Source organism: Lutjanus erythropterus, chromosome 19 (genome assembly GCF_056507025.1).
Source record: "Lutjanus erythropterus isolate fLutEry1 chromosome 19, fLutEry1.hap2, whole genome shotgun sequence".
NCBI classification, from domain to species: Eukaryota; Metazoa; Chordata; class Actinopteri; order Lutjaniformes; family Lutjanidae; genus Lutjanus; species Lutjanus erythropterus.
The window spans coordinates 11,063,426-11,134,711 of record NC_139335.1 but is presented as its reverse complement, the minus strand read 5'-3'; the positions used below and the strand labels follow the sequence as shown (position 1 = coordinate 11,134,711).

At 40.6% G+C, this 71,286-nt stretch overlaps 3 protein-coding genes across 18 annotated transcripts; 2 read left to right on the top strand and 1 right to left on the bottom strand.

Annotated features, from left to right (window-relative positions):
* The first annotated feature begins 17,805 nt into the window (after positions 1-17,805).
* pde4a (phosphodiesterase 4A, cAMP-specific) lies at positions 17,806-41,169 on the top strand. Of its 2 annotated transcripts, none has more exons than XM_084744715.1 (15): positions 17,806-18,757; positions 21,889-22,074; positions 23,533-23,569; positions 23,741-23,811; positions 24,605-24,654; positions 25,931-26,043; positions 31,629-31,722; positions 31,831-31,994; positions 32,772-32,870; positions 32,967-33,131; positions 33,270-33,369; positions 34,608-34,762; positions 35,405-35,527; positions 39,440-39,622; positions 39,841-41,169. In XM_084744715.1, exons 1-15 carry the CDS (start codon positions 18,564-18,566, stop codon positions 40,351-40,353), a joined length of 2,247 nt encoding a protein of 748 aa, XP_084600841.1. In that variant the 5' UTR covers positions 17,806-18,563; the 3' UTR covers positions 40,354-41,169. The 2 variants fall into 2 exon arrangements, with proteins under 2 accessions (XP_084600841.1, XP_084600842.1); XM_084744716.1 differs by having other exon boundaries at positions 18,636-18,762.
* A 3,829-nt stretch (positions 41,170-44,998) lies between these two features.
* prkcsh (PRKCSH beta subunit of glucosidase II) lies at positions 44,999-52,171 on the top strand. Of its 2 annotated transcripts, XM_084744717.1 has the most exons (18): positions 44,999-45,117; positions 45,490-45,622; positions 46,014-46,130; positions 46,290-46,385; positions 46,469-46,526; positions 46,647-46,764; positions 47,267-47,396; positions 47,646-47,730; positions 48,124-48,202; positions 48,344-48,427; positions 48,509-48,673; positions 48,765-48,858; positions 49,219-49,288; positions 49,378-49,467; positions 50,315-50,389; positions 50,483-50,582; positions 50,665-50,824; positions 51,943-52,171. In XM_084744717.1, the coding sequence occupies exons 2-17, from the start codon at positions 45,526-45,528 to the stop codon at positions 50,809-50,811; spliced, it is 1,605 nt and encodes a 534-aa protein (XP_084600843.1). In that variant the 5' UTR covers positions 44,999-45,117; positions 45,490-45,525; the 3' UTR covers positions 50,812-50,824; positions 51,943-52,171. The 2 variants fall into 2 exon arrangements, 1 of the variants encoding a protein (XP_084600843.1); XR_014772482.1 differs by lacking the exon at positions 51,943-52,171 and having other exon boundaries at positions 45,078-45,152; positions 50,315-50,582; positions 50,665-50,805.
* Positions 52,172-52,481: 310 nt separating this feature from the next.
* On the bottom strand, positions 52,482-70,897 carry elavl3 (ELAV like neuron-specific RNA binding protein 3). 14 transcript variants are annotated; one of them, XM_084743505.1, is made up of 8 exons: positions 70,332-70,897; positions 63,201-63,420; positions 63,006-63,109; positions 60,573-60,726; positions 60,222-60,450; positions 59,671-59,724; positions 59,055-59,093; positions 52,482-58,275 (listed from the first exon to the last, which is right to left on the bottom strand). In XM_084743505.1, exons 1-8 carry the CDS (start codon positions 70,338-70,340, stop codon positions 57,927-57,929), a joined length of 1,158 nt encoding a protein of 385 aa, XP_084599631.1. In that variant the 5' UTR covers positions 70,341-70,897; the 3' UTR covers positions 52,482-57,926. The 14 variants fall into 14 exon arrangements, with proteins under 14 accessions (XP_084599631.1, XP_084599635.1, XP_084599634.1 ...); XM_084743509.1 differs by having other exon boundaries at positions 52,482-58,254; XM_084743508.1 differs by having other exon boundaries at positions 63,201-63,417; positions 70,332-70,895.
* Positions 70,898-71,286: the final 389 nt, after the last annotated feature.

Genomic DNA, 71,286 nt, shown 5'->3' with positions numbered 1-71,286 from the left:
TGACTTTTCCAGCAGTTTTCATTTTATGCACATGAGGCCCGTGTGTCGCTGCCAGTGGAAAAGTGATAGTTAACCGCAGTGCACACGGCTTGCGCAATGCTATTGTTGAATCCAGATCTGTGAAAGGCAGACAGAGAGCCGCACTGGCACGGCTATTGTGGCTGCTGAACGTCTGCGTGTGAGCATGTGCTTGTGTGGATGCTTTAGTGAGATGGAAAGTGTCTGGGGACATGCAGAGTGGGAGACATTCATTCTGTTTGGACATACTGCTGATTCTCACAGCCCATATTCTCAGACTCCGACGTTTCCGAGTGGTCTGCTAGGCTCTAACTGCCTTTTCTACCAATGCCGCTAAGGCATCATTACCCAATCGCAGCTTCTTCCACATCATTTTGCCATCATCAGTTAGGGAGCACTTGGCTCCCCAGGTTCACTGGATTCTCTACTGATGAATATATCTGATATTCATCTCCTGTTTCTGTTTCCATTAGCAGGGAACACAACATTATCAACACGTGCACATCTAAGACTCATCATAAGAGCACATTCATCAGTGGTCAATGAAATAGAAAGACAAATGGAGCAGGGGATGAAAACAGACAGCAGGAGCAGAGCTTCTTTGCATTTATAACAGATAAACACAGTCATGCATATAACTAAAAGCCAAATGTATTCATCTTTTACATCTCTTTTTATTAAACGTAATCAATACAGCAACCTCTCCAGCTGCCATTTATTTAAATGACAGAGTGTACAGATGAGTGGGCAGGACATTTTGGTCACGTTTGGCCACTACAGCGTGACACATGAAGTCAGACAGATGCTGAAAAGTTCAAGTTGTTGGAGCGACGTGAGGTGAGGAAGAGAAGTGGAGACAGAAAGGGCGCATTTGAAATGGGGAACATTTTATGGAATCTAAAATTATAGTACTTAAGCTTTAAAAAGGGAGAATATGAGGGACAAGAGGGCAGTGAATGACATAAGAATAAAAATGACAGACAGATTGAGTCATCAGACAAGCATGCCACATTCACTGCCCCGCTGCAAGGCAACCGCCCTGAGGCACTTTCAAGACAAATGAATGCACACAGATAATCCTGCCTTTTCCTCACTAATGATATCTAACTGCTATCAAGGATAATCACACTGATTTTCTTATTGTTCTCTTACTAACACGATTCTTCTGATTAATGCCTATTATAATAATATAATTGAAGTACAGTTTTGCTAATTGTCCTTTATAGTAGTTAATTAATGGTAGATTTTGTCTCCAACGACGTAATTTACCTAAACTACCTAACAAACCCAGCTCTGATTTTTCAAAAGAGTAATGCTATTCATTTTTTTAGGGTATAATCCTTAATTATATACAGCACATTCATGGCATGCATCATAGTAAGTGTTATGAAAACAGCGTGATTAGGATAATACAGATATAACTCATATCTGTGTAACAGTGGATAAAGGATTGTTTGATAGAGAATACAAAAATAATAATAACTGTATTTATATAGCAGTTTTCTAGCACAAGCACAAAGAGTTTTCCAGATTGAAAGATTTATAGAGCAAAAATAAAAAATCAGACCACCTCCACACAAGATTACAAGATGAAAGAAATAGGATCATATATCAGTAAGTAAAATTTTGATAAAATAAATACGTTCATAAAAAGCATGTAACATTAAAGGAGATCACCACATACAGTATATAAACACCTGACTGCAGTTTACCATAGAAGCTTTGAATGTTTTGGTTCACTCTCACTGCTCTCACAGCATCGTCTTTGGCCACAGCAGGCAGCTGTTTCCAGCAAAAAAAGCTCTTATAACCAGTAGGGCTGCCCCCTGAAAGTCAAAGATTTGAATCATTAGTTGGAGAGCCCTCAGTTGACCGAGATTCTTCCATTCGAGCAGTCATTTTTTCCCTCTGTCAGTCACTGTGAATAACAGTAACAGGGCAAAAATGAACAGGTATACCATTTCAAAGAGGATTTATAAATAAGGGGAATATGGTTTTCAGTTTCAAAGGATATAACCATCACTGCCCACATACGTACCTTCATTTAGGAAGGATGTTAAGCAATACATCCACTAGAGGGTGCCAGTCAGAGTCAAAAATTACTCCAAAAAAGGAGAGAGAGAGTCAAAAGTTGCTGACAACAACAGCATGGTGACACTGGAGGAGACTGGTTAATAGGTGGTTAATATCGGCATTAAACACATTGCAACAGGTGGACAGAAAATTCTTTTCACTAACTAATCGACGATGAATGTGATTTCCAATACTTTAGGGTTTTTAAAACTTCTTTGTTACTTTGAAAGGGGCTAAAAGGAAGGGAAAGGGGCAAAGACCCTTTGGATTGCTCTAATTATTGGCCAGTCAGTCTTCTTGGAGCAGACCTGAAACTATATGCCAAGGTCCTAGCACTTCGCTTTGAACGCTTTATTGAGAAACTAGTCCACTCCGCCCAGTCAGGTTTTATTCCCAAATGCCTTGACACAGACAACCTATGCAGACTGTTACTTACTATTAATGAAGCCAGCACTTCTCCAACACCTGCTGCAGTTCTCTCAGTTGATGCGGACAAGGCGTTTGATCACCTAGAGTGGAATTATCTCTGGCAAGTAATGTCAAAGTTTGGTTTTGGATTGAAATTTATAGGTATGGTTTGTGTGTTATATGCAAATCCCACTGCCCTGGTTTTGACTAATGGTTTGCACTCAAAACCCTTTTCACTTCAGGGGGGCTCTCGGTCACTTGAGCCGTTGGCCCAAATGATAAGTCAAAATAAAATCTGTAATATACAAATTAAGTCAAATGCATCGCATCAAATGTTATGGTGGTCTGGCTCTGCCTAACTTTAAACTTTGTCATACGGCTTATCAACTGCGCTACATTAAAATATTGACTCACCCTACGTCTTTGGTTCCATGGAGAGACATGGAGTAAAAACAGATTGGAGCTCAAAGATTACAGGATCTTGCCTTTTCAGGTCTCAGTTTAAAGAGGTGTATGTTAACCCTAAGGTCCTAGAATTACTTATACAATAGTCAATCATAGACACGTGGAGGAGCATTTACGTTATACCAATAGGTGGCATCTTCAGACCCCAATTTAGCACAACATCTACATATTATATGGAAATAAGCCCCCCAGAGGAAATATAGCACTAAAGCCATTTCCAGTCCTTATTGCTCTTTCTGTCAGCCTGGCCAAATGGGCACCTTCTAACATATGGTCAGGGAATGTGAAAAGGTGCATGAATTCTGAGATAAAACAACCTCAATAATATCTGACCTGATTGGCTATCAGATTCCTGTTGATCCAATAGTTTCGCTACTTAATGACAACTCTAAATTGAATTTGTTTGAAAAACAGACAAAAATTTGACCAGCTGGTCTAACTGCCACTAAGAAAATAATAGCCCAACGTTGGCTTCCTCTCCACTCACTCAGCATCCATCAGTGGTTAGCCTACTTGCATGATATAGTGATGCTCGAATTATCCACAGCAATGATTAACGAAGCGAAGTCCACAACTCTCAGTCTTTGGAGAGATGGAGCATCTCAGATTTCCCACTATAATGACCTCAGTCCCTCAAGGGACAGGAGTAAAGTGTGAGATGTTCGTTCAAATGAGATCGTCAGGAGTGGGAGGGGCAGGAGGGCTGTTTTAAGGGCAGCGTGGTCCAGACTCTCCAGCAACGTTTTCTAGATCCTCCTGGGGGATCCTGAAGTGTTCCCCAGCCAGATGAGATATATACAATCTCTCCAGCCTGTTCTGGGTCTGCCCAGGGGTCTCCTATAAGTTGGATGTGCCTAGAAAACTTCCAAAGGGGGCTGCCCAGGAGGCATCCTTATCAGATGCCTGAACCACCTCAACTTGCTCCTTTAGACACACATAGTTTCTTCTCTACTTTCAGGATGTCTGAGCTCTTTACCCCACAGAGGAGACTCATTTTAGCCACTTGTGTCTGAGATCTCATTCGTTGGGTCAATACCCAAAGCTCATGACCATGGGTGAAGACTTTCCAAAAAGTAAATGAGCTTTTGCCTCATATTGCTATGTGTTTTCTTTCTCATATTCATCAACTGGAGGTTAGTCATGACTGTGCTACTTTTAAAATTAGTTGCTTACTGTACAGCGCTGCTTTGGGATTGAATATGAGGGACAATACAGCAAAACGAATAAGAGGAAAGCAATTCCCTGGTGCACTCACTTTTGTTCAGCCGTGTCATGACTGCATTACAGGGCAATTCAGAGCATCAAGCTACATGGACCATTTCACTGTGTGCGTGTGTCTGTGTGTGTGTGTGTGTGTGTGTGTGTGCTCAAATCAACCTTGTAGGCTTTCTCACTCAGCTGCACCCTGCCCAGCATTTGTTTTTGTACTACATTATATCAGTAATTATCTATCATTCCAGGGTAATATGCAGCCAACCATCTTTGTGCTGGGCAATATGTATGACGAACTGGATGCCAAGACTGCTTATTAGTCTGCATTTCACTTCTAGATTGGATTAAATACGACACAATTTGAAATTACTGACAGGATGTGGAGATTTCCAGACCATGAAATGCACTTAGATAGATAGATAGATAGATAGATAGATAGATAGATAGATAGATAGATAGATAGATAGATAGATAGATAGATAGATAGATAGACAGATAGATAGATAGCCAAGAGGGGCAGCAGACTGAGTGAAAAGACAGATGGAGGGATAGATAGTGCGATGGTGAGGAGGAACACAGCCACAGTGACACAAAGGTAGCTCTGGATGACTCACACACTCTTTCTCTCTTTATCTCTCTCTAGTCTGGATTAAAATAAAAGAGGACGAGCAGCCCCAGCCTGCAGAGAGGGAGTTACGCGCTCCATCTCAGAGATAGGGTGATGCGCTAAAAATACCACTTCTTGTGTGGGCTTGGGTTTGGGGAGGGAGGGGTGGGCCACAGCATGGGGAGGGAGGTTTATGGATTTGGTGGTATAGTAGAGATGCCAGAGCTACTTTCCACAGTCCAGCTCCTTTCAGCCCATTTCATTTCTCATCATTGCTGCACTAATTGGGTTTTGTAAAAGCACTTTCTAGGAATGCTGGTCAGTGCAATTAAAATGTAGTTCATCAAGCTGGATGGATATCTCTTTTATCTTGTTGACTACCATGACACCACCCTCTGTTTGCATTTCCTCTCTGAAAAATTCCATCAAACATCAAAAGCAAATCAATATAGTTTAGTATTGCTCGTGCCGCTGCGGAACATTTACTCTCTGCATCAAGGAGTTCCGTCTCTCAACTCCTAATTTATCTGGATGCGAGTGGCAGGAAACTAAACAGAGCAGCAATTGAACACATCTCTCCATCTGTCATCTCACAGGATGGTTCTGTGTGTCAGCTGATCCATCTGTTTAGCCCGGCTTCAGTCTCCACAACAGCAGAGGGGAGGAGAAATACAGTGGGGCTCCCACAACACAAACCCACAAGGAGCTTTTTGAGAGGAACAATGCTCATTAAACAAACAGTTCCTCTGGTTCTCCCTCTGATATTTGGGAATGACTGGTTATAAAAAGAGCTGGGTGTTGGGAGTCACGATTCTTAAATACTTACCTTTCAAACTAAACGGCCCCTGGGGTCACGGGGGGGATTTACGTTTAAAAGGGTACAGAGTTCAAGAAGAAGGATGAGGAGTGAGGAGGGAAAGAAGAAGAAGAAGAAGAAGAAGAAGAAGAAGAAGAAGAAGAGAGATGGGCTTCTTATGGTAACTGGTGGGCCCAATCTCAGGGCTGTCCCTGACTAAGATTAGACCTATATAGACTTACAAATATTTTCAGGTTATTGCACCACATTTAATTCCTGTATCAGCACTTGAGAATGTTTTACCGGTAAGATTTGTGTCTTAACACCTTTCGTCGTCATCTATGATGCAAAAACATTAGATTTTCTCACACACAATTAAAAGTCTGACATGTTGCTACATTGCTCTCTCTACAATGATGCTGCTAAAAAACAAGAGATGAAACCTGTTTACCTGCCACTCATGTTATCCCTGTGCATTTTGTAAGCCTTGATCTGTTTTATCCTGTAGCTGTAATGCACACTGACTAACAAAGGGAAAGAAAAAGAATGGTCGACTGTAAGAATCGCAGTCGACTGAGGGGTCTCTGACTAATGAATCTATCTTCGACTATCATGGGGCAGCCTAGAGTGTAGCCAGAGTTAGAGAGTGGGAAAGACGCTCTGAAAGGCAGAAAGACAGACAGAAAAAAATCACAAAGAGAGTGAAATAGAAAATAATACAAGCTGTGCTGAACTTGTTGCCCCCTTGTTCTAACATGTGCTGGAAAAGTGCAGCAGACAAAGGCATGAAATTGTGCAGAGATGCAGGGAAGTCAGAAAGAGTTTTTTTCATTCCTTTGCTGTAAAGCAAAATGGTGACTGTAAGGTTAAAGTGGTGACTTTAAGGGTCATTTATGGTGTTCTGAATAAGAATTGTAGCTCTTCTCTTCTTCATACAAAGTCCCACAGTTTTAGGACACTGCAGCCAAGGCTGTAGCCAGGATTTTATATATACTGAGGTCAAGAGCCCAAATTTCCCATTTTTGACACATTAAGGTAGGTAGGTAGGTAAAACTGCATAAGTTGGCAGCAAGACAAATAAGTAGGTGATGAAAACAATTCAAAATTAAAAACAATAGCTATTAATATCAATAAGCAAGGTATCAAAACCCAGTGTTTGGTTTGTCTGTTCTGGGCTACACTGGATCATGTTTAAATCATTTAAAAAAAAAAAAATCCAGATTATTTTGTTTATTTATTTACTGTCTACACTGAAAAAATCTCAGTGTTACTAAGTAATTTATTTCTAAATTGAGCTCTAAAACCTATTTTTTCTGGAAAAAAAGCAAAAATCCATAATACATAATCACCTGTTTTCAAAAAACTTGTGTATGTATATCTTAAATAAGGAAAGGCTAATGAAGGTTGTTGCACCACAGTCAAGAAAAATTTAATTTAATATGACCCTGGCTAATGTTTATTGGAAACAAGTTCAAATACTCTTATTAATTTGCCAATGTTTGAAGTCAAATTCAGTGTGCTGCAGTGCAGAACTAGTGCTGATCGATAAAAGACTGCCTGAAACACAGAGAATAAGAAAATTCATTTTATTCACATGTGCCATGCAGTGATAGCATGTGGTCATTTGACCTATCAGAAGGAGCCCTGGATTAATGTGCCACGCATTCTCACCATTTGGCCAATCAGATGAAGCCCAAGCTAGCTGTCAGCTACCCTCAGATTAATTGGTGTTAATCTGGTGGCGACTGTGATGTTAGCTAGCACAATGGCCATGATTAAACACACAATATGTAATTTCTCTCTCACATTAAAGCAACAAACCATATCAAGATGTAGTTTAATGACGTTTTGAAGTAGTGTTGGCTCATGGGAGTTCTTGTCTTCATTGTTAAACAACCATCACTGCTGACCCCTTTGTGTGTTCCACTGCCATTACTGCTGTAACATGCTGAAGTGTTTGTCAATCTCAGTGTCTGCTGGTCTTGTTTACAGATTGGACAGAGAATTGTGTGAGATTTTCTCATGGTTTCGATTAATCACTCCCAAGAGTTTTTGTGGGTCTGGGGTTCACTTTTAGAGATGATAATAACATTCCTCAAATTTTACATGGACATTGTTTGTGATAATTGCCAACAGATAACAGATAACAGATGACCTCTGCCACATTTAAGTGATGAAGCTCTGTGTAATATATATCTAAAATATATAAAAAGATATAATCTTTAGGAATTATTGAAGTATTCAGGTATTCAAGATCTTCAGGAATAAAGTCCTGAAGTCTTAATATTCTTGAACCACCTCAGCAAACATTCTCTGTACACTCTTAATGAAGTAAAGGCTTGTTTCAGTTTGTTTTCCAAAATTGAAGTTTGACACTTCTGCTGGAGCAGCCAAGAACTGCACAGGTTCTCCCCGACCACCTACACATTGTTGTCAAAAGTAACATTGCATAAAAAGTACATGTTAAAGTAGAAAATTTACACTTCTTATGGCAGCTCACATTCAAATGGGCACAGACTGTAAGGAGACGCCACCACAGCAGATTCGTGTATACAGAATGCCACATACCAGAACAACAAAAAGTGTGAACGTACTACTAAACTTTTTTCACTCCAGTGTATTGTTGCATTTAAAATGGGATACACAGCAGCTGCGTGCTGTGCAGTGAGCCGCGTCACAAAGTTGCATCTAAACAGAGTTGAAAGTCGAGCAGCCCGTGAAGCAGACACGGCGGTGACAGAATGATTCACTCTCCACCTGAGGAGAGACTCCTGTGAGTTTTGGGAGTTTGGAGATGTGCTGATGGTGATGTAAAGTGACGGACGCCTGGGGTGGGTTTCGAAGAATATAGAGTGTAAGATGATCCGCAGAGCAGCAGAGCCCAAATTCCTCAGGTGAAAGAAATCACTGTGCTAAGGGCTTTGTGTGTCTAATGTGAACCACTCAACCCATGTGGAATTTATTTTGTACAGTGCATTAATAGATTAAGAGGGCTGGCGGTGGCTGTCCTTTCACAATGTGGAGGCCCTGTTGCTGCGCGGAATAAAGGCTGATTATCCTGTCTAGTGTAGCCCATAAAATAAATCCCTTTCCTGTGGTATTTGCCAGGTGTGTGATTGCGGCCAATCCCTCCGGGTTCTTCCTGAAAGGCATGTGTTCTGCACTTTCAGATGCTGAGGCCGGTTCTCTGTGTTTTGGTCGCCCGGAGTCGGGATGGTGATCCTGTGGGCAGGATAATCTGCTGTAATCCCCGGCTCTGTGATCTGACCATGGTGCAGCGCAGATCTGGATGGGTGGGAGAGGCTACCCGTGGAGCAGACAGTTGGGGGGGCAGTGGATGGGGCAGGGTTGACGGAGGTCAGGGCCACTGCACTGTAAAAACATTAACTAATTCCTACTTAAAAAATACAAATAACCATTTCTGTGTGAAATGAACAAGCACAGAAATGTTTGTTTTGTCTCACTATTAGTTGTTTAAGTGCAGGGATCAACCATATTGATTGCCCGCTTGCCCAGGGCAGCTAAAATGCCATGTCAACCTGATAAATCTAGCAACTCACATGCCCGACTGGTCAAGTGGTAAAAGAGTATTAAACTAATAAACTATTTTAATAATCATTAACGTAATATTTCATAGAAAAATGGCAAATACTGTTTCCAGGCTTCAAATATGGAGACATTAAGCTGGATATCTTTGATTAGGGACTGACTAAACAACACATTTAATTTTTTTTCTCTATTCAATGGCATTTTATAAATGTTGCAGCCCTAGATAAAACACAACAATCAGCTTTAGTCTTTATTGCTATTTGGTAACCTGTAATAAATAAAACAACTGGATTTCTCATCCACTTGCCCGACATTACCATTTAACCCTGAAATGTATACTAAAGATAAACCTAAACCAGAGATGCTTAATTTGTTTGGTCTGAAGGCTACTTTTGCAAAATGAAAGGGAGCCAGGGACCAGTTAATATAGAAAGAATAATTAATTATTTATAAATTATAAATATTATTTCATGATTTATTATTCATATAAATTATATATCAGACAACATTAAAAGGCCCATAACTCATCTTTCCTTTAAATTATTTATTTTCATATTAGCTGACTTATCAACTTAGTTCACCCAAAAGAAAAAAAATTAGTCATTATCTACTCACCCTCATGCCAGCTGAGTTGGTTTAGTTTTTTAGAGTTTCACAGGAAAGCAGCACTGCAGAATCCTCAAAACAATAAAAGTGAATGGTGACCAGTTTTCAAATGTAAAAGAACGTGTTTTAACCTGAAACTTCACTCCAGATTCTTGGAGATGCTTGGAGACACGTTCACATAGTCATGCACGCTGTCTGAACTGGGTGTGTGTGGTGTGACGGTGTGCAAATGGCATGTCTGGACTTCAGGAGACTTGTATCTGCAACACTGTTCTCCTGTGAAACTCCAGCAGTGTTTTTGTGGACTAACAAAATAAACCCAACCTTCCCTCGGCATGAGGGAGAGTAGATAATGACTGAATTTAAATTTTTGGGTGAACTATCCCTTTAATTTATTCCCTAACTTAACCTAGTGCAAGGATTGACAGATACATCAGAAAGGATTGACAGATAAATCAGATATTTGATAGGAAATACACATCTATGGGATCAGAGTTATCCTTATTTCTGCGTAACTTTTGCTCATCTTCAGTTAATAGTTGTCTTCCCCTGCAGAGCTCATCGTCTGATCCTGCTACACTTTGCACAGCCTGAAAACATCTTAATTTATTCCATCATACAAAACTGGCTTATCTGTCCTTCCTTCCTGGGGAAAAACAACGTGAATCAATTTATTTTTGGTGTGAATTGGTGTGAGGGCCACCGGGCACCCCATCGGGGGCCCAGATTTGGCCTGCAGGCCACAATTTGAGTATCACTAACCTAAGCTATCAAAAGCAACAACTGTTCAGTCATTTTCAGAGTTTCAAGTCAGACTTGCTTTCCAGTTGCATCAGTCCTTTGAGTATAGATGGATTAAGGTTGTAATACTCTGTGCACAGTGATGAGAACAGATTTTCTTATATTGTGCTTAGTGAAACGTGGATCTCACTGCTGCTCTGGTGACTTATAAACTCAAAGAGTGTGTGTGTGTGTGTGTGTGTGTGTGGAGAGGTGGGAGGGGCTGAAGGTAATTTGAATTTTCATTGGGATTAGCACTGTTTGCATTTTTATCTGAGAAAATATCCATGATTCATCTGAAATACATGCATGAAAAAACTCATGACAAGCCTCCATCATGCAACTGTTTTCAAACTGGATAAAGGAAAGGAAGGCTTCCAGAGGGCTTTAACTCAATACAGTGTACGCTGGGGATGTATGCAGGTAAGATAGTGATGTTTCTTAGCTAATAATCGAGTAACGAGTAACACACCCAGGTTGCATGAATCCTGTATTCATGTATAAATTCTGAGTTTCTGATTTTGAGAATTAGATATTATGTTATTACTTACAAGAAGAAATCTGTAATATATTTACTGTAATTAATCAATAAATGACCATGATATGCCCTCAAAGATTGTCATATCATATAAATTAACACTGAGAAGGATACATGCTAATTGAAATACTCACTTCTCTGACCACAGCGTTGCAGCTGCAGTATCCTTTGACATTTCTAATCCAGAGTGGAATAACTGTTTTAGTTCGCTTGTTTCATGTTAAAATTCAAATTAGACACTAAATTCCAACTCCAGAGCGTATTTTCAGATCAGTGGGCTTTTATTTTCAGGATAACGAGCTTAACTTTACAATGACCAACAACTGACAGTTACAAACAGCTGATCAACAAACAGTGCAGGACTTGCTGTAGCTTGTTATGGTCAAATTCTAATGTTGCACTCGTCTTGCGCTCCTGCAGCCTGCCTGAGCTTCCTCACGTCTGGGTAGGAGGGGTTTGGGGGAAATAACACACTTCAATGATAGACTGTATATCAAAAAGGGATTCAACCTATTTAATATATCATCTATGGCTCCAACTCGCTATTTGGACTGCGGTGCTCATTTCTGGATGCACAAATGCTACATATTCCTCTTTAAAATTAGCTCTGAAGGATTAGTTTATCAGATTTTACAGTGTGACTGCTGATCAACCTGTCACTGTCACACTGACAGTCTTCTTCTCACACACTTCTCAAACTGTTTAATTCTGCTCCAGTGTCCTGTCTTGTATTTCATCCTCCTCCATGTGTGTCATGGCATTATTCTCATCCTGGCTCTGTGAAGCTCCAGTGGCCAGATGCTCTCCCTTTGCCCATGTGGCATGGCGCCAGCTCTTTCCCTTCAGAGCTTCTGCTCCTTGTGCATTGTACTGTAAATGTCGACATTAAAATGGAAGCAGGCTGGAGCGTGCCTCTGTCTTTCTTTTCCGCTTGTGATCGCCTGAGAAGCACAAAGGGCAAGCTGAGGCAAGCGGAGATGGCAAGCCAGCTCTGGACATGTCATCTGAGATGTGTCAGTTACGGGCATGTTGCCCTAAAAGCATGCCCCTGCCTGAGAGAGCTCCATAATGAAAACCCTTAATGTGCTCGATAGATCGGCAGATGATTCAGCCACAGCAGTGGAGTACAGCTGTGATTATATGGTCAGCCTATAAAAGTAGCACCCTTTCCCAATTTGCAAGTCCCCGCTTCTCTTCCCTTCAACTCCCCTCACTGCCACCCCCACACTGGTAGCAATCAGCCAGGTGCTAAATGCCTGGGTGAGGCACAGCTCATGGGTGGGTGGGGGGTGTAGTGGAGAGGGGGGGGCGGGTTGAAATTGCACGTGGAAATAAGCATCTGTGCTTGCTTGGCAGAGGAGGAAGCGGGGGCAGGAAATAACTGTCATTCTCCACCGAGGCTGAGAGAACGGACTGTGTGTGTGTGTGTGTGTGTGTGTGTGTCATGGGGAGAGAGGGTGATAGACTCAGGCAGGTTAATCATTAACTTAGTGAACTGAAGAGAATGAAGAAAAGGCGGTGGTGGGAGAGATTGACTGTGAGCGTTTTTTTTTTTTTTTTTTTTGAAGTAGCTTAAATGAATGAGGGGTGGATCATCCCCTCTGAGAGTCCTGATTAACGACAGTGTACAGCGTGATGGAGGGAAAAGAGAGCTGACATCAACCAGACTGTTGGGAAAATGCTGATATAGCAGCAGCTATCCCCAGCCGGCGGCTTCCCCGTGATGATTGTTAATGAATAATCGATGGCAAGAGAGGGTCAATGGAGGGGATGTATGTAAATCTCCTCTACACTCTCATATAGACTTATAGGTTTAATTAAACTAATCTCTGCATTGACTTGGGGCTCCAAAGCCCTTTGAAGCCTGCCGTACTAATGACATGAAATCAAGCTCCCCCTTTTGTTGCAGAAATGTGTGCAGAGAGGAGAGTAAATGAAGAGTTGGGGCAGAACAGTCTGATTTTCCCGGCTTATTCTGCACACAAGGAGTCTGTAAGAAGATGCATAGTTCTAATTTAATAACTACACTAGTACTACAGTAATACCTGTGTGAAATTTCTCTACCATAATACATTTCAGCTTGATGTTACACGGCTACTGCACATGCGATAAATGAGCTCTACATTTTCCAAGTCAGTGACCACATCTCACAGTCATGCAAAATGGATCAGAGTTGTGTTGTTGTAAATGACCTTTAGTATCGTCCAGTATACATAAATGATCTGTTGTTTTTCATGTGTTTATTTCCTGAGTATTTCATTATGGCTTTGTCATGCAGGGCCAGACAAAAACTTAATGGGGCTCTAAGCAAAATTTGATTTTGGAGGGGGCATCACCTTAGTGCCACCAATACTATTGACGGTTGTTGTAGCAGTGTTGTTTACGCAATATTGTCCCAATCATCTGCTGCGTATGTTCTTATGATTAAAATATTAACAATCGGTTAAATCTTTCGTTACGTCTGTTACACTTAGAACCCTTTCAGAGAGTTCAACCTAGAACCCAACATTAAGGGATATACCTAGAACATCTGTGGAAAGTTTCACCCATATAGGTTCTAAAGGAGAACCCTTCTGGTGCTCATGGTGCGACAGTTCCACCTATGACTCTCTCTGGGGGTTCATCTAGACTCTTTCCACCTACTAAGAGGGCTAACAAAAACCCACCCAGGGTGCTCTACTGAGAAACCTTTCATATAACAAGGGCTTTATCTAAAATCCACCTAGGGGGTTCTACTGAGAACCCCATTTATATTATGAAAGAGTTCTTCAAGGTTTCCAAAAAGATCATTGGAGAACTTTTTCTTTCAAAAAGAGTTCTTTGGATGAAAAAGGTTCTTAATGGAACCCTTAGTCTTACAAAGAAACATTGACCAGCCCTTTCTTCAAATAAGGGTTTTTCAGAAGCAAATGGTTCTGCATAGAACCTCAGTCATGATCACCTGAAAATAAGAATCACTGTGTTTTTGTGGTCTTGAGAATGAGCTGTTTATATCTATAGATGGTGTGGGTCTGTGTTGCACCCTTTCTACAGTAGCCCAGAATGGACAAGCCAAACACTGGCATTTTTTGCTAGTTTTTGCAGCCACTGTCGGTTCTCCGACACACTTGGAACAGAAGAGTGACACGAGGCATTTGCAATCTGCAAGCCCACAGACAGGTCCTTTAATGCTTTTGCGACCCATCAGTCGAAGAGTTCATTCAGCCGGGGCTGCTCCACTTGTTAACATATCCATTAGCACAGGTTTGTCTGCGGCGTGCGTCACCGACCCCCGCTGAGTTAACAGAGTGCGGCAGTTCAGGTAGCGGGGCTACATGAAAGACAGCGGCGTTAATGTGCTCCTCTCCATCCTGACACAGACGGTTTGTTATCTTCCATATGAAGGAGTCACTCAGCTGGCACAAATCCCCATCCCTCTGAACCCTCTGATCATCATGTCATTGTCCGCAGTGATACACTCCAGGGACTCTGCTTCACATAAAACGAAGAGAGCTGCCCACAGCCCGGTTTATAATCACCCTGTGTACAGTGTGTGTGTGTGTGTGTGTGTGTGTGTGTGTGTGTGTGTGTGTGTGCATTCAGTTTGCCTTTTTTTTTTTTATAGTGTTTGAGTGAAAACAAAAGAGCAGCAGCATTAATGCTCATCTGTGTGTGTGTTTAAGTGCAACATGGGGGTGTGCTTCTGCCTGCCAGTGTGTGTGTGTGTGTCCACATGTGTGTGTGCGTGCGTGTGTCCATGTGTGTGCATGAGTCACTCTGAGAGGTTTCACCAGCTATTATTGAGCTGGGACTCTGTATTTAATAGGAGATAGAATAATTGTCTCTTCATCAGCTCTCCAGAGATCACAATAGTAACTGTCATGTGAATTAGAATTCTTGACATTTTTCCAGAGTCTGTCTTTGAAAGGCACTCTTCAAACAGGCTGTATGTGAGGCCTTTTCATAAGCGACTTTCCAAGACGAGCTCCACCATCCATCCATCCCCTGTGCGTCATAAACAAACGATAGTTAGTTTCTAACAGGAAAAGAGGGGAGGGTACAGAGAGACTCAGAAGAAAGGGTAAACCAGTGAATCTGGAAGGCAGGAGAAGAGGAAACAGCTTGACAAGGCATCTTATCTTTACTGTGTTCTTCGCTGTGCTCAGGCTTTAAGCAGCTTGCTGAAAGGTGGAACACTGAATTCATGCAGCAGGTTGTGCTTGTTTTTTTTTTCTTTGCTATCTGCTCTTGCAGAAAAAGGCTGAGGGAAAAACAGATACTATTCACAAGTCGTCTCATTTGTGCCCTCATTTGGTATGTGCAGAGTGTATATTCAAATTGTGACACAAAGTCTGAATACCTCTCCTCTTTGTGTCTCACGTCAGTCGCAAATAAACACACAAATGCAGGTTGTCACACAGACGCGCCAGCACACATCCCTCTCTCACGCAGACACACATGCACACACAATTTAAAATGTCCAATCTGTATTCCAAACACGGACAAAAGGTTAGCCCCACTACCAAAAACAAAACAGTGTTTGCAGTGAGTTTTCCACTCAGACAAGCAGAAATTAAGAATTAGTTTTAATCAAGAATCAGAACACACGATGCTGCCAAGTATGACCTGCTGTTATTAATTTTTCTAGCTTTTAAAAGTACATCAACCTGCAGCACAAACATAATACACGTCTCTAAATTGCTTACAGTGGTGGAAAATCTGATAATCTACTACTGCTACATTACTGAAATATTACTCAATTATAAGTAAAGCTACTGGTGTTAGAAATACTTAAGTAAAAGTAAAATTAGAGTATGTGTTACAGTCAACTCACCAAACATAGGTACCCTTTTCCGTCTGTATGGCCTGTTTGCAATTGGATGGCCTTATTAGCTGAACAAACATACAGACGAAAGGTTTGGATATAAATTCATGTATTCGGTGCTCAGCTATGATTTTAAAAGTAACTAAGTAGATTACACTGTGTAACGAAGACTTAAGCACAAGTAACAGTACAGACCTGAAAATATACTCATGAAAGTACAAGTGCCCCCAAAAACTACTTGATTAGACATAAAAATCTGACACACTGGACTAGAATCTGCCATCACACTTTACAGGGACTTATTAGCAGAATATTGCAGAAATGGAATAGAGGCAGCTCCTCTATTAGAGTCGGCCATGTTGCACCACCATGTTTCTTATAGTAGTCCATAAGGGCTCTAAAGAGGGACTTTTTGCTATTCTTGTGGCCGCCATAGGTTCTCCTACATGTTAGGAAGAGGAGAGTGAGGTGAGGGTTTTTCAGTTGGTTGCAATCTGCAACCGAAGACTGGGTACTGAATCTGACACTTTTATTGCTTCAGTACTATCAAGTATCAAAAACTGTCCTGTCATTCAATACCAAATTTCAATACCCACAGAGTGGTTGGAACTTATTTATATTTTTTAATAGTCTAATACTGAATAGATATTCCAGCAGTTGTTTCATTTTGTCCAGCTATCCAGGTTGTGCAGTGTAAAAACAGTTTCTCTGGCTGTTCCCAGGTCTTTGAACAGCTTCTTCTTCTTAAATTACTGAATACTAATTGTACCATAATGTGTAAAGTAATTTGCAATTTTTTAAATGGATTTGATATAAAGGATTGCATCAATAGGGAAGTGGTATAGAAGCCAAGGTATCAATATCGGTAGAGTATTGAAAATTTATGAACGCAACCCAGCCTTGACCTCACTGGTACATGCTATTAAATCCTACACACTGGTCCTTTAACTTTTACTAACATCACCAAATTGAAGATTTGTTTATGTTAAAAAAAAAATCTATGACTCAAACGCTTCAGTTTGTCTTCAGTTAACATTTAAAACTTTTAATTTTGAATGAGATTTGTAATTATGTTGTTTAATTTCTCAGGTAAGTAACTACAGTAACTATGTGAGGTTAGAAATATGATCCTGAGGCATGAGGCAGGGCTACAGGAATGTAATTCAGTAAGCTGTGCAATCATTACCGAGAAATTCTTATGTAATACAGTTAACCTCACAAGGAAATTGCCACACTTGCAACAGCACTGTTTCCCAATGGCATTTTGGTTATTCAGGGGTTAATGAGATAGTTAGAATGCTATTAATCAATACCTCCTCTTATGAAAGTAATAAATGACACCTCAGGAACTGAGCTGCCAGCAGTCTGACGCCTGCAGTGGTCCAATAGCTCCAACACAGTTTTTAATAACACTGCAGTCAAACATTTCTGCATTTTGAGTTGCAGTGTGTTACAAAAGCAGCCATGTTCTGTTTGAGAAACCATGTAAGTGTAAAGAAAAAAAATTCTGCTTGAGGCTGTCCAACATTGCCATCTCCGATGTCATCACTGAGTTAGTTGTGGTTGACCTAATGCACCTTGTTTGAAAGCTATTTCATGGTCTAATTGTCGCTCATTGAGAATATTAAGGTAGCACTGTGTCTACTCACATCTAAAGGCCAAAGAAAGTGCTGTTGGTGAGCAAGGCTGTTGATGTCAAAATACAAAATGTTTTGGGCGCAAACCTTGCATGGTCTTTAGTAGAACATGTAAACATTTACACAAGGGTATGAGTCAACCCCTTTTCCTCTGACTTTTTTTTTCTCTCTCTTTTCTCCTCCTCTTTCTGGGTTGTTTTCTATTTTCCCTTCAAATCCTCATTACACAGACTCTGTGTGTTGCTCTGTTCGAGCGTCTGCTCTCTTTTACTCTTACTGATCAGCCTTCCTGTTGCTGCAGAGGAACTGTGTGCACAGAGATAAGGATAGTGAGAGCACATGCTTGCACTTGGGAGGCGGGGGGAGGAGAGAAAAAAAAAGTAACAGATACAACGTGAAGGGCAAAAGGCAGGCTAATTAGGAAATTAACAGAGATCATCGCAGGTCTCGCGCTTGTTTTTGCAGCTCGGGTGTCTTGAGGGTTGCAAATGTGAGACGGCAGCCACAGCAGCCTGGACACCAGATGGGGACAGAGGTCCAGTTTGGGCCGGCTGGTCCCTCAGCAGCAGCAGCAGCAGCAGTGGAACTCTAACAGAGCTGAGGTGGTGAAATATCAGAAGAGCTCTCCTCTGGGAAGCTGTCGCGCTGAGGAACAGACAAACCTCAAACAAACCTGCACAGGCAAGGATTACGGAGACCTGCATAAATCCAGCGAACAAACTGAGGATATGAGAAGGGGTGAAATGGAGTTTAAACATCCAGGGCCTGAGGATCACAGTACAGGATATGCATGCTGATGCACTTTGACTCCTCCGGAATGAGTCACATGGGAGAGCAGGACCAAAAAGAGGATCGAGGCCTGATATTAGATCTTGCTCTGGATTGAGGACAGTTTGCGCCATATACGGCAGGTTCTGTCTGCCTCAGACGTGAGTCGATGTACTAAAAAGTCGATGAGGGGGACTGCGTGGGAGGGAGACAGCCAAACAGAGCGAGACAGCCAGTTTTAAGTGGAGGCTGGGGGAGTTTTCTTTAACTGGTTGGCTCCACCAGGGCTCGAGCTGACAGCGATGAGTCAGAGGAAGCTGACACGACAGCTGAGGTTGTGGGAGAGTCCTGAGGGTCCACCTCCTGCGCCCTCTCTCACCTCACCTGTGTCACCAGTCGATCAGCCTCGCGGACACGGGGGCTCTGCTCTGTTTCGGCGAATGAAACTGAACCGCAGCATTCATGAGCGCAGACGCTCATCGCAGTGTATCTGCAGGTACAGTTCCATATCCAAGCCACTGACCCCATCCTCAACTCTTTTTTATTAAGAACAGAAGCTGCAGTGATTTGTGTTTGTTCTGTTTAAATGTGAGCATTATAAACATCTGTGCAAGTGTTTTCTCCCTAAAGAAGATTTCAGAGTAAATTATTCCATGCACACACTCTAATAACCTCAGTCAGATGGATTAGATCTGGGGAAGTGCTGAATCCAGAATGCTGAAGTCTCATAATTACTCTCAAAGTTTGCCGAAAAAAGAAAAAAAAAAACAAAAACAGGGATTAGCGTGTGCAGCTTGCAGAGGGTCCCCCCTGGCAGACATTTCTGATGTGTTTTTCATTACTGGGGAAACTTGTTTAATGATAATTTGATCTGTAGCCACATTCACAAAGCCTGCTGGGGAGAGGAGTGGCCCCTAATTGGCCAATTTGGAAGCAAGTTCTAAAAATATCACACTTGACGCTTAATTTTAGAAGTCAAACTGAAAACCGTTCACAAGTGTGTTGACAACGAGAGTTTGAGAAGTTTAGGAGAAGTGGGGAGGTGTTGTGGAGATAAAAGTTATCCTACATTAAAAATAGATGCTGCAGCTACACTGCAACCTGCTTCCCTATCTGTCCTTGTCATCCCAACATTTTACTGCAGCCTGAAAGTGACAATTATGGATTCATATTATTATATATATATGTGGAAGTCCTGGCTTCTAGCTGCTTTACTGTATAACAAACCTAACTACAATTTAAGTGGTATACTTCTCACAAATATTTTTAGATAAAGTGCTTGCCTATCTGTACTTTTAGTAAACAATTGTCCATCATTTCCTGGTTATATGATGCCAAACTCTCCAACCTCATTCAATCAATACTGTCTTCATTTCTTAGCTGCCAGATCGAAGCTTCTTTCATCTTCATAAAAGTTGCAGTTTTGTCGAGGACTGCCAGGGAATAAAAGCTTTATGACTGCAGGTGTTGGTGAAAAAGAGACGAGAGTAACCCGAGCAGCGTGGTGCCGTGTCCCCGTTGGCTAAGCTTGTCTTTGACTGGATCTGGCAGATTAGTTTCAGCCTTGTGTTTCGGGTTTAATGTTAATCAGCGATGTGGGACCCTGATGCTGTGTGGACAGATGCTGTGTTTCATTCCCAAACTAAAAGGAAATTAAAACATCACGCCAGTGTTAAAGTCCTCACATTGGTGCCTGTCAGTTTCCATATTGATTTTAAAATTCTTTTACTTGTTTTTAACCCACTTCATGGTCTTGCACCGGCGTGTTTGTCTCAAATGTTGACAGTGTATGTCCCCTCAGATCCTCAGTTTTTTAGTCATTCCAAAATGCAGGAATAAAACCTTTGGTGAGGCAGCTTTTAGCACTTATGCTCCGAGCCTCTGGAACAGTCTGCCTGAGGAACTGAGGGCAGCTGGAAGTGTTGAAATCTTTTCTTTAAATGCAAACTTAAAAACTTAAATATTTTTCCTCTGGCCTGTAGTGCTATTTATCCATCTAGACTGCTCCGGTGTGAGCTGCTGAATTTTGGTATCTGCCATAGAGATGTCTGCTTTTTTCAGATATAATGGGACTAAATAGCTCTCATTTGAATAATTCGATAAAATAAAATAAGATAATCCACAGACCTTGTGGTGAGCAAGGAACTACTTTCTTACTATAAAATCACTACTTTCTACAAAAATAGTAGAATGAAAGAAGTTCTGGCTGTTTTATTTGTTTTTATTTTGTTTTCTTTTTTTTATCTATTTTATTTTATTAATCTTATTTAAATCTGTTTCATTTTCTCTAATTTATCGTATGCCACATTTTCACTCTATTTCATCTCCAGTTTTTATTTCACTTGATTAGGGTTTTCGCTTGTTCTATCTTAGCGCCAGCTTGTCAGTCATGTGTTAAGGACTTTGAATTGCACTAATCTGGATGAAAGGTGCTGCACAAATAAAGTTTGACTGATAGCTTGATTTACATTACTGTGAAGGTCAATAACAATGTTGCTTAAGATATCTAGCATCCATTTTGTTTCCTTGTTGTAATATGTGACAGCGGGCTTTACACTGGTCTTAACACTGTTAGGTTTTCATCCTAAGAGAGATCTCCATCCAAAACAAAACTCTCACTCACTCACACCTTCAGACAGCTTTGGCTCAGGGAGAAGCTGCAGCTGATGTGGCTCATTTTGCTCACTTAAACATGACTTACTCTGAAATATGACTTGTCAGGAAAGTATAATTCTGGTAGTCTGCCAATCCACCACAGAGTCCCAGAGAGAGTCTGCATGGCTTCGTGCTGTGGCATCTGTCACAGCTCTGTTCCTTCAACTTCCTAAGACACTAGAAACTCTAAAGGAGGGTGGACTACATCACGTGTGTTTGGGTGTTCATGCTTATCTTGCCACTAGCTGTGACTGTGAGATAAGAGCAGCAGCAGTGAAGAAAACACCTAAAATTAAAGGAGCAATATGTAGCACTTGTGCATGCAAAAATGAGCACAGCAATTGAAATAGTAAGTTGGAGCTTTAGACAGTAAATTAAATTAGTTGAAATCCTATTTTAACATTTGATCTATGGTTGAAGCGAGTTGTTTCCTGCCACCCCTCCTCCCCAGACTTGGGAAAAGCTCTGCAGGCTGCAGGAACACTGCAGGAGCACAGGACACGTGCAACATTTTAAACTGACAATAACAAGCAATGACAAGTCCTCCAATTGAAGTTGATCAGCTGTTTATAACTGTCAGTTGTCCATCAGTGTAAAGTTAGGCCTGTTATTCTTCAGACAAAAACCCACTGCTCTGTGTGACCATTAACATATTGCTCAATTTAACCATTATAAACTTCTACTCCTTCTTAAAGGTTATTAATGATTTCTTATGACTCATGAAGTGATTCGGCGGACATTTGGCATCAATTTTAACTCTAATTAATATGAAACAGGTAAACAAAAACACTTATTCCAGCCTGGGACAGAATTTTTAAAGGAGGACACCACACCTGCAGCACTGATGTTGAAGAAGCAAATATTTCAGTTCAGCATGTTTCCTTAATCTCTGATGACAGATTTTATGATTTATTACAGATTTCTCCTTTAAATGTAACTGATGTAAACCCAATTTCCTCTCCAACCCCTCAGCTTTGATTCGGAGAATGGTCCCTCGCCAGGCCGCAGTCCCATGGATTCGCAGGCGAGTCCTGGGTTGGTGCTCCACCCTTCTTTCCCCCAGAGCCAACGCAGGGAATCCTTCCTGTACCGCTCAGACTCCGACTACGACACGTCCCCCAAAACCATGTCACGCAACTCCTCCATCAACAGTGAGGGGTAAGCGCGAAACCATCATCCTGGATCCATCACGCGCCAGACAGAACTGAAACATGTTTTGTAAATCTGCAGTGTCCACTCACACACACATGCACGCGCACGCACACACACACACACCACAGTAACTGCACATTATCCCGATCAACACAGCCATGGTTGTGATTATAATTATGCAATCATTATGCTAATGAAATCATGATGAATCCTCTTAGCACTAGCTGTTGTGCTGTGTTTGTTGGCTTGTCTTTCAGTAAGTTTAAGCCACCCAGAAGCCTTCCATTAGTATATTTCAGGACTATCTCCCTGTTTAGATTCACATAGGGCTGTGTAAACATCCAGCTCATAAGATACAGCCTCTCATATAAACACTAATGGATGTTTATGCAACTATAGCATTCTTGACTCTCCAAAATTTAAAAAAAAATCAGCCTCTATGAATTTTAATTTTAACCATCAGTGTCTGTCATACATACAACAGGTTGTTTAGATTTAAATCTGGACCATATTTCTTTTATGGTTTTCACCATGTGTTCTTATGCCTAATACCCTTATAGCAATAACATTCATTTTATGCATTTTTCTCAAAATGCATAAAACATGAGAATATAGGGTCCAGGTTGACAAACAGTGAAGTGCCCTTTTGTCTGCCTTGAAATAGTCCCTACCACAACACAAGCTCTTTACATACACACAACATATTGCAGTAAAGACATGTTACTGAAATGACATTTTTGCTAAAATTGCAGATTAATGACAGCTAGCAAGGTCTGCTTAGCTGTTAGCTTTGACTCGTAGTATCTTATATCCATGAATTCAGCAGTAATATAAATTTATTTTTAAAGAGTAAAAAATATACAATTACTAAGCTGTTTGGTGAGGACACACAATAAATAATACAAAAAAAAAAAGATGATCTTTACCTTGATGGTCAGCTGGAGCAACATGTCTGCCATGTGCTCACTTGCTAACTTCTGCTTCCATAAAAACTAGATTTGTTTGGCTTTGAAGGAAACTTTTACAATGTCATTTGTTCAGCATTGTGGTAAAGAGAAGTAAAAAACAGAGCAAATATAAATTTAATATGGTGTGAAGTCATATTTATATGAAAGAATTTCATTTGAATTAATGTTAATTGTAATTGAATTAACTCATTTTACTTATAAACACTGAGACCACAGTTGTGGGACTTAAACAAAGGTGGTGTTTGGACCAATAAAATGCTTTATATATGTTCATTAAATCACATTATTTAGTAATTATTTTTTGTCAAGATGTTTAACAATACTGTGTATATTATCAGGCATCATATAAAAAGTTTTAACACCAATCCAGAATTTTTCTGCTGGGGCTAAAAATGCCCATAGTTGCAGAAACACCCTAACATGGAGCACCTCAGCCACCCAAACCGCTCACATTCATCTCATCCTCTGCTTTTTGTTTTCTTCTTTTGTCCTGTAGGCACGCCGAAGACATGATTGTCACCCCTTTTGCTCAGGTATGTTTTCCTTGTGCACCTTGTCTGACATTAATTTAATTGCTGTAAACAACTAGAAAAGGTGGCTAATTAGTGCAGTGAACTTGTCCCCCCCCCCCCCCTCCTCCTGTTCCCTTCCTCCCTCCCTCCCTCCTCCTTCTTTCCCTCCTACGCTGTCCATCCATCCCCCAGGTGTTGGCCAGCCTACGAACCGTAAGAAGCAACTTCACCATCCTCGCCAATGTCACAACACCCACTAACAAGTCAGTATCATGCTGTCAGACACCCCTTCCCCCCACTTACACTCGTCACGACTGCTTGCTTAGTTTGCAGTGTGTGTTTGCTAATGTCTCCTTCTCCCTTCTCCCGTGGGAAACACTTTTGCCATCATGATTAACCGGTTTATGATTATCAGACTGTGCTTAAGGAAAATATGATCTGCATTATCTGGCATCTCTCCAGCTCGCAGGCTGAGGACTGAGAGCAGAGAACACCATGCCTCAGATGTATGTCCCTGACTCTGTACCCAGACGATGGAGACGGTCAATAACACTAAAATTATTCTCCTTTGTAAAGCAGTAGACAGAAGGAGCTCGAGTTGGCAGGCTTTTAGCTCCACGTCAATATGATATATAAAGCAATGCACCACAGAATTATCAGCAGCTATAATTATGCAGTGTTGTGCCCTGAAAATGCCTCCCTCACTACACAATTATGAAACCACGAAGGCTATTTGAGAGGAGAGCCGAGCTTATGCTTTGTCTTTGACTATTTTTGGATACTTGAATATTTGAAGTGAAACAGGAGGATTTTTATGCACTGTACAAAATTTACACACTGCAGTGTTATTCAATATTCAGAGGCATTTTAATATAGACATGCCTTTGTCTCTTTTAAAGAGCACATAAATTAATAAGATACATAAAAATATTTATATCCCCTCTGTGAGCCAAGCCTTTTGTTGCCTCATCATGTAATGTTGAATGTGTGTTGAGCCCCAGCAGGGGGCAGCAGCGTGTCCTTCTCCAGCTGATGTAATGATGTGTTTGTCCACAGGAGGTCACCAGTGACAAGCCAACCCACTGTTCCCCAAGCTACACTCTCTGGTATGCTGTCAGCTAATTAAAACTCCTTGTCCAAAGAGTCCCACGGTCCCCTCACACAGCTTTAAGGACACACTTTAAGGCTTTAAGACTTTAACACTCCCACACTCCCCAAATGCATCATAAGTAATGAAAATGACTGCAGAACAGCACAGAAGACCACGTGGCTATTATTGAGGATTTTTTTAATTACCTGTGCTGCACAGATTTTCTAGTTAGATCTAAACTTAGAGAGTTAAAATGAATGAAAAGCTTCATTTTCACCCAGCATAATGAGGTAATAACCATCATTAATAAATGGCAAATTGATAGTTAATTAAACTTCAGTTCACAGTTATTTTACTATTGCCAAAAATTCAAATAATGGTTATATATACTATATAACCCCTTTATTAAGCAATTTAAAGCGTTCTAAACATCAGTTTCAACAATTACTACTGGACTACAGTGTTTATTAACCATGTACAAAATATTATAAAAATCAGTTACAACAGTAACCATCCCAGTAATGTTTATAGAAAACATATTGTCACTCTCAACTCATCAAATACAGCAGTTTAACTATGATGCTGTAGGTCTAATGTCAGTTTTGCATTTGCACACTTTGTGGTCAAGTTAGTAATAATAAATATGCAAAGTTCAGGTAAACTTTCTATATAAAGACACAAAACCTACTTGGATACGTTTAGGCAACAAAACTACTTGGTTAGGTTTATGAAAGATAAAATAAGTATTTTTCTTACTTAAGTTCATGTACATAATATAACAATACAATGTAAGTTACGCAAGGTATTATAATCATCGGTCGCAACTTTATAATAGCCATCCAAATAATGTTTACAGACAGTTTACAAACTGTTAACCATTAACAAATAATTAATATTACATACAACATTGTGATTTATGTTTCTAAATGTACTTATAAGGTAAAAACAAATTAAAGGAGAATTCAACAATGTTTCAGTCCTCCACGAAGCAGATAAAAGTGTTTATATATATTTAGCTGTGTATTTTAGTGTGTATTTTGAAATTAAATTTGAGACTGATAGATATCTTGTGTGTTGAATTTAAATCAACTACAAATTACAAACACAAACAAATTACAAACATCATATTTACACAAAACAATGCATCAAACTGCATATATTACAAGGCATGGTGATCAATTTTAGACTGGTAGCATATCACAACATTTCAATGTTGTTGGTGTGTGTGTGTGTGTGTGTGTGTGTGTGTGTGTGTGTGTGTGTGTGTGTGTGTGTGTGTGTGTCCTTCCCAGAGGAGACATACCAGCAGATGGCTCGGGAGACTTTGGAGGAACTGGACTGGTGTCTGGACCAGCTGGAGACCATTCAGACGCACCGCTCAGTCAGCGAGATGGCCTCCAACAAGGTGCACACCTGTCCACACACAAACATAATCACTTGTACTCTGACCGTCCTTCTTCCTCTGCGTTAACTCAATGCCTTGATGAACAACATGTAAACTATGGATTTCCTGGTTCACAAAAACACTTCATCGCTTCGTGAGAACTGATCATTATTGGGCTGCAGCTGTATCATGCAGTTTAAAAAATACATCATGGCTATTTCCTGTTTAAGTTCCCACTCTACAAATATAAACAAAACAGGCGGCTTGTCAGCTATTGTGATAATGAATTAATCAGTTTGAGTAAAAAGCCCAAATTTTCTGATTTCAGATTCTTAAATGTGAATATTTTCTGGTTTCTTTACTTCTAGTCACTAATATATACACATTTTATAGACCAAGTAATTAATTAATTAATTGAGAAAATAATCTGCAGATTAATTGACAATGAAAATATTGTTAGCTGCAGCAAAAGGTGAAAATACGAAACGATAGTTCTTGATATGACAAAATCTGCCATGATACTAACATATAAAAACATGGCTTAACAACAAGGACATTTAACTAAAATATAAAGTGTGACATGTCATGGGAATTTCAAAAAAAAGAATATCTTAAAGATGATGATATGGATCGATATTTTCAAGTTGCATTAATTAAACTGGATTGTTGATCAATGTATATATCGATGCAGATCCATGGAGCATTACTACCCTAGTTACAGCCCTACACATTTTCACACATATTATTTAGAAAATGTCTCATCAGCTGCTGCTTTTTCTGCTGTAGATGGCAGCAATTCTCAGAGAGTTGTTAATAAGAGGTTGTAATTTTTGAAAATATTTGTTTAAAGGGTAGATTTGTAATTCTGTGGTAGAGTAATTGTATTGATGAATAATAAATGTGGGATGTACCACATGTGGTCAACCACCTCTGGCTTTTAGTGGCATTTCTCAGACTACACTGACATGAGATTGTGTCTAGTTAAGCAATTGTGTTTATAACTGCAAGAGATGCCAGTGTGCGTTTTGCATTACTACATCGCGTGTGTGTGTGCGTGCACGTGGACAGGCTTCTTAAGTATGCATGCATTTGTATTTGTGGGGGCACGGGGACAGAGGAGGGAGGCAGAGAGAAGGAGGGAGGCTGGCGGTCTGTGGGTATGGAGGACATGAGAGGGAGGGGGGACGGGCCCTGATGCTGATGTCTCTGCTGTAACCTTGGTTGCTATCGAACAGCAGCAGGGTCTGCCCTTCCCTTTTAGTCATTGGTTTGCCACTCTGACCACAAGCCATGTGGTTTGGGCAACAACCAATGAAATAGAGGTAATGCTCCTTTAATAGTGATCTGTCTTAAAGAGACAGCATCGTGCAGCTTGTTTGTTTTATTAGAGAGATTCTTCCCATGTTGTGCTTCACTATTAATTAATGGCAAGGTTCTTCATGTGTCTCATCAGTCAGGCTTATGATGAAAGGACTGGGAGAGATAAGAGGAGGATGCTTAAAGGACATCATTCATGAGTGTGTGTGTGTGTGTGTGTGTGTGTGTGTGTGTGTGTGTGTGTGTGTGTGTGTGTGTGTGTGCACATACAATGTGCGGAGAGAAGTCTCCTGGGGTAAACAGTCTCAGTGAATATGTTGTTGCCTTTTAGCAGCCGCAACTAAGCTACAGAAATCCTTTACACGGTGCCAACATGGAGGTACACATGAATATTCCCACTCAGTCTCTCACTCTTACTCACACCCTCGCTCACACACATATTTTCGACAGACGTACATGCTGTCTTGTCGCACATGCGCACTCAGGCTGACAGCAGCAGCGAGCACAGACGCACACACACACATGCATGCGCCTGCAGCCACACTGCCTGATTAGCTTGCGAGAGCTGTCTACAGCATCCAGGGAAATGGCGCAAGAGGCAGAGCATTGGAGGAGGAACGGCAGCCTAAAGCGGGAGGATTAGACCCCTGGCATTTTGGCCAGCTGAGGCATGGATTGACTGGGAGCAGGGGACCGGGCTACGGAGCTATCAGGACGCAGCCTGACTGACAGTGGACTGACTGTGTGTTGCTGGGATCGGTGTGAGACGGCACAGGCGGGCTGATGCACCGGTAGGACTGGGCCGGGCCTCTGGATCCGTACCGTGGGGGAGGGGCAGTCGACGCAGGGAGAGGGAGCCTGTTTTTCCAGACCACAGCTCTGGTGTGATTCTTCAGCCTGACCGTCTGCTTCAGGCCTGCCTGCATCCCTCTCCGTCGCTTTCTCTCTGTCCCTCTCTCATCCTTTCCATTCTTGTTTTTCTCAAGCTGTTATCATCTGTTTCTCCCTCCTTCCCTCCCCGATGTTCCTGCTGTCATCCAAGCTCCCTTTACCTCCATCACTCGATACTACAGTCATCTCTCTGTCTTGCCGTCACCATCGCTCCATCCCTCTCACCTCCATTGTCTAAATTTTTTATTACTGTTTGTCAAGCAGCTCAGCTCTTTCAACACCATTTTATCGTTTACATTCCCACTCATCTCCTCCATCGGCTCCTCTCTGTGCCCTTCAGACGGTCCCTCGCTCCCACTCCTTCTCTGTTTCCCTCCATCTTCCCTCTTTCGGCTCCCATCAACCTCTACCCTGCAGTGACTTTACATTTGGGTCAGTCTGCTCAGCAAATGGGATGAGATGTAGTCTCCACAGCAGCCGGATCCAGGGGGCTCCTGGTCTGCCCATCAGGGGGACCCTCACCTTCGGACCACGCTAAGGCTGGAGCCCGACTCTGGACTGACTGGGTGGCCTGCTTTGGGGTGCTGCATGTAGGCAAGGACAGTCTGCACCAGCAGCCCCTACCCTCACCCCCTTCCCCCGTTCCTTCGCCCCCTCTCGGGGCAGCCGTCACTCTGGAGTGTCCCGGCTTGACTGGCTGTGGCCTCTCCCCACACACCCTGACGACGCCCTCATGCCACTGGGGCACCCACAGTGCCCCCACCCCGCTCCACTACCGCACCTCCTGCCTGTGCCATCGGCCCAAACCCCCTGTCACCCTCAACATGGGTGTAGTGGAGGCCATTGACCCAGCGCCATCCCCCTGCCCCTCGCCTGTACCAGGGGGCTACAGGCTGCCCCGCTCCTCCAGCTACAGCCCCCTGCAGGGGAGGGCAGGGGCAGAGCTGGACCTCGGTGCAGCTGCCGGAGGGGTTCTGGAGGGGGGTGGGACAGCAGCGGAGCGCAGGACGCCCTTAGTGGACCTGTTCTGTGAGACCTGCTCCAGGCCCTGGCTCATCGGCTGGTGGGACCAGGTAGGGCTCGGAGAGCTTGCAGAGGGCAAGAAGGCCTGACAGTAGCCATCTTGGATAGATGCTGTGGACTCTTCAAGAGTTACTGCCACATCTATGCATGCATTAACAACTAAGCTACATGCTAAATCCTTGTTATTACCTTGTTATTATGTTTGTAAATCGAATGTCTTTAAGAGGGAGAATCTTACAATGTACTACATATGCACTCATTCATTATACACTGAATTTAAATGGTGAAGGGTATTGTGAAGTGAGATTGTGTGAAAGTGTGAGGCACAGTATTGGTGAGTGTGCTACCGTACATAATTTATACATGAATCCACTGAAGGGGAACAGTGATAAAGACACACAGAGTTTATTAACTCTGCCTACAGCAGTGCTGTAAACAAAAAGACAATATCACTCATTGTTCTTCATACTTCCATACCTGCTCCACATTTCTGTCATTTGAGAATACACCAGGCTGCTTCAAACCTAAGAAATAGCTTTGGGACTGGGACAAGTAGTCTAGCCCTCTTTACTGCAGGTACGTTGCAGTGTCACATAATGTCCGTTTCCATCCTCCACACCTGCGTCCCACATCCCCCTGTCTCTCTCTCTGCTGCTACCCTGAGGCTGGCCTCAATACAGACAAAAGGAAGCCAACCATATTGTCACTGAAGGACACTGCTTATCGTCTCAGGACAGAGTAGATGTTTCCTTTTGTTCCTTTTGTCCTCAGATGCACCAACATGCTATATCTATAAAGGTGTATGAAGTTATTGTGTGGTCAAGTTTGCATTAGATGTAGTATCCTGTCACTGTATTACCAAAACTAATTCTGGCTCTTGTCTCTACTGTTTTCTTGAGTGATATTGGACATATTTAGGATAAATGAGTTGCTTCTCTGCTGGTATGTTTGCAATGTGAATCAATCACATGCAGAGGTTATAGTTCAGAGGAGGGTCACATTTAGCACGTGTGTAATCTTCATGGTTATAGAAATGAAGCCTTCCTGCATCACTCACTTATGCAGGTGAATATGTGTGTGTGTGTGTGTGTGTGAGAGCATGGTCATGTCTGTGCAGGGTTTTCATGTTTGCTTCATTAGTCAGTGTCAGAGGAAGAGTGTTGTTTGTCCTGGCACTCGGACTGGCACCGTGGAAGTGTTGGTTGGCAGCTATGACTCAGCGTTACAGCATTAGGGAAGGAAAGAACGAGAGCGAGAGGAGGAGGTTTGGGCTGAGCCTTCTGCCTAAGTGTGCCACTGGGCTTGACTTGCTTTCCTGGCTCCTGATGACTGATTCTGCCTGACTGCTTCTACGATTTGCTGTCAGAGTACCTATTTGCTTGGCCTATCATGAAACGAGCACGAAGCTGGATGGGATGGGTGGAAAAAAGAGAGATAACTTAGGGGAAAAGAGTGAAAGATGGTGGGAATGCATGAGGCGTGTGAAATGGCAGGAAGGGAAAAGTGGAGCCTGTGTGACAGAGGAGGATTTTGGGGCTCCAGGGCAGTGGCGGAGAGTGTTGTTTACCTCAAGAGGGAGGGAGGAGCAGATATAAGTAACAGAGAGACGTGAGGAGGAAGACAGCAGCGGAGGGGAGGGTTGACCTTGGTAAAGGTCAGAGACACCTGCCTACTCCCTCAGATTGTCACCCAAGCAGCCACCGCTCTCACATCAAGCTGAAGGACTGACTGTGAGGAGGCAGTTGCCACGGCAACCGCTCTGGTTGCCATGGAGATTGTTATGTGTGAAAGATCAGTCAGTGGGACACAGACCGAGCAGTCTTGTCCGAATCACATTGTGCCTTCACATGGCTTGTGCGACAGGTGACTGTCGAAGCCTCCAAACACCACATTTAAATAAAAAATGACATAAAAGCTGAGAGAATGTTCAGGAACAGTGTTTTCTGTCTGCAGGGATAATGTATTCACTTAATCACATTTGTGCCTGTACTGAAAGGACCTGCAGACTAGTTGTTCACGATTGCTGCTGTAGATGTATGGAGAAAAATACATATAAACATGACACATAACTGCAGCACATAAATACATAAGAATCAAAATGCAAGCACACTGAATTGGGGTATTGAACAGTATGTTCTCAAAAAGAGGAGCCATGATTCATAATTGCTTTTCTCACCCTTTAGTGAATGAAGCCAAATTGAGGGTGATAATTTATTTTCTCATGTTTGACTCATAAGAATGTTTTGTTGTTATGTATCTGTACATATGGAATCTAAAGTACAATGTTAATCCTTCTGAAGGTTTACCAATCTGCCTGTCCCTACATTTCTGGATATGTCAATAATTCTGTATGTTTTTGTCTGTCCGTCCCTCAGTTCAAGAGGATGTTGAACAGGGAGCTGTCCCATTTGTCAGAGATGAGTCGCTCAGGGAACCAGGTGTCAGAATACATCTCCACTACCTTTCTAGGTAAAACAACCCAGCCATCTATATGTAACCAGCCACTACAGCAAGTCCCTTATAGTTTTGACCTCGAGCCTCCATCCTGGCTGACCTCTGACTCCTGCCCCCCTCCAGATAAGCAAAACGAGGTGGAGATCCCATCCCCGACTTTGAGGGAGAGGGAGAAGCCCATGTGTCACATCAGCGGTGTGAAGAAGCTCACGCACAGTTCCAGCCTTTCCAACTCCGCCATGCCTCGCTTCGGTGTGAAGACCGAGCATGAGGACGCGTTAGCCAGGGTAAATACATCTTCAGTTCTCACTGTGCTTTCATTGTGGAAACGTGTTTATGTTTAGAGGAGAAACCAATTTCTCCATTGGCAAGAACCTCTATACAACATGAGCACTGCTTCCAAAATCACATACTCTGCACTACATACCTAAAATGTGTACTATTATTCAACATATTTTTGTGTAAAGAAACAGAAGCATGATTGTTTTTGGATGCATTGATTGATGTCTACCACGTCACTTCCTGAGAGACTTGCTAGCTGGATACATGTAACCGTGGTAACCCGTGCTAACAACAAACTAATTTAAAAAATAAATATTACTCCTAGCAAAGTGACACCTTACTTGCATTTAAATTTAAGTGCTACTGACATAACACAGAGCTGCCTTGGTCATTGTCCACCGTTGTTATCATCGCTATTGCATTGCATTTTGGGATATTTATACCGGCATAGTTTCCAGTGCTTGCATACTATATTATTTCCCCAGAAACACACATCATACACATCATGTACTACTGGTTTCATACTGGTTGCAGACGTAATAAAAAAATCTCACACACTGTTTTAGAATACTAAATGCATGTTAGTATGAAATTTTGGAAGCAGCTGGGGTCACGTAGCCATTAAACATGTTGCACATTGCAACTTAAATGGAACCTAATTCAATCTCATCTAAAGACTTCAATGTAAGGAACACACAACTGTGGAATCGTGCACATTTGTTGGAGGAATTCTGGGTAACTGCTGGACTGATGTGCGTTCATGATGTCTGTTGTGCCTTCAGGAGCTGAACGACTTGAACAAGTGGGGCCTTAATATCTTTCGGGTGGCAGAGTTCTCTAATAACCGACCCCTCAGCTGCATAATGTTTGCCATCTTCCAGGTGAGCGACAGAGAGACTGAGCTTTAATTAGCAGTATTATATCTTGTAGCATGACTTATTTGTGACCATGGCCCCTGTGGACTGTCTGTGCTGCAGGAAAGAGATCTACTGAAGACCTTTCGGATCCCTGTGGATACATTTGTCACCTATGTGATGACCCTGGAGGACCACTACCATGCCAATGTGGCCTACCACAACAGCCTCCACGCTGCAGATGTCACTCAGTCTACTCATGTACTGCTATCCACACCGGCTCTAGATGTAAATAACTCTACTGGTTCACCAGTGACAGAGATGCACAAATACCAACCCCCTGCAAAGAACACAGAGGTCAAAGGCAAATTAAACAGCAGTTTAAATGATTATTTTCCTCTCTCTTCTTTCGTTTCTTTCTGACAGGCTGTGTTCACTGATCTAGAGATTCTAGCTGCTTTATTTGCCGCTGCCATCCACGACGTGGACCATCCAGGAGTGTCCAACCAATTCCTCATAAACACCAGTGAGTCAAAATGACACATGACATTAAGAGACATACACACATATGAATATCTTTGGGTTGTGGACATACAAAGACATTTTAAGACATCATCTTGGGCTTTGGGAAGTAATGATCAATATTTTTTCACTATTTTCTGACATTTAATAGACAAAAAAAAAAAAAAAAAAAAAAACTGAACGAAAAAACTGAAGGTGAAAAACATGAAATGATGGCAAGGACAAACAAAAAGCAGGTTTTGGTAAAAATTCTCCATGGTTCAGGATTGAAAACATCTATATGTGATACACTGTATGTGACCAAGACTACTTAGTCAGTTATAAAGAACATAAAGTAGGAAGCTAAGATCCACTATGTAAGAATTAGATGAGGTCATTTTTCTGGGTCAGCTATTTTGATAATGCCTGGCATTTCATTTTGTTTCACCTAACAAAAGTTGTATTTAAATCCTTATTAAACTTATTTCAAATATATACAAACATTTTGATGTTATGTTTTAGTTACTTAGTTACTCATAATTAAATGTTTTCAACCTCCATATTTTAATTATCAGCATTATGCTGCACAGCATGAGAAAATACATTTTAGATGACATTAGAGCTGCAACAATTAATTGACTAACCAATTTGCTGTCAACTATTAAATTGATAATCAATTAATCATTTGAGTAATTTCGCAAGAATTCATTCAGCTTGATTTCAGATTCTAGATTCTGGTTTCTGTAATCCTCTATGACGTTAAGATGAATATCTTTGAATTGTAGACATAAAAAGATATTTTTAATGTTATCTTGAGCTTTGGGAAGGAATGATCAACATTTTTTCACCATTTTCTGACATTTTATAGACCAAACAACTAATCAATAGGGCTGAGAGAAAAGGACAAAATTAAATTGCTATATTTTTGACCACATATCTTGATACAGATGTTGCAACAATATCATAAGGATGGCTATTGGTGCTTAAACAAAATATTAACCTTAAGAGATTTTTGCTAAACAGTCATCAGTAATGAGGATATAATGAATAAGTAGATAAAGGTAGGCAGTCATCCCTAATTTTTTGTTCTAAATGAAGATATTTGTCTCTAAACCTAACAAAATTCTAGATTTTGAAACAGGGCCACAGCAGTCTAATTCTAATACTGATGGATGGAGGATGCTGATGCTGATGCTGATGCGATGATGCAATTACTGCATGTGTTTTTGACTCATATTATATGTTGTATGGTGCTTCCCTCAGACTCAGAGCTAGCCCTGATGTATAATGACGAGTCTGTGTTGGAGAACCATCACCTAGCTGTGGGCTTTAAGCTGCTTCACGAGGACAACTGTGACATCTTCCAGAACCTCAGCAAGAGGCAGAGACAGAGCCTGAGGAAACTTGTTATCGATATGGTGAGTGTTGTCAACGCGCTTGTCCTACATTATAAAGATAAAAACCTTCCTCGGTTTTCTTCATCTGCTCATTTAGTTCAGCCATTCTACCCAAACGTGGATGTCAACCTCACACAAATTGCAACATAAACAAAGTCAATGGATTTGTGTCCTTAATATGTTCTGAATGAGAGAAAAATGTCTTAAAGAATTGTATGAAGAGACTGAAAATCGACTAAATTTAATTTGTAATTTTGACCATCTTAGGTATCTAAGGGTTAAGAATTACCTTTTGCACATGCTCTGTACTGCATTTAACTCCAAGTGTCATGTAAAAATGTTTCTGGTTGATTGTGAACAGCACTGAATACCCTGTGTGGACATGAGACAAGAATACATAAGGCTACATAAATCCATTTTTAACAAAGGTGCAATGGGAAATTGCAGCATCACCATTTTTGGTACTTTTCAATACTTTCTCCCACTTGGATTTGTTAAGACATTTGATATGATAAAAATGACTGAAATTATATTCACGAAAATAGAACAGTTGAAAGAGTTTCTGCTGCATGTTGGGTCATGCTGTATAATGCCTGCACTGTCTTTATGTGCTCCATCTTTCTATGTCTTTCACTAATGCATTCATATCTGTTTTCTTCCCAGGTTTTGGCAACAGATATGTCTAAACACATGAGTTTGCTGGCAGACCTCAAGACAATGGTGGAAACCAAGAAAGTGACAAGTTCTGGAGTACTGCTGCTCGACCATTACACCGATCGGATACAGGTGAGATGCCATCTTCCACATCATTTACATGTAACTTCAACTGACCCTTCCTCAGTCCCACCTTAAGGCCCCTATTTGAACCTGTGCTCAGATATGCACATAGCAATTAATTCAGAGTGATAAAAAAACTAACAGTGGATGTGTTTGGGAGAAGGGCAAAGCAGGATGTAAACATTGCTTTGGTTTGAGGTAAAGTAGAGGTTGCAGGGCAGGGGGCTGTACAGATGACCAGCTTAGGTGAAGGCTGATTTATACTCCTGCGTCAAACTCTGCAGGACATGGCTCATACATGGGAGATATGGCCCTGTCATGTGGCCTCGTGATAATTTACACGCCCCTCTGCAAGATGTCATGGTGTAGTGGTTACGATGTGTACATGGATGCCACAGGAAGGATGACTGCTCTGTTTGCTTCTTGTGCTGGTGATATTTGTTGATAGTTAAGACAACATGGATCAGGCTTCTGACAGATTAAGTAGTGGTAGTTTAAACTAGGACTCAGATCAGCAACAAAAATGGACCTTTCTAGGTGGATTGTGGCCCAATTTCGCACAAATATGACTATGCAAAGGTACTCAGAATGCTTATTTCTTAAGCAAATAACTTTCCTAGAGAATATTACATATTTTATTTAACATGTTGAATATTTAACATACACATATGACAACCAAGTGTAGATGGGAACACTGAGAAAATAAAGATTAATTAAAAATAAAATAAGTAGCTAAATAAACATCAGTACTCTTCACTGTCAGTCAATTGCTGTATGTTAACACTGTCAGTCAGTTAGGGGCAGGCTGCTTCTCAGTATTTACACTTTTCACTCCTCATAATGTTCCTCATTGTGGTGAATCTAAATCAGCCCAAGCATTGTTTTCTGTGCTATATGTTCTGTAAAAAAAAAAGCTTTCAGATCAGTGCATATTGGAAACATGCATACCTATCAATAATCTATAGCCAGTGTTTGGTTTGTCCATTCTGGGCTAATGCAGAAATATGGTGGTGGAACATGGCTGTCCTGCTTAACAATTGCTTGGATTGCCGATGCCCATCAAGGGACTGGTGTAGGAAATTAGCTATGCTAGCTTATGCATCTGTCTGTACTATGTCCTTACAAATAAACTAAGGGCTAAGATATCATATGTGGGGCAAGACTTTGCAGAAAGGAAGAGCTGCTTAGTATTATCTAATCTCTGAGTTGGATATATTGGAGATGTCAGAAATGTGTTTGATTTGATTTGACATGAATGCCAAAGATCTGGATCAGAGGTACAGTTAAGTGTTGCCTGCAAAATCAAAAATCAGAGCTTTCATTAAGAGGTCCATGAAAAGGGATTATTGAAACATGCCAATGCTTTCCCAGAGAGGTTATTGGTCGTGTTTAGAAGGGAACTCCAGATTTGCAAAATTCTCATGGTATTTGTTTGTGTTGTTTCTTCATTGTACAGGTTTTAAAAACCGATTATGTTTTATAATGTGACAGTTGCTGTGGTAAAGATCTGCTTATGTTTAGGGACAGATCATGGTTTGGATTAAACTAAGGTCTTTCGCAGTTCTCGGGTAACCATCTCGACACGATCATGGTGACTGGGGCATAAAAAATGATTCTTTGACAATTCTGATTCTCTATCTGTAGTTGTTGACATCGGATCAATGAAGAGTTCTTCTTGAGCATTGAAGAAACTACATGACTTGAAAGCACACAGCCAGATGTCACAAAAAAATTTAAGATTGACATTAAAAGAGGGAGTGGAAGGGATGGGGTTGATAGTGCAGGTAATTGTGCTAAAATATATAAGTTTCTACACCTTTTTGTGGGAGGAGGAAAGACGGAAGGTGAGCCAGACTCAGTACAGTAATGACTGGTCTTGGATGGTATCTTTTGAGACAAACATACTTGCCAAATGAAATGAGGAGGGAAATTGAAAAGGCAGAAGCAGGTGTTGGCATGTTGGGAAAAGAGGGAAAAGGTTGAGAAGGTTTAAGTTATCCTCAGAGATGTGTGTGTTAGTCTGAAACCTCTCATTCATTTTTTATTTCCAAGGGTGTTCTCAACATGAGCAGGCAAAAACGACTCTGGGCGCAACTGGATAGACCAGGGGTCTGCAACTTTTACTATGAAAGAACAATTTTTGGACAAAAAAATAAAAAAAAAAATCTGTCGGGAGCTGCAACTACTAAATTATCTATTTTCTTTGGAGACTTTTCTTGTTTTGGATTTGGCATCAATAGCAAACCCAGAGAGACGCAACAGTAGCTACTGGCAAAATTTAGAGGAAGAGACACTGAGCTGTAGTCGAAAGCTATGATGTACATTTTAGTTGACGCAATATTAAAACATTTTTTAAAGCTGCTACAGGGAACTTTAATAAATGACATTTTTTGTCAAAGCCACAGGGAGTGACTGGAGAGGGGCAAAGGGGCCTCATGCAGCTCCAGAGCTGCAGGTTTCTGACCTCCAGGGTAAACATACAACCAAACGGAGCAATGAAATGTGTGATATAGCTCTGAGTGACACACACTTGTTTGGCTGCTGGTTGGCCAATTTTCAAGCAGGACAACAATGGCAGCCTGGTCGTAAACCTTCAGAAATTATAGCTAAACAGTAATTCAGATGTGTGTCTGAGAACATTCATGAAATAGGCAATGCAGTAACAGAATCTTGATTCATCTTTGATCAGCTCTCCCTAGTTTGACATTTCTGTCTGAGTTTTGGGACCTTGGTGCATTGCCCTTGAAACGTGTGATGTTTGACTTTTCAAATCTGGACTAATGATGCTCCTCTGTCAGTCATCATATCAAATGAGCCTTATATCAAATAAACAGTTGTGCTTGGCCCGGCAATTGCCAGGATGGGTGGAAATCTGTCTGAGTAAATAAAACAAGAACTTGCGGAGGAAAGGCTTTTGAAATTGCACTAGAAATTAATAGAGAGAGAAAGGAAGAGTGAGTAAAGCTCAATTGTGGGAAGCAAAGTTATGGTTTTGCTTCCCATTTTTATTATTTTTTTAAATGCCTACTTATCATTATACAATTCCTACAATAAGTGATTGTATTTAAGCAACCTATATCAATAACACTGTGGTGCAAACACTGTTGCGAAACATTAATTACTAAACTATGTGACCATGTCCGAGGTGAAATACATTAGAATTATTCATCACAAAATGTCTATTTTTTTTACAAAATAGGAAACTACCTGATGGAAAAATCACACTCTATCTGGCTTTGAGTGCAGATTTTTGTAATGTGACTGACTGAGAGAGAATTTAATTTAATAATCACATCAGCCACTGATCTATATTCACCTTCAACCAGCCCTTTTGCAGTGTGCTGCTGCACATACATGAACCAAAATAAGGTGTGCATGGAGACGCATATTGCGTGTGCCAAGACCCACCACCTCACGCTTGGCACTTCTTATTTAAATTACAACTGAGAGTGCACAATATTTAACTGAGGGTGCACTGCAGGCTTTTGCACCCTCGTAGAACTGGGTCTCATTTACCATACTTGTAAGAGTGACTTTCTTTCACTATTCATATCTATAAAACCAAAGTGGGATGACTAAATTTTTTACAAGATCACAAAGTTGTTCATACTCCACACTGATGCATTACTTATTAACTTTAAAAATGTACAAAATTTTCTCCTAAGGAAGTATGCCTCCAAAAACCCCTAGATGGTCTGTATCAAAAGAGTCTGGTGATTATTATGCATTAGCCCAGTTGATTTTATTATTTGGGATGTAGTGGGGGTAAACACACAGCAGGTAGCTGTTTCTTGAGTTAAAAGTTTAGGTAGTGTAGAGGAATATGCATCTTTCGAAGTACGCACACCCATTTTAACACCAGGCACCCTTGACTTTGCATATGCACAACACAGTGTGTGACATGTGACTGTGATTGTGCAGGTGTTGAGGAACATGGTGCACTGTGCTGACCTGAGCAATCCTACGAAGCCCCTGGCTGTGTATCGACAATGGACGGAGAGAATCATGGAGGAGTTCTTCAGGCAGGGAGATAAGGAGCGAGAGCGAGGGATGGAGATCAGTCCCATGTGTGATAAACACACTGCCTCTGTGGAGAAGAGCCAGGTAAATGAAAAATACACATGCATGGATATGAGCCTGTGCACAACTGGATAAGTGTTAATACTGTAGGTGGTGTGATAACTACAGTGCAGAGAGTGATTTGTCATCTCTCATCACAGCAGTCATCCTCATACATTTTTAATGTTGATTCATAGGGAGTGAAATGACACCACTGTGCCAGTTTATATGATGTCAGTCATGCTCTTTTGTTCTGGATGCAGGTGGGCTTTATTGACTACATTGTCCACCCGCTGTGGGAGACATGGGGGGACCTTGTGCACCCTGATGCCCAGGACATCTTGGACACTCTGGAGGACAACAGGGACTGGTACCAGAGCACGATCCCCCAAAGCCCCTCGCCACCTCCTGTGGGCCAGGATAAGGATCTAAAGGCCTGCATGGACAAGTTTCAGTTTGAGCTCACCCTCGAAGACAGCTCTCAGACAGAGCAGGGAGACGAGGGTGACAAGCCTACGCCGAACCACGTGCCACAGGACTGCAGTCAAGTGGAGGAGGAGGAAGAGGAGGAGGGTAAAAAAGAGGAGGAAGACATAATGGCAGAGGAGGAAAATGAGGACATAATAGAGGAGGAAGATGAGGTGGCAATGGAGGAAGAGGAGGTGGAGGAGGAGCTGAAAGCTCAGCTGGAGGTGAGATCCGAAAAGGAGAGACTTTCTGACACAAGTCCTGTAGAGGAAGAGGAAGATTCTTCTTCACAAGCTGAAGATACATGAGTTCTGCTCCTGTATCTCCCTCCTCACTTGCACACATTATCTTGTTCATCCTTTCAATGGCCAAACCAAGAACAAATAAGACTGCAATGACAATACAGACCTTTAAATATATTTTTCAAAAAGGGAATAAATTAAAATCGCTTAAAGAGAAGGTAAATACACAGCAACTGTAGATTTGGAGTGGTGACAAGTCCTTCGACTAATTTCACAATGAACTTTAGACTGAGAGGAATTTAGGAGAGCAGTAACGATGGGCAACTGAAGACAGACAGCGTAGCACTCTGGGATTGGAATGCACACACATAAACACACAAAAAGTGACACACACATAGCAGGAGTAAGACATGTAGGATACACCAATGCAATGTGTGTACACGCATGCATCAGTCATGCAGTACGAGTGGAGCCCCCTCCTTTCTTGCAAATGCACACACACACACGCACACGCACACACACACACATGCACACACACACACACACTTGACTGTATGTTTGTATGTGTGCATTTACATGAGGGACAGTGATCAGAAATGAATCTCTTTGGAAAAAGCCATCTCTTAATGGAGTATAAACTAGTGTTCAGTCCGTATTAGTAATTCATGTTCGTTAGAACCTCAACAGAAACTGTTCTCCTCAGAAAAGCTACACATCCGAGTGACTTTTTTTCCATTTCTGTCGGAAAGAAAAATAAGAAAATCCATAGAGTTGGAGGAGGACGAGGAGGAGAGAGGAAGACGTCGAAGGAAAGGAAGATGCTGCGATGAAGGGGCCACTGGGTCCCATACCCCTTTTCCCTTTACGAGGAGAGTGCTACTGGTGCAAGATGGCTCTGTGCCTTTCTGAAACACCAGCTTCCTGAACGGAGCTGTCGTGAAGCAATGCATTGTGGGACAGGAGTGTCTGATTTTGTTATCATTTTTGATTGTCTCTTGTTAAAGATCTCTCTTTACTGTTCATGGTATTGTGGTGTGTATCTCACACGTACAGTTTCTGTGGTGATATGTTTTAAGCTGTAAGTCTTCCTTTGTTGCTCTTCTGGTAATATAATAACTCAGAACTCTAGATGCAGAGCAATCACTACCACCACCACAACCACCAGTGGACTCTTTCCAGCTTATGGTTTTTTCTTATTAGAATGATTTTTTTAAACTTTCTGAGAATAAGCCATGTGATGCTTTGAAGCATAAGTTTTGCCTATTTTCTATTTAACAGTTGCTAAATATGTTGAAGGGATACAGAATTATTTCATCAGCAGAACAAATTTTCACTCGCCATCTCAAGCCCACTTGCACTGTGTGTTTTTATGTCTCCTCATACATGACAATTCTCACCAAAGTAAAGGATGAGAAACTTCAGTGGGTGAAGTGATCTGAAGGAACACAGATGATGAATAAGAAAATCAGGGCGGCAGAATGTCCAGGGGAAGAAGCGTGACTTGGCCAAAAGGTGGTCTGACAGTCCCTAATCATCCTTGTTATGTTTGATGCTTTTTTGCCTTAATGTCAGATGCAGGATACATACCTGCCAGTATGTAGATTTATAAGATATATAATAGATATCCTAGTATATTTATATCACGTCTGTATGCTAATTTCTGTGAGTATCAGTGTGTCTATACACAATGTATCCAGCATTGCATTTGGAGGGGAAAGGGAAACATTGCTGCCAATTAGTCGTTCTGTTGTTGCTGTGCTCGGACCAACATAAAGAATGTGTTGCTTTTTAATCAGGATGGTAAAATGACTATCTCATAGCTACCTGGAGGCATGCAGAGGAAATAAGGAATGGGAGTCAAGATTTTGCAGCCAATCAGGATGAATAAGGATGTCCTTCATTTGTATCTGACCCGATATTGATTTGTTGATGGAGTTGCGTGTGTGTGTTTGTTTGCGTGGCTTATTGTGTTTGAGAGTGAAGGATGCTAAAGATGTTGTCATAACTGTCATTGTTCCCTCACTGGCATCACCACATCTTGTTGAATGGTGTTCAGGATTTGATCAGCACAGCTTAAATAGGTCACAGTTTGTTTAGGTGTTTGTTTTTCACAGGGTAAAAAAAATATATAAATACAAAAGAACATGGGTGTGGTTCTTCTGAAGGTAAGAGCAAGTTTCTGCAGGTCAGTAACTAAACTTATCTGAGGACGCCACAGCTCGGTGCAACCGAAGCCTGTGTGTTTGACCTGCTCTGTCGCAGGATGGAGCAGAGCAGCGGGGCCACCACACAGGCTTTCATCATGTGGAATGGGAATCCAGAATTACTATTGCAGTTACTTAGTTAATAAAAGATTCCCATATGCATCGGCCTTTTACTTTAAAGATGTTGCTTTGTTTTTGTGGCTTCTTGTTATGTCATAAGCTATAAAAACATTAATATTTAATTGCCATACAAACACAATACTGTAGCAATTGTTTCTTATTAAGAAAATTATTCAATTGATTGATTACTGCCATTCTTTTTAAATGATGAAAAGAAAACCATGGGAAGTGTTTTCTTTGAACAGTTTGTGTACAGTTTATTTTTATATCATTCTGGTGGATGGTCTGGAAAATGAATCACGTGTTGATGATATAGCTATAAGCATTACCACCCTTGTACATAATGTAATATTGGATTGTAAATTATAAATTTATCCAAGTCATAATGATTGACAAATAACCACTTGAGGTTGTTGAACCACTGAAGCACTGCAGGCCACATGCCCACCTTTTCATTCTCTGATTACGATTTTGAACATTCTGTCACATTTTTTTTAATTGTCCACATTTCTTGTTATTAAAATCAAATATATTTGTACCAGCACTTTATTCCATCAGGTTTTGAGGCAGACAGTGTGTTTCAGGTAGTGTGCAGTCTGTGCTGGTGGTTTGGTCATTGGCAGTCACCTGCTGATTAAGTTTCATTTGGCCAAATCACAAACCTTCATTGTGCAGTAATCAATGTTAACCCCTTTTGTAGAGGCATAATCTATTAATAGTCCATGTGAGATTGAAATTATTTGACTGATAAAGTCAAATGTAAACTGATGTAGTCACATAGGATGTGACATGTTAAAAGGAAATAAATGTGTCCTTATCTAACTCGGCCATTTCTAGTACTATCACCACCTCTGTTTCTTAGTAACTTTAATCACTAGCCTGATAGACTAAATGTCCAATGGTGGCCTAACTGGCTGGTTCCCATCGGGTTGCTGTCAGGTTACTCTGTCGCAGACTGACTCCCTCTGTGAATAATTCTCTGGGCTTTAATTCATGTGTTTGTCACAAGTAAGAAAGATTATTCAAGGGAAAAAACAACATGAAATGATTGTAATATTTGTAAATGATCTTGCTGTAATGTGTAAAATGTGTCCAAGTTATTTTTTATTATATTATTTTTATGAAAGTTTTTCCTCTTAACAGAGCTGAGGTGTCATTTTGTGAATAAATGCATTTAATAAGCAAACATCTATATATAAAACAATATTATAGTATATCAGTATATTTTTCTTTTATTTCACTGTTCGGTACTGTAAAGTGTGTTAAAAATACAAATAAAGTAAGATTTTTATATTAAATGCAATACCATTGTCATGTTTGCTGTTACTGTTACAAGTTGCTGGTGCACTTAGTTGCTATGGCTCATATGATATGGTATTAACTGTCAGCATTTTACTTGTTTGTGTATGTGTTGTTTCCACTATTCACTTATTAGTCCAGAAGCATGTAATCTGTAGCAAGGCTGAATTATAAACTTGATATTTTAGGCAACGTCCCTCCGTCCTGAAAGTCCCAGCTAGTTTCTAGCCTTCAAGGAATAGTTCACTGCAAAGTCAAAAATATATATTTTTTTGTCTAGCCTGTAGTGCTGTTTATCCATCTAGATTGTTTTGGTGTGACTTGCAGACTTTTGGAGATACCAGCCATAGAGATGTCTGCCTTCTACTGAATAGAAAATGGGAACCATCTTATGGTGTTTAAAAAAAATAATGTGAAAGATTCAACAGCAATGTCTCTTTTCAGAAATCATGACCCAGTCACTCAGGATCATCCACAGATCTTGTTGTGAGCAGTTTCCACGTAGGAACTACTTTCTTTCTGTAGTAGAATCTATCTGAAATACTTTCTTCCTACTTTAAAGAAAGTAGTTCCATGAAATCCATGAACTGTAATCCAAATAAAAAGGAAGTAGTTTTGGTACTGCAGAAGGAAACTGGTTCCTACATGAAACTGCTCACTACAGGTAAAGAGAAACTGTATTTCTGGTCTTAGGGTAAACTGTCCTTTTAATGCTCTGATGTGTAGAGAGAAAATCTATCTGAGCTGACTATTTGCTCCAGGATAAATTTATACAAAATCAGGCACAAAAACCTATTACATGACATATGATTTCATTAATGACACACTACTAATTAGCAGATCATGTATGAATGGTTATTAAAGTTATTTTTAAGATTCGTTTGAATGATATTGACAGTTTTCACGTAATATTTATCCACATGTACAATACTTACTTGTGTGCTACTAATGAATATCGTGTAAGAATAACAGTGCAGACAATATCGGGTACCTGCATTCACCTGTCTGACTCTCTAGCATGAGATGGCTGCATCCTCAAATATACCCAGAATGCTCGCTTTCAGACGTGCCACGTCTCTCCGCCAATCACAAGGGCGAAACAAAGCGTCGTCCAATCAGAGTGAAACAAGCCAGAAAGGGGTGGAGATATACGCATGCGCTTTATCACTACGGAACTAGGCGGTGCATTGACTCAAGTACATCACCGGTAATAAGTAGCTTGTTTGAGAAGAAAAAATAAATGTAAAGCTTGTTTTATCTACTTTATTAACCTTGTACGCTGTAGGTATTATGGTGTCATTATAGCGACAAATGTACACTTCATTTCGTTGTTAGTTTATTGTTTGCTATTAGCTAAAGCTTTAGCAGAATTCGCTAGTTAGCATTAATTTGTTAGCTCTCGGCTAACTAACGACAAGTCGATGTATTGTCAACTAATATACGTAAAACCAAGCTTAATCTAGTTTAATTTCTTTGGAATGTTATAACGCTGTCGCTGCATGTTCATAGCTGATATAGTGTGCTTCCGATATTAATCTGCTTACTTTGTGTTATTGATCGACGGTTCCTGTTTGTGCAGCTGAATCTTGCTGGCCCTGTGCGAAGCTACACCATCATGTTGTCCTGTCAATACCTCTTCCTCCTCCCGCTGCTGCTCAGCGTGGGAGTCTCGGCGGTGGAAGTCCAACGCCCACGCGGGGTCCCCTTATCAAGTAAGCTTTTCTATAGCTATAGCCAGGGCTGACCAATAAATCTAAATATTACAATCGCAATTTGACCAAGTAGCGTCATAATGAAGTATTGTAATGCTGCTGAGATGCCTGGCCTGTGAATCTTGTTCTTCAGGTGTAATAAAACATATTTGTTTGGCACAGAGCCACACCATCATGATTGTTTTTCAGTAAAAATGGAAAATCTGATCCTAAAATGATAATTTTCTCTTAATTGTGAATCATATGGAAATATTTGCCATGTCATTCGCAATATAATTCTATGATTTGTTTAACCATATTGTGCAGCCATAGTTAATGACTGATAAGACAAATCTCTGTAGTTAAGGAGCTGCTGTAGCACTGATTCGTTTCTTCTGTTCGACTTCTAAAGAACGGCAGTTCTATGAAGAGGGCAAACCTTTTACTTGCCTGGATGGTTCCCGCACTATTCCCTATGACAGAGTGAATGATGACTACTGTGACTGCCAGGACGGCTCTGATGAGCCTGGTGCGTATATCTTGTATATCTTGCATAATGGAGATTGCTGTACCACCACCCGCAATTATTTTTTTTGTCTCACAGAGCACTGAATTAAATAGCATAGTTACAGTATTAAGACAATATTAAGTAGTTGTTTTGTATATATAATATAATATTTGTTTACAGGCACTGCTGCTTGTCCCAATGGCAGCTTCCACTGCACCAATGCGGGTTTCCGACCAGCCTTCATCCCTTCCTCCCGCATCAATGACGGGATCTGCGGTATGAATTGTAAAATGTGAATATTTCTTTTCAGATGTGTTGTGTTGGCAGGATTTTGTTTAACATCTGTGTTTTCTATACAGACTGCTGTGACACAACAGATGAGTACAACAGTGGTGCTGCCTGTCAGAACACTTGCAGGTGGGAATGTTTTTGGATCATAACTCTAAAAACTTGTGCTAATATATACATTGAGTTTCCATAAAATGTTAACCGTTTTTTTTTTGTTGAGTATGTTTTTATATCACATGTGATTTGCAGGGAGTTGGGGCGCAAAGAGAAGGAGAGCTTGCGGGAGTTGGCAGAGATTGCTAAGGAGGGCTTTCTGCTTAAACAACAACTTATCCAGGAGGCCAAGAGGGGCCTAGAGGATAAGAAGGTGTGAATATCAAGAAAATGTCTGGTATTTTTTCCATAATGATCAAGATCCAGAGCTCTGAAACATAAATTACCACAGTGTCAGTTATTCCTTTATACAGATATTCTGACACTTCTGTAGAAACGTGAGGGTGTCTACAGCAACTATTGTATATCTACCGATGTCACCCATGTTTTGCTTATTATACACTGAGAAACTGACAGCACTAGTGGAAGTGAGCTTGTGTTGAGCACATCATAATCATTCACTCAGAATGGGCCTGGTTCACATTTAGAAACCAGATAATGGCCATAGTCTCCTCTAAAAAAACAAACAATTAGCTCATTTTAGAGTAACAAAAGATGTTCCAGTTTGATAATGAGGTCACTGGTGGCACACTTGTTATTTTTCTCTGTTGCTTGTTGTGTAGTTCTGAAGGCATTGTTTCATAAAGTGAATGGACTTTTCTGATATTGTGTAGCTCATATTTGGTTAAATGTCTTATTTTGATTTTTCTCAACAGGCCAAACTTGCAGAAGTTCAGCTTAGCAAGAAGGATCTGGAGGAGAAGGTTGAGGCTCTGAGAACAGTAAAGGAAGCTGCGGAACAGCCAGAGAAGGAAGCCAAAGAGCGCCACCTGAAGGCCTGGGAAGGTAAAATAAGATGTGAAAGTGTATCGCCATCTACTGTGTGTGCACAAAATCACATTACAGATGGTTTTGTCTATTTTATCAACATTTTTTGAGCTAGATTAAGTTGTCTGTATGCCATGTATACTTGTAATATTTTGACTTCTGGCCAGAAGTTTAAATTCAAAGCATGTAGTAACATTCTATAGAAGTATGAGTGTGATCAGAATCACTGATAATTCATCACAAAGTGACATTTTAATTATATTTCAGACGAAAAAGCTATCATTCGGATGGAGAAGGACAAGGCTAAAATGGCTGAGGTGTTTCTTGAACTGGATGATGATGCAGATGGCTTGTGAGTATCAGCATCCTCCAAAATTGTTAGCACTTAGTATTATGTGGGGAGAATTTCAGTGTTTTGAAGCATACCGCCGACAAAAACTAGTGCAAATAAGAGATGCATCACTTGTAAATCTCAAACCATTTTTATTTTAAAATATCTTGTTGCTCTGTACTTGGAAATCCACAATGCTACCACAGCATAGTTAAAACCTTAAGATATGCTATAGGGATACCTTTTTCTGGAAAAAAGCCTGAGAATAGATTATTGCTCATTAAAAAGATTAGATGTTCATGCTTTTCTTGCCTTAATTGACTGACTGGTAGAAATTAGAAGTAGAATAGAATATAAAATAGAATAGAAGTTGTTACTATAACTCGGTGAATGATGCATTTCTGTTTATCTCAGTGTCTCAGTGGCTGAGCTTCAGTCTCATTCTGAGCTTGACCCAGATTCAGATGCTTCATTCACAGAGGCAGAGGCTCAGGTAAATGTTTTCCTTTTGTATTGTTCCTATCAATACACTGCTGTCAAAGTGTAGTTATCAATATATGCAAGTGTTTAAAACATGTAACACATCTTAAGGAGCTGAATATATAAAAATGTCTATTGTCTTTGATTTGTGTAGGGGCTATTAGGAGGAGTGGACAAAGTGGACACAGTAGCATTTGAGTCTGTTTGGAATAACATCAAAGAAAAATACATATCAGAGGTAAGAACCTGATTATTATTGTAGAAAACTCCATGTGTGAAAGCTTCTGCTTCTATAAATTTGTGACTTTGTTGGCGTCAGGCCAGCGCAGACACCCCAGCACCACCAGAGACTCCACAGGAGGAGACGAGGGAGCCAGTCTCTGACAATGACTCTGAGCCGTACCCTGAAGATGACATCCCAGAGGACGAAGAGGAGGATGATGAAGAGGATGAAGATGATGACCCTGATGAGGGAGACTATAAGGTAAGCCCACTGAGTTTCTCCTGCAAACTTAATGCTGGATGACTCTCAAGTTTATTTGAGTGAGTCACTCTTATCTGTATTTGATATGCAGAGCCCTCCTACGACACGGACTCAAGAAAAGAAGGATGACGATGATGAGGGGACTATGCCACCCTATGACCAGCAAACGCAGAGCCTCATTGATGGTAAGAAAACCAAGTGACTCAGCCAGTCCTCAGATGTGAGTAACTGAGTCACGCTCGCTGTAAAATACCCAAAGAAAAGCACAGATGTGACTGCATACCTATTAGTTTGGACTTTAAATGTGCTTACTTGAAAGTCATCACTCATTCTGGTAGCAAAAATAAATCTGTTTATCAGAAGAACAAAGAGATTTATCGAGCAGCTGTGTTGCTTTTGTTTGACAGAGGTCTAATGCTTGTCTTTAATAAAAACGTCAACAGGAAGATTTGCTGAGATGTTTTGTGTGTGTGTGCGTGTGTGTATGAAAGGACATGCATATGTATATGGGTTTGGAGTTAATTTGTTTTATGGGTCTGTTCCAGCTGCTCAGAAAGCTAGGAATGAGTTTGATGAGGCTGAGAGAGCTCTCAGGGAAGTAGATGATCAGATCAAGTAAGTATGAATATGAATATTACTGATTCCTCTCCAAAAATACAATCAGTGTTTGTACAATATATTTTGGATTTGCTTTCTGTTTGCAGGAACATTGAGAAGGAAGTCTCCTTTGACTTTGGACCCAGTTCTGAGTTCGCCTACCTCTATAGCCAGTGTTATGAGTTGACTACTAGCGAGTATGTGCACACTCTGACTTTGGAAAAAAATGTCTTGTATTTATTAAAGGACCAGTGGGTAGGATTTAGTGGCATCTAGCAGTGATTTGCGGATTACAAATGCATCGCCTCACCCTGCCCTTCCTAGCATGTAGTAGGGGTGAACGATATGCAAAAAAAATCAATCATATTGCGATTATTTTAACTTTTGATTTTATGTGTCACAACTGGACTGTGAATGAAAATTTTCCATTCCATCCAGTGTGATTCTCTCTTAAAATATTATGAATCAATGCAGAAAAGTCACTGGGAATTTAAAACAATTTTAAAATCACCTGTAATTATTGTATGCTTCTTACGGCTGAACCAGCTGAATGGTGAAACATAACAGACATAAACGTGCATAATTTTAAACTGAACTACTTCTTGACTTTTGGTGGCTAAACCTGAGCAACTGTAGCTGGATACAAACTGACTAACACCCCCTGGCTTAAAAGCTTAAAATTTTGATGCATCACAATGCATTGATAATCGTTTTATAATGGCATTTTATCCGCCTTAATCTGTATTAAATTGAACCATGCCGAGAGATCCCACCCCTAGTAGAAACATGGTGATTCAACATGGTGGCCTCCATGGAAGAGGACCCACGCCCTCTGTAGATATAAACAGCTCATTCAAAAGTGACAAAAACACAATGATTCTTATTTTCGGGTGATTATCTATTAACGAAAACATACTTATAAATAATATATTCAATTTCTGCCATATTCTGCTAATAGATCTCTGTAAATTTTACACACTGGACCTTTAATTATTATCTGTTATAACGTCCTACTTCAGGTCTGATTTCATCTTGTGCTTTCAGGTACATCTACAGACTTTGTCCATTCAACAGAGTGTCCCAGAAACCCAAGTATGGTGGATCAGAAACCAACCTGGGGTAAAAGAATATCTGTGTTGCTACAATTTTTTTGTGTTGTATTGTTTTTTGTCCATGCTTGACTCCCTGCTTGCCATGATTTGCTCTATGTAGAACATGGGGTAAATGGGCAGGTCCTGAGGATAACATCTACTCTGTGATGAAGTATGAACATGGAACGGGGTGCTGGCAAGGCCCTAACAGATCCACCACGGTGAGCCTTTGCCCCGATTTTTCACCTTAGTAATGTTTCTTGTCGGACAAAGCACAGAAAATAAAGATTCTTTGTCTTCCAGGTTAAGTTAACTTGTGGAAAGGAGACAGTTGTGACATCTACCTCAGAGCCCAGTCGCTGTGAGTACCTGATGGAGTTCATCAGTCCAGCTGTCTGTCATGAGCCCCCAAGCCTGGACCCAGCGATTGATGACCATGACGAGCTCTAGACCAACTTGATTTGTGAGTAACTCTAACTTTTCTGTGTTTGTTGGCAAACGTTCAAAATTAATTGGGACAATCTCACACTGTATTGTGTGGGGCACATAGAGAATGGTCTGTAGCAGGACCATATCTTGTCCCCAGTAGGATCTTAAATTAGCCCTGCAATTGGGCCAAGATTGTAGAAGAGTCATGTTTTTGAACAAAAAAAAAAAATACACTGCATCCACAGTAAACAACTGATCACCATTTCTAAGTGGTGCAAATCAATGACGTTTCAGAGCTGCACAATATTAGCGTTGCAACATTTTGTTCAGAAGAAAATCCCCTGTGCAGTTACACCCTCCCTTTAGAAGAATAGCAGGACAACAGCAAGACCAAGGTAACAACAATTTCATTTGAGTTCATAGTAGTTGCTAAGTTAATAGAGGATTAAGATTTGATAAATGATAAGAATTAAATGATGCAGTATATGGGTAAGACAAATGCATTCAGCAGTTCATGTGTCACGTTTTCTTTGGATACATTATTGATAAACTGGCTACAGTACTGTGATGTATTCTGTCTCAGTTCAGCCTTTTAGCAGTTTATGGCTGTTCGACATTTTGAATTTGCATTGAGGCCGCCTATAAAATTCAGTTAAATGGAAAAGCATTTCATAATGTTTAAAGTATAGTTTTGCTCTGTGGTTACAGAAGCAGCATATTGCATATTAGAGAAATTGCTGTTACTGTAGCCAAAGGTAAAGTTTAGTGATATTGTATTATGACCTTCCTGCCTGCAGAGTAAATAAATATTGTGTTCCCGTGAAAGAAACATGGATAATAAAAGGCTGCTGTAACTTATTAAAATTTTGGATTTGATGTTTTAAACAATCACAATAATCATAGTGTAGATTAGTTTAGGTCCATTCCAACAGAATTTGTTTTGGTATGTACTGGACCTAAATCAGCGTAGCATCAAACTCAAATGTAAGTGCAGAACCCAAAATAACACAAGGAGTGGATAAAACACTAGTGTAAATGCTTAGTCCTCAGAAATGAAACCTACAGGGATTAATTGCAACTCAACAACTAGGAAGTCATGACTTAAGCAAACAAGCCATTGAAATGAACATGTGTGCACTCTCACTCCTGCAGGTTGTTCTCAAGGGACCACAGTCACTGTGGCAACATGAAGTTGCCATGCGGTGACCGGCACCACGTTGGCATCTGTTAACAATCAAGAATAAATGATGGAAATTCCAATTGAGTAGCCATATAAAAATCAAATTTCCACTGCTTCCCTTTTTGTTGTTTATTGTCTGACTTGTGTCAAATGTAGTCATTCCATTATCTTCAAATAAAGTTTCTTTTATCATATCCCAAACTTGTGTCCATTTTTAACTCCAGTGTAGCCTTTTTGTTTGAACTGAGCTTTTAATCATTACTAGTGGCTTCCAAATTAGGTATACACAGTTTTCTTTCTTTCATGTTCTCAAATCATTTAGCATAATACTGAGTCGGCAATGATTTTATGGATATAATGTAGAGCATAAGGAAACATGTTGATACTGAAAGAATATTTGACATCCAACCCTTACTGAATGTGAATACATGATGGTGAAAATTACATCCTTTCAATATGTTTGCTCATAACTCAATAATACTGTTTTGACAGTCAATAAAAATTGGGTCACTCAATATTTGTAACTTTTATTTTATTTTTTTCTGGCATGTAAAGTACAAATAATTAAACAATTCCATGAAAAAGTCTTCAAGCGTCTTCAGCTGAAATCCCAGTAATAAATATCCTAGACTAAACTGAAAGGTTTTTTTTTTCTTTGTTAAATTTTGACATTGTTCATTTGGTCATGTTTGGAAGTATGAGATTTTGTATTTTTCCTGCTGACGTTGGTGTCAGCAGAACTGTTTTGATCATTTTCACCTTTGATTTGTTCTACCATTCCAGGAAAATGTAAGAAAAACATCACTAAGTTACTGCGTCCCCTCTTCTAAATAAATAGACACAAAATACAGTTGGTTGAGAAACAGAAGGACCACTCACCCCTTTACTACCCTAGAGACTCCCAAGAAAACCTTCCTGCAGCTTTTCTGAGCTCTGCTATATTTTGCCGAAGCTCTTGGCTGGGTTTCCAAATGCATCTTGGTGCTAAAGAACATCTTTGTTTCAATAGCATAAATTGATATTGAAATTGATACAGATGATCTCAGTATTACAATGCTTTTACAGAAACAGAACCCTTTATATCTTTTTTTTTTTTGTAAATCAACCCATCAGCACAAACAGGAAAGCATCTTGTGAGCATATCAAACCAAGGACATCCCCTCTGTTCTGGCTAAATGCTGGACCCTTAAATGGGCCGAAGCCTCGCTACAGGGGCTGTCCCATGTCTCAGGGGTTCACAGAGTGGTTGAAAAAACAAGACTGTGATTAGATTAAATAATTAAAAGATTTTCATTTAACAAGACAAACAGAACACAGGCAGTAAAGGCATAACATCTAGCACACAGCATGTATGTTTATACACTTCAATTAGTTAAATATAGCAGTGCATTCTTTGACTATGGAGAACGTTTCCAAATCGTACTTCTAAAGCTGTTTTTCTATTTGTCCCCCTTTTAAGAAACGAAATGGTGTAACCACAATTTTGGCAAACTTAAAATCTTTTAAACTTGCAAATATAATGAAATAAACCATAAATATACACAAAACATACTTTATACGAGGCAATAATAATAATCATAATAAATAGTTTTTAAGTTAACAATAAGTTAAAACTACAAGCTTAAAGTCGCCCAAATAATACAAGTTTGTTGGCGCTATTTTGAATTTTTTCTGTTTAAATTATTTTATGTTGCAACAAAAGCTACCACAGACTTTTACAAACACAATTGAACACAGTTTGATTGAAATAAAAAAATCTAACTAAGTCTAAAATCTGCATACACTGTAAAAACTGCAACTAATTAAATAATGGAAGAAAAATAAACTGTACCCAATCAATGCAACCAAACATAATCTTTGACCCATGTGTGTTCTCTATGGCAACATCAACAACACAAATACGCTCATTTAACAAGTGAGTCTTGATATGTAAATGAAATCAATAAATTACAGGAAAAAAAATGATATTTGAAATTGACATGGGCTAAAACTGATGATATATTAGACAGTATTCCTTTCAAGGTCATTGAGAATTGCTCTATTAAGTTAGCCAAATATGCAGTTTGTTTGAGCTTGCATGGTCAGAGCACAAATTAGGGGCTGAGGAGGTGATTATGGAAATTTATCGATCAGAGCTCTCATTGCTTGTTTGATTTTCTTAATGAGTCTGTTCATTTTAATGTTTTTGTCTGAACATTTGCTCCTTTCACTATTCCGCAAACCTTTTCAGTGTGACGTTTAATTTCTTTTTTAAAAAATATATATCATTTGTTCTCAGTCAATATAAAAACAAAGCACATTGCACTTACTGTTCCATAGGAAAGTTTTTTTGTCTTTTTAAATGATTATTGTTGTTGCTCAAGCAGTGTAGTACTGTTTCCTGCCATGGTCCTTGGCTCTCTACTGTAGGTGTAGGTCTTTGTATAGACTGTGTGTGAAAGGTCATTTCGGGCTGTGGGTTTGGTTTGTGGGTTGACTGTACTACATCGGACATGGCTGGGTAAACAACTCCAGCTGCAGTTCAACGTGGCCTGTTATCTTGGTTGTTCCTAACGTCTATCACTGGTCTCACCAAGTGCTCAGTCCTACCGTGCTATCTCTTGCAAATTGCTCGACCCAAAATAGCGAGATTAGTCCTTTATGTGGTTGACTCGGGACACAAAAGCAACAATCATTCAGAGTATTTCGGGGGATGAAACAGTATGAGTCAGATCGAAAGATGCCGGAGTAAGTGGTGCAATGTTAACGGTTTTAAAGGATTAAATTGGTCACAAGACAAAGCAGATGATATAAATGTTGGGGGAAATACATTATTTGGATGCATACAATATTTCCTTTGTCAAGAGGTGAACTGATTCATCGTAATTTATTTTTGATATGCCTTTTTTATCATTCGGTGTCTGCATGAAATGTGTGCAAATGGGATTGCTTGCAACCGTTTCATTTTTGCATTTGGTTTAGTGGTTTTAGGATTTATTAATGCAAACTGATATGCGCAACTTAGATATTTAAAAGTAATGATAACTGAAATTGTAGAGGGTCCTTATTCAATAAATAACATAGATTTGTACAGCAATTACTCAGGGAATAATATAGTTAGTCTTAATTTATCCTTCTTGGTACTGACTTGCAAAGCAATTCTTTGGCAAAAATCAAACCTAATCTAATCATAAAGAATCATGCTCAGTGTTCATTATGAATCTGCATCACTGTTTGAATCTGCGATTTTACCTTTTTATTTGCAAGCAGCTATTCAGTTTTTCAGCTGGGCAATGAGCCGGTCTCACTGCAGCTTTGTCTGGGATTCTCAAGTCAAAGAACTTCACTTCACTGCACCATCACTGAAGCAACACTGTACACAACTTCAGGACAAGAGATGCGAGTGTGTCTAAGCACTCAAAAGTACAGATGTGTCTGTCAGGTTGTACCCCAACTGTTTAATTTGACTTTTTTTTTTCTACATCAAATTCGTTTTTGTTAAGTTTGTCTCAATTGTTTCGATAATGGTTGAACGGTAAAGTTTGTACGAGATACAATGTTCCTTCGCCCCCTCCCTAAATCCCCACCCATACACCGCATGCTTATTCCCCCTTGCTCTGCAAAGATCAGAGGGTTTAAAATAAAGCCATGCGATGTCCCAATTTTTCCAAGCTTAAGAATCTGTAAAAATTCAGCACAAGGTCTTGTTCCTTTGTATGTATAAAAATAGATTTATCTCTAATGTAATCCTTTCAAAGAGATCGTCCTCTTTGGCTAACACAGCGTCATTTAGAAAAGCAAAAGCAAAAATGTCTTGAATATACTTGACCTTATTTAATCTATTATCATGTGCAAATGTCTTGATATTGAAAGACATTAGCTCTCCCCACAGTAAATCTCAAGTCTGTTTTGTAACAGACATTTCAACTAGACAGGTTGGCCTTAATGTTACATCAAGGGTGCCATAAATAATTTTCATGCAATTGAGTTGGGGATATTTTGAGAAATGCTATTTTTGCAGTAGTTTCAAACAGATCTGAAGCAAATAAATAAATACCTTTCTGTTGTAAACAGAAGTATAATTATGACATTTATTTGCAGGCTTGATGTTGTACAGTCATCTTTTGAGAGGGCAGGAGATCAAAGTTTCAGGGAAGCTTTTAAGAGAATAGAGGGGTTTTAAATAAAACTGAGGAGCATTTGGCAAAGCTGGAGGAACTGGTAATCTTTCTCCTCAAAGGATCGGTGATAATTTTAACATCGCCAGATATCATCGCTCACACATGTGACTCTAAGTCCGTTTTAAATGTTCAGTCATTTTGGAACTGCAGTCCTCTTAATCTGCTCTATGCATGTTGTGACTGCAGAGCTCATGTGCTCCACTGAGTGGTAAACCTCAGACCTCATTTATTCTGGGAGCTTCTATCTGTGCACTAGACTGAAGAATAATACCGGTGCTCTTGAGTTTTTGCTCATCCTGTTATTTCTTTACAGACCTGCCTAGACCACTGTTCAGTCTGTGGGGTGTGTTGTTTATTATTGTCTTCAGAATTACTTTTTGCTGCTACTTGGATCATAATCATATTCAGACTATCAAATCCCCAGCTTCCATGTATCTAAAATAATCTGAAGACAAACCCTGTCTTGAGCACAGTAACATTCATAATCAAAGCATGTCAGCAAGAACGATATAACTTGGTTGTCTTTCACATCTCTTTCACCTTCTTCTCTTGACCTCTTGACACCAGGTGGCCTTTCAGTTAAAGGGATACACAGCCATGCAAAGTAAAATGGCCTGTGGGTAATGTAAAATACAGGTGCCATAAAAAAAATGATGCAAAAAGTGAAAAAACACCGGTATTTTCCTTTTGTTGTGGCTGTGTTATGGTGAAACGGTTTTCCCCTCGCACTCATCACGTTCTCGCCCGCCAGGCAATTACTAATGAACACTGTCACCATGGGAGCACTGCCACTCTGCTCTAAGTTCACAGACAGTCTGCTTGTGAGAAATTAGAAGAAATACAGGAACTTTTTTTTTTGTTTTCGTGGACTAAATATGTATATATCCTCTAGTTATTGAACTGTGTTTCTGTGATACAAAAGTGTACTGTTGTGTTGTTCGGTGTGAGACTGTGAGGGAAAGAGGTGATTCTGATGGCCTTCGGACTACTCTTTTCTGTGACCAGTATTCATTGGTTAACCTAAATCTTATTGGGTCTGAGCTAACAAGCTCACTTAGGGTAGAGAAACTGCCTTCACGCTAGGCACCACCTAATGCAGGTCAGGAAACAGTAGTCAAAGTTTCTAGAAAATGCTTACATACTCGGCTATTATAACCACCTTAAATATTGAATATATAGTTATATTTTAATAGACGTATATAAGAGAACACTGTTTTTTAATTTCATTTTCTTTGATCTAAAAAAATCGCTGATTCAAAATGCCCAAGTGTAAAAAAGTGACTACATCCTCTCCAGCAAGATAATGGGAGAGATGGTGGGGTAAGAGTTTGGGTAAATTGCACATATTCGTTCATTTAAATTTTTGATCGTTTTGTTCATCAGTTTTCATTATTTGCCTGAATTCAATCAAAGCACTCAGTACACATTCTCTGTCACATTCGTTAGACTGTCTCCTAAATAGATAGCTCTTGCCCCTACCCAACAAACCAGCTACGTACCCCTTCTAATTCAATCCAGGCAAATATAGGGAAGGACTAGCATGTTGTGTAAAGAGAAAAGAAAAACTCCACTAGTGTGTTTGTTTGAAACTCTGACTTGTGTATGCTTGCGTATGGATATGTTTGGTTATGTGTGTGTGTGTTTGTGTGTATGTCTGTGTTTGTGATAATATATTATGAATTTGTGTGAGAATGTGTCAGAGAGAGACTCAGTCCAGGCCCATGTAGAGTGATGGCACAGGGAGCTCAGGTTGCTCTCCCTGCAGGTCGAAGGAGCTGGTACCCGCAGCCTCTCTCTCAGGCCTTGTGCTGCTTGCTGGTCTTGAACGAAACCTGCAGCACGCGGTCACCCAGGCGGTAGCCATTAAGGCTAGCGATAGCCATGGCGGCTTCGTCGTAGTTGGTCATGGTGACAAAGCCAAAGCCCTTACATTTGTTGGTGGTGAAGTCACGGATGACCTTGACATTGGTGACGGCGCCGAAGGGCCCGAAGAGCTGCCACAGGACGCTCTCGTCTGCCTCGGGCGACAGGTTGTATACAAAGATGCACCAGCCGGCTCCAGTTGGACCAGTTAGGTTGACCCCGGCCAGGCTGGTCATGCTGTCAATGGTGATGGGGGAGAATCTGGGGAAGAGAGTAGGAGAACTACCATGGGTGTCATTCTGAAGTTCAACACAGCATTCAGTGCTCTATACTGTCTCTTATGGGCATGTTTCTCTGTGAGAAATGATAAAGACTGTAGTCGGGTATGGAGTCGGGGGACCCCATCTCCATCCCCTCTGCTGTACAGTAAGTAGATAAATATGTGTGGGCACCACAGTGGCTCCAAACTACCTGCTTTCATACAAAATGACACTGTGTGCCCTGAGACACAGACACCCACACAATGTGCATATTTTCTCATTTTCTCTGCTGACCAAAGCCTCTGGAAGAATTAAACACATGAATCACAATGTTCAACAAAAATCACAGTATTGAACAAAACACAGAAACCTAGAGAGGGATGAAAAGCAAATTGGAATCAAATCATACACAAACTGGAGCAAACAGAGGAGACGCAAACGGAATCTGGTATGTCCATGCTGGTGAAAAAAAGGGGACATTAAAGCAACTGAAACTGACAATGTTAGTTCATAAATAAATACATATAAATTATTTCTATTAAAACAAAAGAACGAAAAGGTTAAACAAAGCCATGCCAGAATACCCTGCTGTTAGAAGGCTGCATCATTGCTTATTGCAATTACAGATAGTATTTTGATGTCTGGGCTGCTTCTATAACATGGATAAATGGGCAGTGGGCATTAAGAATTATGGCCATTATATCTGATTTCGAGATGAAGTCAGCAGGTGGTATTCCAGGCACTTTGTTTGAGGTTTTATTTTGGCATGGATGCTTTTGAAAGTACACCTTTGGCATTTACCTCTTGACTCCGTAGCTGGCGTTTAGTAAATTGTCGAGTCTGCAACGCAAGAGGGAGAATGAAGGGGATGCAGAAGTTAGTTATGAGATCTACAAGGAAGGGGGGCTTTCAGTTAACAAGTTGCTCCTTCACCAGCTGGCCTCCAGAGGGCATCCTTCACTGCAACGTAGTCTCAAACCATCCAACCTCAAACTGATGGCGTGTAAAATAGTCCTGTGAATATGTGTCTCAGCTGGTATTTATTGGTCACTGTTGTTGTTTAAGCTCCAAAATATATTCCCCTTCAATAATTTAAATAAAAGATAAAAAGAAATCCTGTATCCTAGGTCATTTCACATCTACTGATTAAAAAATTATCCAAACTAATTAAATGAGCATTCCAGCCTGAGACCGTATCTACCTTGTGAGGTTCAATGAAAATATTGACTTTCAAACATTTTGAATCTTCACAATTACCCATCTAGATGTGGCCAACATCTGACAGTTTCAATCTTAATGATGCCTAAACAGTATAGGCAAAAAATTAAAGGTTCGGTAGGCCTATTAATCTTCTTAAACCAATATTTATTTAGCTTTAGGTTTTTTTAATTGTATTTGGAAAAATCTGGTCTCTTACATTGGTTTTGAGCTGTTATTTGGATCTGGTCCCTTTCCAAGTGAAGGGATCATGCTGCAGTTTAAAAGAAAGTCAGAGAAAAAGAGTGAGAAGGAGGGACAATGCAATATTGCCTATTCCTTCGTAACTATAAAGCAATAATATTGCTTAAAGGAACAGTACAAATCAGTTGTGTTAGTATTGACAGAAAAAAAGTTTTGTTTTTTAATGTTTTTGATTACACAGTTTCCCTTATTATACAACCAGACCACATTTGCTTTTTGGGTGTGCCACTTCATCGTATTTTTCTTGTATATTTACTCTTAGCTATGCGCTGGTGTAGTTGAGGCTTGACGTTGACTGTTGACTCAATAATGACATTCCATATCATATTACAACAATGAAATGTTGACACACTTAACACTCGTCCTTGTAAAATAGTGCGATATTGGGTTTGCTTAAGCAAGACAACACAGCAGGATGACCAGTGATTTGGTCTTGAAACAGTAGCTTTGTACAGACTATCTAGGGATTAACTCACAGGTGGTGTGAGGTTGGTAAAGGTTCAGTACCTGAAACGCTGAGTCTGGTGGTGCAGTGGCCCCGTGTAGCGGCGGGCAGCAGTCTGGTACAGCTGAGTCAGTAAGGCCTGGCCCGTCTTCTGGCTGGGGTTGTTGGCAAACTTGACAGTGATGGGCTCAGCAGCACCCAAAGGCTTCTGTCCGTTCAGACCTTTGATGGCCTCCTCTGCTTCGTTTCGCTTGTCAAACCGGATGAAGCCCACTCCTCGTGATATGCCTGCTCCGAATAAGAAAACAGACCAATGTTACTACCTTGGCATCAAGGACTGTTGCTGCCTACCAGTCTTTCATTCAGAGAAACAATATTTGAGTGACAGCATGAGAAGTTAAATAAGGCTATACCTGTAACTTGGTCCACTAGGATGCGGGATGTGATGATGCGACCGTATTGGGAGAACAGCTGTTCCATGTCCTTTTGGCTCATGGTTTTGGGGAGTCCACTTACGTAAAGGTTGGCATCACGAATAGAAGCCGAGCTTGGCCGAGCATATGATACCTATAACATCCAAATGAAGTAAATAAGTATATTGTATTTCTACGCCCCAAAATCACAAGAGTTTCAGACAAAAAGTTCCTGACAAACAGTCTTCGTTTTGACTCCTTTCTCCTCCACAGACCCAACTGTGTCTTTGCTCTCTGTCGACTTAATCAGTGCCTTTAAGCTCACTCTCAGGCACAATGAGAACACCACAGACACACTTAGATGACTGCAACTGTTACCCAAACTGATAGCAATCATCAGTTAACAAGCCCAAGTGTCAGCTTTGTTTTGCACTGAAAAACATCAGCCTTAGTTGATGTATTTTCCTGAATTCACTGGTGACTTAATTAGTGCACGGCCATTTTTGGTGCGTCTGTGTTTATATCCCATATGGTTTTGTGTTGGTCTACTTTTCAGAACATTTTGCATCTAGAACTGCAGAGGAAAAACTGATTGATTATAAAAATAAAAAAGTCATACACATCTTCTTGTTTTTTGTGTTCATGGGGGCATGTGAACACATGTGTGATAGATAATCCAGTTCAGTGCATTGTTAGCAGTGCTGTGTGTTTGTGTGTGATGGAGAGACAGAGTGAGTGTTGTCTGAGATAGGCTGAGCTGCCCTCCCTGTCCTGCCTCCTTCCTTTGTTTCTATCCTCTGGGGGAGAACAGCTCCACTGGCAAACAGCAAACAATGTAAGTGCATCACAAGACTTGCAGGATCCTTGACAACTTATAAACATACTCTTCATACGCACATGTTTTGTTTGTATGCATGTTTTGTATGTATGTTTGATAATGTAAAATTCAGAAATATTTACAGTATTAAAATGTATTTTTCTCATTGCACAGGATTCAAGAAAGCTGTGAGGTGAATTAAAAAGACCTGTGTTCTGTCTGTCAAATGAATACAGGTGTTCTGATTTCATCTATCAGTACTAAGCACCAGTGTCTATTGTGTACACAGACAGACTGTATGAGCAGGAGGGTTGTGTGGTGCAGTGATTAGGGTGTTCTGGACGAGTCAGGGGGGAGTTGCTGTGTTCGGGGAGCAGAGGCTGCCCTATAATTAACCCTCTCCCTGTCGCTCCCACAGTACAGATGGTGCCTGAAGCCCATATGGCCTCTAATCCTGTCATTGGCATTCTGCTCTCTGAGCTACCCCCTACCCTTCTACTGCTGCCCCCTCCCTCACTGCCTCTCCCCTCTCTATTGAACCCTCTTGCAAAGTCAGAAAAGCGAAAACTATGATATTGACCAGAGGAGTTATTCTTTAAATGTGAGAATAAATTATCATTAACTTATTTTATGTATAGATACATATAATAGGCTATGAGCCAACAATATAGCATAATAATTGTGATTCTAGTCAGTGAAGAAGAAATTTCTCACGTGCAAACTATGGGCTGCAACTAAGAATCATTTTGATCATCGATTAAATTATTTTATTATTTATTTTTACGATTAATCAGTTAGTTGTTTGGTCCATAAAAATGTTGATCTCTGTTGCCCAAAATTCAAGGTGATGTCCTCAAATGTCTTGTTTTGTCCACAACAAAAAGATATTCAGTTTACTGTCACAGAAGACTAAAGAAACCAGAAAGGAACTAAAATAAGAGAATTTGGACATTTTTTCTAAAAGTGATTCACTGATTATCAAAATAGTTGGCGATTAATTTTAGATATGTGTATATGTGTGTGTATGTATATATATATATATATGTATGTATACACACACATATGGTATTAGTCAGAATTAATGTCCCTATTCATGGACATGGACAGCTGTTGGAAGATCACCTGCTCTGCTCTCTCACAGATTTGATTTCTCAATCCTGCTGTTTGTCTCAATCTTTGATCTACTTTGATCAGGTTGGGGGGTGGATGGAAGGAAGTAGTGTTTAATAATATGCCCCCTCTTTCCCTCATCTGATTTTGGGACAAAGAAGCCCCCTAATTAGCCTAGATTGGAGGCAGATGGGGTAACCTGGACTGACCCTTGTGCGGCACAGTCAGGCTTCCTAATTACATTTCCATCACAATAACCTCTGCATGCTGTCCGCCCCTTGCTTTCTGACCTCCACTCTCCTTCTCTTTTCACCCTTTCTCTCACTCTCTTTGTTCTAGCCACCGCTCCCTTCTGCCTCCTCCTCCCCATTTTCCTCCCCTCCCTCTGTCACGTCTGCCACCGTCTCTCTCAACAGCCCCCTCTTGACAGAATTTCCACTTCCTTTCTTCTTGTCGAGATTAAAAAATGAAGAGTGGTTATGGTAGAGAGGTAGCGGTCTGCTCACCTTGATTGTTTTAGTCTGCAGTTTGAGACCATTGAGTGTGTTGATGGCCTTATCTGCATCATTTGGATCCACATAGTTTACAAAGCCATATCCCAAACTCTGACCTGGAGACAAAGAAAGAGCCATAGTGGTGTCAGCGATTCCAAAACCAGCTGAAGTGATAATGTTTTTTTCAATGTGGTCAAAGTGTTGTACCTGTTATCTTGTCTCTGACTAACTTGCAGGACTCAATCTCTCCAATGCTACCAAACAAACTTTTGAACTCTTCTTGGGTCATATTCTGAGGCAGATAGTTGACGATCAGGTTGGTTTTGCTGTCGTCTGTGGATCCGTTGGTGCTAATGACTGGACCGTTAGGCAGACTGGTTCCGCTTGGACCGTTGGACACCTGGGTTTCCATGGTGCTGATTATCTGCTGAGGAAGAGGGTGGAGTTAGATTCATAATTCACAAAGAGACACATTAGGACACAGCGGTGATATGGCTGCATAAATGTGCATATAAGCTACGCACACATCTACACACGCGGACTGTCCACTTTGTCACTGTCAGAGGGAAAGGTCAGGAATCAGCATTGCTAAAATGGAGATGGATACAAGGTCTGATTATCATCTCCCCTCCCCCACCTTCACCCCATCTTTCCTCCTCTCTCGCTCCCTGCCTCTGGTCCTGCAGATGTCACAGTCCTTTTTCCTTATTCCTCCCCTCCCCCTACTCTCTTCCAGGGTCAAACACCATTACATCATTACACAGCGATGGATAATAGTGATGGTGGTTTGTGAGGCTGGGGGAGTTAGGGGTGGCAGGGGTCTAGATGACGGACAAAAGTGAGCGTGACAATGTTAAATGGATTTTGTGCTGCATTAAATAGGGAATATCATGTTTTGGTAGAAAGATATGTCAGGATTACACATTTGTTCTTCTGACTTTGTTGTGCTTTCTTTGTGGTAAACTAACATTTATTTTTGTAAGTGGAGTAAGGGTGTGGGTTAGTGCACAGTGTAGTGTTTGTGTGGCTCTGGAGTACACCATGTTGCTTAATTTAATCCACAGGGGATTCTCAAGGAACATCTGTGTGGTCAGAAACAAAACTTCCTGCTCCACTTTCCCTTTCCTCACGCTAGTTCTCTGTCTCTGCATCATTATTTCTAGTGTAAATCTACATATCTTTTGTGTAAACAAATGACAAAAAATTTCAAGTTAAATTTGTTGCAGTGTCATTGGTTAGTGTGATGTTGATGTCACACAGCTGTACTAACTTGTTCAGCTGTCTGAATGAGAAAAAATGTCTAATTTACCAGGGGTATCTAGTGAAAACCTGCAACAGTTTCAGGTTTACTATCAACTATTTTAATTTTACATCCAACCCTGTGCAATATGATGCACATATTGGATAGAATGGCATTTTAAAAATCTGTCATCTGTGTTATTTACATGTTCAAATGTCATGAGATTAATTGTTTGATTTATTGCACCTGTCAAAGTAAATAAGTACTCATGTTTTGAGCTAAAATCTGCCTCTGTAAAACAACCATGCACGTGCATTTGCAGTGCCTTTTGCAGTTGTTTATGATGCATTTCAATATCTGCAAACACAAAAAGTGTAAGGTGTTTTGATAAACCACTGGAATGCATATACAGTGTGCCAGTAGTGCCAAAATGTAAATTGTTATGTCAGATTGTAGGTTCAAGCTGTTGCAGATCTCTAACTGGTGGGTGTTATGAATGTCAATAAGGCTAATTTAGTCTCCTCTAAAGCTCTTGGGGTCTTACAATGTAGTCCAAAGCAACATAGGGACTTAATTAAGGAATTATTTCAAAATTATATTCAGGGAATTTCCTGACTTGATGGAGAAATACTGTAGGGGTCACTGAAACATAAATATTGTTTATAACTTAAATATTTGCACAGCAATTAGCCCCTATAGCTTTTTAGATTACGCCCTCCTCTACTAAATCTAATCAGCTGTATTTTAATTTTCCAAATAAGTCTGAGCATGTTGTTGTCTCTTAAGTATTTTTCTTAATTGATAAGTGAGTAATGATGATATTTGCTGGCTTGGTTTATGTGTTATCATGTTACTAAAAGAATGAATTTCTTCATTTGTGTCTTTAAATCTGCGTTCAATTTCATGTGTTCTCTCTTCTCTTCTAGTGTCTGTGAGTGGGTCTGCCTAACCTGCCTTTCTCCCTCGTCTCTGTAACCTGCTGTCTTGCTTTGAGCCTCACCTCCACTCAGGTTGCCCAGGTAACAGCCCCTCAAAGACTGCATTGTTTCTACTGCGTGAATGGCTTTCTTAGTTCGAGATCAGTGTGTGTTTGTGTCTGTGCTTATTAGGAGCACATATACAGGTCAGACATTTTTCCTCCATGTTTGCAGAGGCAGGGAATATCAGTAAGTCAAATTGATGATGACAAGGGGAAAAGGAGTGCAGTGACAGAGTTAAGACAGCCTAAAAATAAGATTCTTCAGACACACGCCTATGCACAAAGGCAGTGTACTGTAGCTAGAAATCACGTCAATACTCCTGCTAAGCGATCTTTTTCATGCCATTATGAATTATGATACGATTAACTCTTGACATAAATAGGCAGAATCAAGCTGCTATGTTGCATTTATTGTAATATTAACCTAGTGCATTGTGCTGTGATGTGATGCATCTGACTAACAGAAACATGAGCAACTGAATGTGTCCCAAATATGACAAAAGCATTTTGAAGGAAAAACATATTAGGGCAAATTTGACTCGCCAACTGAAATAACTCTCAGCATGGCAGAACACACATCCCCAGTGAACAGTGTGAAGTTATATAATTCACAGACCCACTGAGTATGGGCCGGGCACTGAGATTGGCTGACACAAGCAGCAACTAAGATTAAGATTTTCATACAGAAATGGAGGGGAACAACATGCTTTGAAGTTGTTTGAAACAAATAGAAAAGACGAAAACCACAGAAGATCGTTTCATCTTCAGGTTAATCATATTTTATATTGTATACTAACAACAAAAATGAAATAGTCCACAGTTTGGTTGCAGCAACCCAATTACTGTGACATAAAGAGACAATAAATCACTGTGATGTTGCAGAGAGGCCTACAATAGCATGAATAATCACAGTACGCCCAGTATAGATCTACTCCAGCTCTAGGCTCCAGACATTTTCAACTGCTGGAGACAATAAAAAACGCTCACTCCAGGTCTACCTTGTAACCATGACGTCCTAGGTGTAAATATGGCCAAGGTCCTTTGTTGCATATCCTCCTTCTTTCTCAACATATATCTGGTTATCTATCTAATAAGGCTCAAAACATGCCATAGAAATAATCTTCTTTTAAAAATTCTCAAAGATTCCAGTTGTTAGGGTAGCAGTATGTGTCCCACACTGCTTTTTTCTATTTTGGGGTTCTGTGAGATCTCCCTTAATATTTAATGTACTGCATCAGCATCGCCCACACATGGTCCCAGACTTGCACGCAAACAAGATCCCTGCCTCCTCTGCCAAACACATGAACCCAGACTTGCACGCAAACAAGAGCCCTGCCTCCACTGCCAAGCACACGTACCACCTACACTGTACACAATTAAATTACAAAACACAGAAGCATTACAGGACTAAATGTAAATGCAGTCTGTGTTCTTGGTCTTCTGATGCCTATAAACAGCTTTCCCAATTCATTTCTGCTCCAAATGCATCACAGCACTGGAGGCTATAATGTACAGGAGAATAATTGCTTCCCAGTTTAACTCCGAACATGAGATTTACCACGATGCATGTTACAATGCACTAAGAATCAGCTGAAAGTCACTTTGAATGTGAGATATAGCAAGTCACCATCAGTATTTTGTTTTGGTATGCTGTCAAAGCAAAAAGATTGTTTGGGAATTTTAGGCTTAGTGTAGATTTAATTAATTTATTCTTATATGTGTTTTAGTTGTTTTTGTTTTGACAAAACTAATCATAAATCAATGAACACTAAAGAAATCCACTTTGATATTTTTCACATATAACAAAGATGAAAACAAAGATTTCTGCTTTTAATATATAACCTTGTCTGTAGTCCACATTATAGTGCCTTATATAAAGATTTTTTTTCTCTGGAAGGCATGAATCAAAACTGAATGCTAGGCTGAAGTGTAAATGAGCCTTCTAAATAACACAGATTACAGGATTATCCCAAACAAAGGGCATTAGCCACACTCTCTGCAGCTTAAGGGATCATGGTGGCAGCTGTAAAACAACAGGACGACAGGAGTCACAGCTCATGTCAGCCATGCACCGAGGCTCCATCCTATTCTCCGCTCCGCGGACTAAGAATAAAAGATTTCCAAAAGATTTCAGCTCTGTGAGTATGCGCTGCTTTGATAAGATGGGAGCAGACAACGTCAAAGGCTCGGGGAGACAAATCTGTCCTGCAAGTCCTTGTAGCATGCGGGGCGCTATCCAGCGTGCTGAAAAAGGGAGTGGCTTTCGGACGGTCTCATTTGAGGCCACGGAGGCCCGTGAATCCAGCAAACACCACCGAGTCCTTTCATTTGACATTTTGTTGACATTTATAACATTTTACTTCGAGTAATTAAGAAATAAATCACGTATACGACTGTTTTAAATATGGCAGATGCATAATATAATCCCTCGATTTCTCCGTTTCCCTAATTTAGCCCCCCTGTTTTTTAAAAAAAGGCAAGACTTGTGAGCTCTGCAGGCATTCATGAACCGGAGCGCCTTTTTGCTGAATAAACGTATTGAAACGACCAAACAAAAGAGCCACCCGTTCCTCCTCTTCTCCCTCGCAGAGGCTATGGCAGCACTATGAATATTAATGTAAACAGTGGCGCTTTGTGTCGTGGCCAGGGGCTGCAGGACTCTCCGGGAACAATGACTGTTACAGTTTCCAGCTACAAGTCAAAAACGCAATGATAGGTCAAATAAAAAATCACCAATCCGAGATATTTATTTGCTATTTTTGGTCGTTTTTACTAAGAACAAGGAGTAGTCCTGTATTTAGTGATAGTTGCAAATAAAAAGCTGGATGAACTGGCTTTAACTCGACGAGCATTGGCGTATATCAGGCGAATGGCCACTATAATAAATACAAATAAATATTGTCAGAGAAATTGTTTTTCCATAACCCTCACAAAACTATCAATCCACATTAACGCCAGTTTTATGTGAAATTAAATTACATGATCAATACGTCTTGCCTGAAAACATGGTGTAAGAAAGTACAGTCTCAGGGATGGAGAGTGTCTTTCTTCCCAACAGGCTTTATATTTGTTGCTGATAATTACATGAAGTCAGTGGCAACAGGAGGCAAATCACCGCTTACATAACATAATTGCATTTAACGTCTCATATAAGTTCGACAGGTCATTAACTAACTGAAAAATATAACAAGAAGCCTGTTAATCGTTGTATTTTCGACAGAGACCAAAAATGACCTCTAATCTCTTAAATCATCAGCCAGAAAGACTTGTATTTAATTCAGCATTTTGAACTTCATATCAAACAACCGTTCAGACTGCTTTACAGTGAGGGCCTCGGCTGCCCTTGTCCTTGAATTGTGTAAGTGCCTTGGATAGGTTATCTGACTCAACGCTTTTATTTGCTTGGCACTGCGGTACAGGCATGGAGGACTGCGGACCATGTGGAGGGGAGCTACAGCCTCTGTCCGTGTAAATCTGATTCTGTCTGGGCCTGCCAGGGACAATAGGTAATGTACAACAAAGAGAAAGTAAAACTGCAATTGGAGATGTGTCAAGTGGACAGTTCGAGTCCCACAGATGATGAAACACCGTGCTGTCCACCTCCATTTTGCACATTTCTTCGGTGCAATATTCTGACCTTTTAAAATTCAACGAAATGATTTCTTAAAGTTGTATATGGGCCTATTTTTCGAGGACCAAGCTTTATCTCTCACATCCTGTTCCTTCAATGACAATGTTCCTTCAGTTAATATTTTATTTTGTGTTCTATATCAGTCATAGACTGAAAAGCCTGATATTTTATATGTAGATATAATTCCAGTTATCATTAGTCCTTAAAAAAAATCACAATTCCCATGAATTAAACTAATAAAATAGTAACGCTTTTAAAAATATATCACTGTAATAAGCAGGGGTTTTTATCACCTGCACGTGTTGTGAGGTTGGACCGAGCAGCATCCATGCTGATTCTTGGTTTCTTATTTATTTCCTGGCGTCTACAATTTTAATGTAAATGTGTCTTAATTTGTCTGCTTAGATAAACTCTCTGTTGTCGGCCGTGGGGCATGTCAAGAGGTAAAGCTTTGTAGGCCTTTTGAGGCTTCAAGGCCCTCGTTTGGTGCTTAGTCCAACAGAGACACGCCCAATCCGGCCGTCGGCTCAGAGCAAAGCTAATTTATCACCGCTCACATCTCCTTTTATCCGACAGGCGCAATGCAAGCATGGCCATCTTGTACGTATGCGATGTGATACTTGGAGAAAATGCGCTTAAAATGGAGATGTCCGTGCGTGTCCTTACTGTCGCGGCCTCTGAGATTTCCAGCCCATTTACTCGGTTGCATCGCAACGAGAACCCTGAGGAATTTGGACTTTGTCTGATTCAATGCAAACCGATGGATGCGTAATTTCCCTCCTCCCCCTCCCCCTCCCGGAGTGACTCGACCCTTTTTTCCCTTGCCTTGCTGGATGGGCCCTCAGCCTCCGAGGCATCATGTTTTGTCTCAGAAAGCCGTCTCCAGCATCCTTGTGCTGTACCAGGCAAAGAAAGAGCTAGTCCTCCCCCCACACTGAAGCGAGCGCCTCATCGCCTTTCTGCCTCTCCATCACTGTAATCCTGCGGAATTCCTACATCTCGACTCCTGCATCATTTAGGAAATGTAATCAAAGCTGCGACATTTAGACAATCAGAGTGGCTGCGAAACAAAAACGTAAAAGCTGTGCTCTCTAAAATGGCAGGAGAAAGACTTTATCCATCGCTGAAGATGACTGCAGGCTGGAGCGCAGCCGGCATGGCGCATCACTCAGTATGAGATTGCTAATTGCCTCTATCGATCGTTAATCTTATCACAATATTATGGCATTTCATATTGAACAAAAACATAGGACACTAATCCCAGAGCTGCTCAGTGTTTGGGCATGTGGCTATTGCTATGGAGCTCAATTTAAATTTATATCAGTCTCCACTAAAGATATATCAGTAAATAAATCTGTGTATTGCTACATCACATGTGCACTTGTATTGTAGTACATAACAAATCCAACAAAAGGGACTAAGATACAAGGTAGACAGGCTGCTACAACACCCCCTTCACAAATATAAGAGAAATAGAGTCATACGTACAGTAACCATTCTTGACGTACAATGAAAGAAATCTAGGTCCTTCTTTGCACTGATCTTGAAGCTGAAGGATGAGTCTCTGTTTGCTCTTCGGCCTTTATATTATATGGCCCTTGTGTTCTGTCAGGAGTCCAAATTAAAAGAAAAAAAAAAGAAAAAAAGGAAAAAAATACAATCTTCACCAGGGAATCTCAGCCCTCTGAGATTGTAGGTGTCCTCTATAGGATGAAAATGAGGAGAAAGGGGTTTTCTACTGGATGATGATGAGGGAGAGCGTTCTCTCCGAGTGGCGTGGGCGATGGTTCAGAAAAAAAGAGAAGCAGTGATCCTCAGCAGGGTGTGTCCAGGGGAGGGTGTTCTGGTTCTGCTGTTTTTATGTGTAATTCCCTGCTCCTCTCGCAGTCTCCTTCTGTGCCTCTGCTGCAATGTTCTTCTTTTATGCGTCCTCCTGGCTGGCAGAGCGCGCTGCTGATTGGCTAATTGTGCAGGGAGGGTACTACATGGCAGCCATTGCAATGCGCTCCTCTCCCATTATCCCCTTCAGGAGAGATCACCAAGAGTCCCCCCCTCCTCTCCTCCTCCCACCCTCCCTCTTCCATCCCTGCCCTTCCATCTCTCCACTCCCTTTTTCTCGCTGCCCTTCCTTTCTTCCTGCCCCCCTCTTCACACACACACGCAGAGCGGAGTGAATAGGGCTCCACCTGCACTTTCAGAACAGATGGGTGCAGCAGAAGACAGCAGACTTGTCTTTCTCATTCCCCACACTTTGCACTCACTTCTCCCTCAACACAGCCCCTTCCTTTCTCTCTTATTCTCCATTTAGACCAGTTTGAAACCGTAGCAAACAACTTCACTCCTTAGGCCTTTGTCTTTGCAAATAAAAGCGATTTTGAGTGTCGATCGGCAGACTTTCGGAGTCCACATTTTCAGCTGATGATCTGCAATGGGGGGGGGGGGA

What these genes read in the sequence shown, in the direction of transcription:
- pde4a (XM_084744715.1), top strand. Translation starts at nt 18,564, where the DNA reads ATGAGTCAGAGGAAGCTGACACGACAGCTGAGGTTGTGGGAGAGTCCT. An exon ending in TCCCCAAGCTACACTCTCTG is followed by an intron (nt 24,655 to 25,930) that starts GTATGCTGTCAG and finishes TGTCCTTCCCAG; the next exon opens with AGGAGACATACCAGCAGATG. An exon ending in CCTCTGTGGAGAAGAGCCAG is followed by an intron (nt 39,623 to 39,840) that starts GTAAATGAAAAA and finishes TTCTGGATGCAG; the next exon opens with GTGGGCTTTATTGACTACAT.
- prkcsh (XM_084744717.1), top strand. Translation starts at nt 45,526, where the DNA reads ATGTTGTCCTGTCAATACCTCTTCCTCCTCCCGCTGCTGCTCAGCGTG. An exon ending in GGACGGCTCTGATGAGCCTG is followed by an intron (nt 46,131 to 46,289) that starts GTGCGTATATCT and finishes ATTTGTTTACAG; the next exon opens with GCACTGCTGCTTGTCCCAAT. An exon ending in CATCAATGACGGGATCTGCG is followed by an intron (nt 46,386 to 46,468) that starts GTATGAATTGTA and finishes TTTTCTATACAG; the next exon opens with ACTGCTGTGACACAACAGAT.
- elavl3 (XM_084743505.1), bottom strand. An exon ending in AATAACAGCTCAAAACCAAT is followed by an intron (nt 59,094 to 59,670) that starts GTAAGAGACCAG and finishes CTTGCGTTGCAG; the next exon opens with ACTCGACAATTTACTAAACG. An exon ending in GCCAGCTACGGAGTCAAGAG is followed by an intron (nt 58,276 to 59,054) that starts GTAAATGCCAAA and finishes CACCCATGGTAG; the next exon opens with TTCTCCTACTCTCTTCCCCA.